This window comes from Mytilus californianus, unplaced genomic scaffold (assembly GCF_021869535.1).
Source record: "Mytilus californianus isolate M0D057914Y unplaced genomic scaffold, xbMytCali1.0.p SCAF_5, whole genome shotgun sequence".
Taxonomy (NCBI): domain Eukaryota; kingdom Metazoa; phylum Mollusca; class Bivalvia; order Mytilida; family Mytilidae; genus Mytilus; species Mytilus californianus.
Genome location: NW_026262701.1, coordinates 104,536,800 through 104,589,714, shown reverse-complemented (window position 1 = coordinate 104,589,714; position 52,915 = coordinate 104,536,800). Strand labels below are relative to the sequence as shown.

Here is a 52,915-nt window from a genome sequence, read left to right as displayed (position 1 = left end):
CTTGTCGGAGTCAAAAAGCGAGACATAAGTATGCTGTTTCCGGTGTCGGCGGCGACGGCAGCGTCAACAATGTATTAGTTTGTGATTAGGTCTAGTTCATGGTGAACCACTAGTGGCAGGTCAATGATATTTTGTATGCAGTTGTATTAGCATTGGCACATCTCATTACCATAGAGATTATTTGGCCCCGCCCCCTCAGTCAAGGTCTATTGACTTTGAAACTTTTCATAGTTTACATGTATTAGTTTGTGATTAGGTAAATTTATGGGGAACCACTTGTGGTAGGTCAATGTTAATTGGGATATTTAAATAAATGCTTTAATATTAATGCACTTGTATAAGCATTAGCACATCTCATTTCCATGGAGAATATTTGGCCTCGCCCCCTCAGTCATGGTCTATTTACTTTGAAACTTTTGCTTAGTTTACATGTATTAGTTTGTGATTAGATCAGTTTAAGTTGAACTGCTAATGTTAAGTCAATGATATTTGGTATGCAAATTTATTGGCATTTGCAAGTATTGTTTCCATGGAGATTATATAGCCCCACCCCTGATCATGGTTCATTGACTTTGAAACTTTTACATAGTTTACAAGTTAATGTTTGTGTTTAGGTTTGTTTAAAGGGAACAACTTATAATAAGTCAATGGTATTTGGTATGCAGTTGTATTAGCATTGGCACATCTCATTCCATGGAGATTGTTTAGCCATGTACCTTCAGTCATGGTTCATCGACTTTGAATATTTGCATAACTTACATGTTAAAGTATTGCTATCTTAATTTCAACATTTGCATTATCAAAATTACAAAAAGGCCAGACATATCTCTGTAATAAAAGTTTATTTTGTTAAGTAACTGTACTGAAGTAATTTTGAATTTTTTTTTTATAATTATCTATTATAAACTGTTGTTTAAAACTGCAAATACATATTGTCTGTCATTACTTTTTCATTGAAACTTGTTAGATTTTTGTCTTTGTTTTTTTAATTTATAAAATTATACATGAAGTACATGTTTTCTATAAATCATTTGTCAGAGTGTTTTGGTTATCTTTTTTTTCTATATGAGGGGAGATAACTATATTTTTATTGATATTTGTGTTAATAATTACTAGAAGTTTTTTATGGTGACGTTATAGTCAATACCTCCTTGCTGAAAACTTGGTTTACATTGAATAATAGAAAAAACAAACGGTATTCATCCGTGACACAAAATCAGTTCATGCACAGCAAATAACACACAAAAAGCAAAGGAACAGTGCTTTTCTTGCTATTCTTCATCTCAAAGTCACAGTGAGTGCTATCTGAACTCTCTCTGATAATTTTTTTTTACCAATTTGTCTACAGTTTAGGATGTCAGTAAACATGATTTTACATGAATGTTGTCTTTTTTGTATGACCAGTACTTTGTACCCAATATGTTTCATATCTCACGATATCATTACTAAAAGAGAAAATGACAGTTTGTTTTTATTAATGAGGTGAAAAAGACATATTCAGAGTTATGTATTATCTGATATTGTCAATAAAAAAAATCCCCCCCCCCCCATCCAACCTTCTCAAAGATCAATTTATGGGGTCTTCATCAGGACATCAAAATCATGTCTAGCTATATTGAAACTTAGGTTAATTTGAAAATTTTCATATTGTATGTGTTTCATTTCTTAACTAAGCTAACCAGTGGTAATGCTCATTTAAATGCTTTGACCAATATCATACACTAGTTTACAAGAGTAATGCAGGTTCTTGGAGCCTCATGTTTTAAGGTTTATTGTTCTTAGATTAAAACTTTTCCCTTTAGGAGAATGCTTTATTATCTGAATAAAATTCAGTTACATAAAAGGGGAAATACTTTCCTCAGGTTAAAATATTTCTACACAGCCAGTTACTCAAGTGTGAAGTGAGTAGATTTGAGTGAAAAGATTTTATTACCTGTATGATCATGTGATTTCAAACAGACAGGTTAGAATTTGGCTCCAAATTAGTTTGATCTTTACTTGGACAAAGACTTGCATTTTTTTCTTAGAAGATTTTGGGAAAATGAAATATGTTTAAAGGTTTATGAGGAATTTAAGGTATTATTTAGTAATAATAGTTTACTTTAATTGAAGTGGTTTTGTTTTGGATTAAAACTTTTAATTCTGAAAATAACTTTTGAAGAATTGAATGATTTTTCAAATTTTTCATACATAATTAGGTTGGATGTGAAACAAAATGATGTCTAGGTGTCTATAAGTTTTACAAAAGTAGCAGTAATAAACCTTTAACCATGTAATTTTGATATGGAATAACATCTAAGTAATCTCTACAATATATTGAGGAATGGAGGTTACATTCATGTATTTGTCTAAGGGACTAAACAGTTTCAAAAATTGAATTTGATTCAGTTTTTTAACTAGTTTGGCACGACCTACCAGATGGGTTTATGTCGAACACCTTGTATTGCCAGGTTATTCAACTAGATGGAGGTTACATTCATGTATTTGTCTAAGAACTAAACAGTTTCAAAAATTGAATTTGATTCAGTTTTTTAACTAGTTTGGCACGACCTACCAGATGGGTTTATGTCGAACACCTTGTATTGCCAGGTTATTCAATTAGATGAATATTGAAATATATTGAGGTGAGATTGACATCTTTCCCTCAGTAAGTAGATTTTTGTGCTGCGACAAAGGGGGCATTGAGTTTTACCCTTGTCCATCCTTACATTCCGAAATTAGATTCAGTTCTCTTACTTAAGTTTGCCTTATGTTATGTTATGTCCCTTTATTTTTTGGAAAAATTGGCAAATTTGCAGATTCTGCCATCAACCTTATGCTATGAAACTTACACACAATGATTATTTACCACCAAACTCAGATCAATTTGAATTTGGGTGGTGTCACTTTCACTGTTCACGAGTTATGTCCCTTTATAAATGGAAAAATTGCTTAATTTGTGGTTTCTGCACTATACTTCAGTTTGCCTCAACCAAATGTTCTGAAACTTATACATAATGCTTATTACCACCAAACACAGATCAAGTTTGAATCTTGGTGGCATCACTTTTGTCGTTCTTGAGTTGTGTCCCTTTGTTAATTGAAAAATTGCAGAATTTGCCTTATATTTACAAGCAAGGGCATATGTGTCCATGGAACACCTTCTTCATCTATTATGAACCTATATTACATTTTTCATTGACTTGTTTTAGTATTAAATGTTTCATTTCAGTTTTTCAGAACTTACAGCCATCTAAATTGGTATTCAGATGCATTTAGGAATGCAGACAGTATAACAACTCCATTATATTGATTTTCCTAGTGATAGACCATGCAGTGTATGCAGGTATAGTCAATAATTTTTTTTAAAAACTTATTCAAACTCTGTTTTTAGCTCACCTGGCCCAAACGCTAAGTGTATTTTCCTCATCACTTGGTGTCCGTCAGTAATTAACTTATACAAAAATTTTCTCCTCTGAAACTACTTGACCAAATTTGACTAAACTTAGCCACAATCATCATTAGGATATCTAATTTAAAAAATGTGTCTGATGACCCGCCTGTCATCCAACATGGCAGACATTGCTAAAAAATTGAACATATGGGTAAAATGTAAGTTTTGTCTATTATCTTGAAAACCTCGATAAATAGAGAATATCTGAAAGGACAGAAATGATCAGAATGATGAGATCTACCTATTGTTTGTTACATCAAAACTGTCTGATGACTTCTTATACAAGTTATTGCCCTTAAATGATAAATTTTACCATTTTTTTTATTTTTTCCTTTATTCTTGAAGATTATAATAGATAGAGAGATATTTTATACAGCGAAAATTATCAACAAGATCTACAAATAAGTCATAATTGCAAAATCGTAAGACAACACCTCTTATTAGAGTTATTGCCCTATAATTTATTTAAGGAATGACTGTATTCACTGTAATATTTTTTCTGTCTATGAAGAAATAACATCAAAAATGTGGTGCACACTGAATAACCCGCGTAGCGGGTTATTTTAAAGTGTGCACCACATTTTTTATGTTATTTCGAATAGACAGAAAAAATATTACAGTCATTTCTTATAATTTAATTCTAAATTCCATTTTCAACCGGAGTAAACCATGAAAAAACGTTGATGATGTCACGGTCACATGACAGAATTATGTCTATGAGCTGATAAACAAAACAACGTCAGCCAATCAGAAGACGCGTTACATTTTCTGATTGGCTGAAAGTGTTTTTTTTGTCTATCAGCTCATAGACATAATTTTGTCATGTGACCGTGACGTCATCAACGTTTTTTTTTCAAAATTTACTCCTTAAAAATGGAATTTAGAATTAAATTATAAGGAATGACTAATATTTTTTCTGTCTATTTGAAATAACCTAAAAAATGTGTTAAATCTTTGTTTATTTATCCTTAACATAAGTTGCTGTGAAAAGTTGTATGTCTGTATAAAGATGCATTCTTGATAAATAGTAAAGATGATGTATTCCATCATGCATTGCCAGAAGCGGATTAAGGGGGGGAGGGGCCCGTGCCCCCCCCCCCCCCCCCCCCCCCCCCCCCGTTCTTGGGAAAAAATTGGTTGATTATTTAGGGAATCACTGACGCATGACTGGAGCGGGCCCCCTCTTAGGCAGTCTGTGGGCCCCACTTATGAAAATGTCTGGATGATGATATAAACATAGGATATAAACAGCCATAGATCAGGGAACAATAACCTTAATCAAACTTAATGATATTTATATGCAAAGAATTGCTTTACAGGTAAATTTTATAGGATAATATTAATATTTGGTTGGATATTTGTATTCTTGTTGAGATAAATATATTAGAAATTAGATAAAATATGACATTGACTAAAAGAGATGTACTAAAGAAAACACATGACTTTTGCCTATCTTTGATTGAATAAACATTTTAAAAGAACTATTAATTATATAGTTTTAAGTTTCCATCCTTTCAAATATTTTTTACAAAACTGATATTTCAGAGGACCCAAAAAATGAGCAGAAAGCAGAACAGTATTCAATGACCTTGAAGAGAAAGCAATGTGTACAGTATGACAGCCATCTCTATAGTTACTAAAGAGTATGGTAAGAACCTCATCTATAATTATACTTGGTTAGTATTGTTTTGTTGGTTATAAATGTGTCAGGATACTATAATTTTTGTCTTAGATCCTCATTATGCAGGGTTTTCAATAATGAGGCAGCAACCCAATGAAAAAAAATAACCAAAGACATCTAGAGGTCCAACTATAGACTGATGTTTCTACAATAAGTGAAGTTGTAAATTGTTTCAAGTCTAAAAGAGTTGTGAATAAAATGAACAGAAACTAATATATGAACACCAAATTCTGACAGGCACATGAGCATGTGGCAGAGTTAAACAAGTTTTTTTTATATCTCAAAGCTCACCCTTAGTAAAGAATTCTTGCATTTACTGAAAACAAGCTCAAAGTTTTTGACCTGTTGATATGAGATCTTGTGCAATGCCTTAATAAACTAAACTATACAAAATTTCATGCAGAAAGTTGTTTTTTAATGGCTTCAAACTTTAAATTATCTAATTTATGTTCATTTTAAAAAATACCAAATGCAACTATTGAACAACAAAAATGTTTAAAAATCCATGAGTTAACTCCCAAGAAAAAAATGTCACACTTTATATTTTATTTAACACTTTCTCATTGGCCTTTAAGATGATTTCAGTTGCTCTGGTAATTTTCACAAATTTTACAAGTGAATGATGAATTTTACTATTAATCAATGGGAGATAACTTTGACCACATGGATTGAAATTTGGAAAACTCTGTGGCTACTTATATCTGTGATAAACATTAAGATTATCATTTCATTCTGACTAGTAAACTTTTATCTCAATTTGTTATTGACATAGAAAACATGCTTTTCTTACAGTTAAGCAATTATTATAATTGCCTTTTATAAATTTTTAATCTAATTTTTACTAAGTTGTGTCAAACATATCTATTATAAAATATTCTCCACCACTTTAAGGTATATCAGGGAAATGAATTTTTATTTTTATTTTTACTTATTTTATCAATTGTATCTCAATACTTGATAAAAATTTATTCAAGTGAGTTATTTCACAAATATTCTTTTTCTAATTCTGGGTTTTTGATTGAAACAAAATTTTATTTTCACAAGAAACTATACATCTTTTCTCAAATGTTCCTTATGTTAATGTCTTTGATATTCATAATTGATAACTAAGATAAAGAAATATAGAAATTGACAATATAACATTACCCTTTGTCATGCTTTCATCAACAAAAGATTATTTTTTTTCTTTCATTTTCCACAAAAATAAGGTTATGATGTAGGATGCCATTATTCTAACAAAACATCACAGCATGGAGATCCACATGAGCACACTAACATGTCAAATGTGTATCCCACATCATAAAAAAAACAATTATAAAATCCAAATAAGAAAAAAAGAAAAACTTTCATTAAACGATTTTTACTCATTTTTACTCTGACGAGACTAATTCACTAACACTGCACATTGACTGATACACAAAGACTTCCAACAAACAGACCATTTATTGAAGTTGAATGACACTTAAGCGAGGACTCGCAACAAAACCATATGTTCGTTAGTTGCATTGAAATGTTCAGTGAATTATAACTGCTAAATACCTGATTGATTTGACTGTAGACTTTTCTTTAGTTTCTTCAGAGTATAAATGAGTTTGATCAAAACACAACTTAACCTATTCTAAGTGTTAAGGGTATTTTATTTCAATATTTTATAAAGTTTTCACCATTTTTTACTATTGATAGCAAGGCTTAGGGTTTGTGCACTAGATTATACTTTTTTCACAAGGAGATGGTCACTGTTCCTAAACATACATTAAAGAATCCGAAAAATTTGTAAAGCTAAGCTTGAGGTTGATATGTTAGACACACTTAGGACCGATACCTTTTTTCTTTGAGAATTTTTACAAAAATTACTTAATTATATTGTGTATTTTAGCTAGCTTCCACTCGCTTTTTTAAAAGTTTGAAAAGATACATTTAGAATCCTTATCTTTAAAAGGAGCATACGCTATGATTGAGACAAAAAATAACAGTATTTTTTTTATAAACAGTAATTATAGAGGAGTAATGAAGTAATAATTTGCTATCAGCAGCTAGTTTGGTTAAATTTGTAAAAATTGTCTCAAAAACATTGCGGATATATTAGTGTTTTCAAAGACAATAATTCAACCTGATTTTGGTCTGTATGTATGCAACATTTAAATTGACCCATAGTAGTAGATGGTTGCACATATGCTCAATATGGTCAGATATTAAAAAGAAAAGAATGTCAAAATAAAAAAATGAAACACTGGAGCCACCATGAGGAATAAAATAAAGAAATGAAACATGGGAGCCACCATGAGGAACACAACGTAAAAAAATGAAACACGGGAGCCACCATGAGGAACACAAAATAAAGAATGAAACATGGGAGCCACAATTAGGAACACAAAGTAAAAAAATGAAACACGGGAGCCACCATGAGGAACACAAAATAAACAAATGAAACACAGGGGCCACCATGAGGAACACAAAATAAAAAGATTAAACACAGAAGCCACCAATGAGAAACAGTTCAGGTTGCCAACTGATTTGGCTCACAGGTAAAACTCAAATTTTTATGCTTCCACTTTTGACCAGTTTGAGAGAAACTTTCTTTGAAAAGTATAAACCTTATATTTTATTTTTTTTGACAGCTGTCATATCGCTTGAAAGTTTCATGGAAAAGTTAAGTAAAAAACTAATAATTTTTTTAATATGTTAAGATTTTTTAAAGGTTTAAAAATTTCTTCAAAGAATAAAAAATAAGGTTGGTTGATCCATTTTATTTTATATATTTTCATGTGTAATGTTGTTTATATATATATTTCATTTCAGAGTTCACCCACAGATGTTTAATTTATAATTTTGATTTTTGCAGATGCAGCGAAGAGGATGTTTCAGTTATAGACCTTGAATATGGCTCCGTTGTAGCAGACCAGGAAGAGTGGCATATAGTTTCCGTAACTCTATACAATAGTAACAAGATCACTCTACTCTGAGCTTGTTAAAGGGCCTGTTTGATGAAAGTGACACCAACGTTCTCCGACACACTACTGATTTATGAATTTTATTTTTGTTACAGATGCCGACCAGAGGATGTTTCAGTCATAGACCTTGAATAAAGCTCCGTTGTAGCAGACCAGGAAGAGTGGCATATAGTTTCCGTAACTCTATACAATAGTAACAAGATCACTCTACTCTGAACTTGTTAAAGGGCCTGTTTGATGGAAGTGACACCAACGTTCTCCAACCCACTACTAATTTATAAATTTATTTTTGTTACAGATATAACAGCACAGATATTTACTAGTCCATACGATGGTAACAAGGTAAATCTACTCTTAAGCTTGGTAGAGAGCCTGCTTTGATTGAAGTGACAAGAATTTTCTCAAATAAATCACTTATCTTTATTGTTTGTTTCCATTACAGAGTTCTTACAGAGATGTATAGGTATAGGGTATTGTATTATTTATGAATGTCTTTATATGTCATATGTGTGTAAATACTTGTCTTGAAGAAATATCATGTGGTATTAATGTCAATGAGATAAAACACAGAAGAAATAAACTTAAATACCTATACAAAGTATCAACACCATTCTAAAGATTTTATAAATACTACAAAGACTATGGTACGATATCAAACACCATTACATGTATTATAAGGCTGGTTGAAATTATCAAGATAATTAAAAAATAACCATGTTGGACATGGGGCAATCTAAAGCCATGGGGGTGAAGAATGACAGACAAGCCAATAGTCAAAAGAAATGACAGACAAAAGTCTACAAAACACTACTCTGAAAACTAAAACTGGTCCAACACCAACACAACCAAAGACCAGGGATGATCTCAGGCACGGAGCACAAACCCAATCAAAGACCAGGGATGATCTCAGGCACGGAGCACAAACCCAACCAAAGACAAGGGATGATCTCAGGCACAGAGCACAAACCCAACCAAAGACTAGGGATGATCTCAGGCACGGAGCACAAACCCAACCAAAGACAAGGGATGATCTCAGACACGGAGCACAAACCCATCCAAAGACCAGGGATGATCTCACACACGGAGCACAAACCCATCCAAAGACGAGGGATGATATCAGGTGCTGCAGAAGGGTAAGTATTTGATATGTTAACAAATTTACAAATTGACCAAGTTAAATGCTTTTTTTCATTCATTGCCTTAAGAATTTCTTCAATTTCAAATGTTAATACCTTTGTGAAACAATAAAGATGTTGCATAATTTTCAAATATATTTTTCAATTCAAAGGATAAATTATAGTTGACAAATGATAAATTTCTATTTTTCAAGTGTTATTAGAAAAGTTTGCCTAAATGAATTTTTACATTTAAACTTTCCCAAAATTTAGTTGATGGACCTTTTTTTACAGAAAGTATTGTTTATTTTTTGTAACTGTCATATTAGTCAAGTTAAAAAAAAAGGACTAATGACTACTCAGTCTTACTGCATGAAAACACTGGTATCTTGCAACGATGTTAAAGAAAAAAAAACCCAATGAAGGGGAGGTAACTCATTTAAATTCTGATACCAGTCTGAAGCAGTATTCAACTAATTTAGCCAATTGCTCTACAAGATCCCTACACCAATCCCAGATCAGTCATTCATGTATATCTAACATGCACAAATTGATTTTGAATTACAGCAAATAGTCTACATTGTTGATTAAAATTGAAAGTTTTAAAATAATCAATGGCCAAATATTCTCAGAAAACATTTTGACAATATTTTATGGTTTAAAGTTTCTGCTTGTAACTTTAGATATTTATGTGAAGTATTTAGTAGTTGGAAAAGATATGACCGGGTTCAGATTAATTGAATTTCATAATTCTATTCAAATATATATTTAGATCAAAATTTTAATCCAGTAATTTTAATGTCTATCAACTTTTGATGATTTGAAAATGCACACATTAATTTCTGAATTAGTTATTATTATATGAAAAAGTCTTCAATTTATGATTATGATATATATTCACCATCAAAATTTTTAATGATGTTTCTGAAATATTATGATGAGCATTTTTTAATTGTAAAAGTTTTCATTTTATTTATTAATTACAACAGTAGCCAAATGATCATTTGATACATGATTGGCAAGGACATAAGCGCCTATTAAAAGGAGTTCTTTTTTATGTATAACACGTTATAAATTAACAGTTCTCTTCAAAAATATTTTTTACCATTATTCTGATAATTAAAAAAATATCAAGATGAATATATGTTTGAATATATATACAAGTAGTAGTTCCTACATAGTACATTCTTGTCAGGGGATTTGCAAAAAACTTGGAAGCAAAAATGGAGGTTGAAGATTAACCCAGGGCGGAATGCCCACTTATTTAATTTGTTAATTTATTATCAAAAGTGATTTATGCAGAGATGGTGAAAGTTACAGTGACTTTGGATGTGGTTTATCAGGTTGTAATACATTTCTCTATATTTACTCCACAACCGACTCTCATTTGATCCCATCATGATCGACAGATATTTTTAAAACAGTTTTGAACATAGTCTTGTTAGCTCTATCAGTGCTTTTTTAAGGTGAAAATGGGGTTTTCAGGATATACAGTTTTGTTTGTTGTACTACAGTAAAAAAAAGTATCATTAAAATTAAAATTTCGGATTTTTAATGAAACAATTTTCTTCAGAATTTTCTATTTTCAATACATCTTGATTGTCAGATTGTTAAATTACATAGTATTTGACAATAATTTAAATTCATGGTTAAGTGCATTCAAAGTTTTGCAGCAGAACATTTATCTTTTATCTTGAAAGTTTTTTTTTGTAGACTAAGCAAATATCAAATTATCATTTCAGAAATACATTGTGCTTTGAGCGCTGCGTCTTTACTAACATGTAACATAGTTACTGCAGTAATTCCTTTTGGTGTCAAAGCTTGCAGTAGGGTCTGGTTGTATCTTCTGTTTGTTTCATTTGTTCTTTGGATGGTTCTATGGTTTTTCGGTATTCTGTGTATGGTGTGTATCATTCAAAGGATTCTTTATATGTAATTCTGAAATGAAACATTTGATATTTTTATAGTCATTAAGATTAAAAAAAAGCAATGTTAGAGTATACATCTGCTTTGAAGTTTGAATCTGTACAATAGTCATTCTTTCACTCATTTTCAAAATTATGTTTATAGCAAATATTTTAAATTCAAATCTAAAATGTATTTGACATATTATGAAGCATTGGAAGTGAAAAAAAAGAGAAAACATATTTTCGTATACTAAATTAAATTCAAGTAAAGTGAAAAATTATCAAAAAAGTTATATTTACTTAAGATTCTTAAAATTTGTTTCTGGGTAATTGCTTTTTCAAAGCACTGATTGCTAACAAGGTAATCATGAAGTAAAAGTAACATTCAATTACAGTCCAATGTGTTTCTCTTATTTACATATTATCACTCAATGTTTTGACCAAAATGGAAGAATATAAATATATATTATATTAATGATTTCAAATGTCCAAACAAACTTTCATTCTGGGTCATCTGAAACTATCATCATCTCCCAGTGTTATTTCAAGTTATCAATCCTGATATCATGCAGTAGTAGTATCTTTTTGCTTCAAATATGTCAACTTTGGGTTAATTTTTAACCTTCACCTCAAACACTAGGCTTTCATTCATGCATAGGATGATTATTTTAATTAGCTGAATTCATGATTTTGACCAAATCTCAATTCACAGCCTTTAGAAATTTATTTTGTCAAAAACTTAAATTTGTGGTTCACCTGAATCCACAAAAAATTAGTAACCCGGGAATAATAATGAATCCACATTATTCTCTTTTTTCTAACAACATACTTGTAATCAAATTTCATCATCAAGATACAAATGTTGCAATTTTTTTTATTTATTTCTTTACACAGCTGTAAACCAGTACTATGTAGTAAGGGAGATAACTTGCTTCAATTTTGATATTATTATCAAATTCAATTTTCTAAAAACGATTTTTGGGAACAGGCTATTTTTTTTATGTCTTTGTCCATCTGGCATCAGATTTTACTAAAATCTTTGTAATTTTATTCTATTTAAAAATTTATAGTAACTATTTCGTTTAAAATTATTGGAACATAATTAATTGACAACTTGTTTTAATTTGACTTTTTCATCACATTTAACAATTGCTCATCATGATTTGTAGACAAGATTTGTAAACTTTGGACTTTGATCCTTTTTGAAACTATATTTCAAAAAATGTTTCTTGGTCAATCCAACATGAATCTGAGTGCTTTACTTTTCATGGGGATCCTAATTTAACCTCATTAGTTCAAAGTAGTTTCCCATTAGTTCATATATAGTAGTCCTTGAATTGCTTTCATTAAACAGGGATCCTATCCAAGACTCCCAACAATTTTCAAGAATTGCATACAATCAATTGTATTAACCAAGCAGTTTAAATTAAAATCGGACCTTGTTCCAGACTATGGGGGTTTCAATAATAGCTTTTTTTTATCATTTAATGATGTTAAAGAAAACCTATTTTTAGTTTTTACTTTGGTTTTGTTTCCTTTCCCAATAGCCAAAAAGAGCTGTTTCCTGTAAGTCTGTATATTGACTGCAGCTGGTTCTCTTTCGACTGTTATCCAGTAAAGGAACCAGTGGTTAACCGAGAGTTACATCATGTCAGTCCATCTCTATTAATGTCAAGATATCAGTGATTTTCTTTCTTTTCCATTACACATTACTTTTTGAATTTGATATTTTGGAACTATTTTTCTTCAAGTATTATAGTTTCAAAAACAAAATTATTAAAGTACATGTATCACATGTTATTTGAATTTTTACAACTATTTTTTATTATAAAGAATCAGTATTTTTATCATTTCTTTGGGTTTACAATTTTTCTTGCTAAATTTAAAGATTTCATACTACATACTGGTAGTACCATTTTGCATCATTTTTGTGTGTTTTTATTTCAGGGTTTTTTGTACCACCAAACTTCACAGAAAGATTGCACACATGTTGAAGTTGTGTACCTGCTAGTATGGAATTGCTTGAGGAATTTTCCCCCATTTTTCCAAAATTTGTGAAAATTTTTACCAAAATTCACAAAGACGGCAACAATTTTGTGTAATGAACTCCTGCAGTTTTAAATCTAGATCTTTGAAACTTCACACAATGATTTCACAAATATTTAAGTTGTGCACTAGGTACTATGGAATTTTTCGATAATTTTTTCCCCATTTTTCTTGGAAACTCTTTTTCAACTAAAATGATGGTACCAATTTTTGTTTTTTACTCATATCTTTGGAACTTCAGAGAGTTTGCAAATTGATTGAGGTTGAGCATCAGCCCCCATTTTTACATTTTATATTTCCATATATTTAAATTTCATTAAAGACCATTCTCTATTGTTTAGGAAAAATTTGCACAACTCAGCTATTTGAGGCTTTGATCATTTTTTGGAATATACATGACTACTATGTGAATGATGAGTAAACCTTAAAAGAAGGTATTCTATTAAACTATGCTTCAAAATATTTAAAAAAATGGTGTTAGTCAATCACTATACTGTAATTTTTTATTACATTGTTTTCATTGTACTGTCCTTTTTTAATACATTTGTTTAAGTATTTACATATCAGATGTCTGCTAACAAATATAAAAGCTATTATTTAGAGCTCTGTAAATAAAAAAAAAAATATAAACATAGTTCTAAATAATACTTTTAATGGGAAGAAGAAATTGTGGGGTACCAAAAACATTTGGTAAATTTTCAAAATACAAGTTACCTGTTTAAAGGCACATCCGGTATTTTTACAGTTTTTTATGTATTAATTTTATAAATTACTTGTATTTTACATCGAGAATTACTCCAGTAGCCATGAATAGAAAAAGAATATGTTGTGAGATGCTTTGGAACAATCTTGTGAAAATTGTATATTTGATTGGATACAATGGAAAGAACATTTCATTAATTGGATAAATGGATTCAGTGAACTGATTAGCATACAAATTTGTGATGAAAAACATTTCAAAGCAGCCAGGATAGCAGCTCCAAGGAAGATGGTCAATTGAATCTTCAACAAAGTCTGAGGCTTTACCACGAAAAAAATAAGGCAAGTTTAATTAAGCCAAACATTTTGTATACATTCTGTAGAAATATTTCATAAAAAGTGAATAGTAAGACAACACCATTGACAAAATTATTTTATCAGTTTAATATTTAAAGTTGCCAAGTACATGAACAAGAAAGCAAAAGTAAGTCCAGAAATAGAAATTAAATTTCAAGGGGATACTAGTACATTTAACAGCAACATTTGTTAATTCAATCGGAGATAACTCTGTAAAATATGCAGATGATTTTTGTGCAGTTGAAATTCAAATCATAAAACTTTGACTTATTTTTTGTCTTCCATCTTTTATATTCATTTTACAAACTGGTGTGAAGGTAATACTACTGTGTACAATATATAGAAAATGTGAGGTTCAATTGTTGCCAGAAAAATGGATTTGTAAAATATGTAATGTCAATTTTAATTTCTTTTTAGGTTATTTCTGTGACATATTTTCATGGTGTGGGAATAAGACTTGGTGGTCTTATACAGCTAACATGTAGGTAGGTACCAGTATGTTATTCCTGTTTAAAAAAAAGTTTTAATAAATTTCTTTGGAAATTGGCTCTTAGGCTTGAAGTCTTATAAGAAATTGGTCATAAGTCTACTCTTTCATTTATCCGTACCATTATATCAGTAAAGGAGTAGGGGCATTAAGGCCTGGTTTTGGCCCAAGAAAATAAAATGACAACTATTTCAAATTGGCACATAATGTTTGGAAATGCATAGAGTGAAGAAATATAAATGAAAAACATGATTGTTTATATGATGATGTCACAGTTACGTCATAATATGTACCGTTTTCATGAAAAAGATGAAAAATGTAGAATTTGTGCAATTTTCCATCGTTATTTCCATTACGGAAACATCGTGCGCAGCCAAGAAACAAAATAATTTAAAAGAAGCTTTATTAGAACTATTGAAATAATCTCACCAAATATAAAGTTGTTTCTTGGGTGCGCACATACTTTGCCAATCTTAAATATACTTCGAATTTGATGAAAAACAAGGAAATTCAAGAAATTTTATAAAATATACAAATTTCGTCATGATTTGTTGCCATGGAAGCTCGTTTAATGTGAATTTTTTTTTTATTTTTTGAAAACCTTGTACCTTAGTCTAGTTAGGACAAATTTAAGGATATGTATGATAACTTTTAAATTTGCAGTAATATTTGGGCCAAATAAGGGGATTATTGCCCCTGCTCCTTTAATCTGATAAAATTATGTTAAAGTTTGCTGGGTTGCTGGATAGCGATCTTATCCATAGGTTCCCAACATCTATTGCAAGTTTATAGACTATTTCTATTTAATATACATACCTTTTACCAACAATGATCCTTTTACACAATTTTTAATGACTAAACGTTTTATATTTCATGTTAGCATCACAGCTTGTCCGTAAGGATTGAGGCTGAGAATGGCCATTGGAGCTGACTTTTATGGTAAGAACTAATAGAGAGATTAATGAACTAGTCATCCAAGAGTATATAAATACCCTAGATTTTTATTATGCACAGATGTAGATCAAACATTTTAATGTTTGTAATTGTATATATAATCTCAAAGGAGAAATCAAGATAAATTAGGGACGTCAAAAATTGTAATGAGGAAATCTTGTCACCACTGTCTTTTTGGTTTTCTAAAATTATTACCATATATAAAAATAAGGTGATGTGGTATGATTGCCATGTGCCAATGAGACAACTATCAACCAGAGACCAAATGATGTGGATGTAAACAACTAAGGTCACTGTACTGCCTTCATCAATGAGCAAAAAGTATACTGTAGAGTAAGCTATAAAAAGCCCTAACATGACAAAATGTGAAACAATTCAAACAAGAAAACCAACTGCCTGATATATGATAAATCAAATGAAAAACAAATATGTCAAACATCAAAAAAACAACTTGTTTTTCATACTTTTTTTCTGATAAAGAATGGTAGTTTTAAATTGATGCCAACACTTTTAAACAAAGAAAAAGAAATGTTATATGCATCATACTTATGATCCCCAGTTAATTATTCTTTTGCATTGAATATTGTTTCAATTTTTTAACAAATATATTTAAGAACGACTATTTCTTTTTCAGAGGACTTTTTTCTGTGGCTGCATAAAATGTTTGTGTGGTATAACTGCAGAGAATGTATTTCACACAATTTTTGTGTATGTTTGAGGAAATGTTTAATTTTTTACCAAAAAAAAAATGTGTAAAGGTTCTCTATTTTCAACAGTATTGGAAGTTCTAGCTTAACTTGTATTTGCAATTTTGAAAATTTCTCATTCTTTTTTTCATTAAAACCCATGGCTGTATTCTGGTATTTCTACACATGTCCATTATTGTCTTGACATTTTTTTCTGTTATGCTTATAAGCTTATATGGATACTGAACTAGTTTTTGGTATAAAGTTTTGTAATAATGAAATTAAAGTTCATATCGTATTCATTTTTTTTCCCATCTGTCAAGATTTAATTCTTACTTTGAAAATGAAGTGAAATGGACCAATTTTACTTGAAGATCTACTTTAGATACCAGTATATGAATAATGGTCCATGAGTCAAATAACTTCAGTAAGTTAAGAATAGAGAATCTAAAAAGAAAAAAAAACAAAAAAAAACAAAAAACATGTTATTTTATTGCAATGTAATTTTTGGGTTTCCGAATTGTTAGATATATATTTTTTTAACCTTTTTGTTATTTTTATCTGAATTTAAGTTGTTAAAAATAGATTGATGATTGATTTTTGGTGTTTAACACCACTTTTAGCACGATTGGCTATATCTTGGCAGTCAGTTATTAATGGCTGAAACTGGAGTGCCTTGAGAGAACCACAGACTTTTGGCAAGAAAACAAGCAGTCTTGGTCAATTAAGATTGATGAAATGTCCATACAACATGCAGGGTTTGAATTCACAACCTCAGTGTTGACAGGCTAGTGATTGAGTAGAACTACTTGGACCACTCTGCCACCAAGGTCCTAGGTGAAAATTTCAGTAAAAAATGTACTTAATATTTTTTTGAATAGTGTTGGATTTTTGGTATTAAATTATTTTTTAATTTTCATTATACTGTTTTTTGTATTTTTGTTAAATATTTCAAGGATGTGGAGTCCTAACATGGTGAAATTTAGATCAAAGGGAGGTAATTTATTATAACCCCTGTTTAACTCCACATACTTGAAATTCCCTCAGTGTTAGCTTTTTATTTTCTTGAATATTCACTTTTGTATAACTTTTTTCAATATCAGATGTATACTACCTAATATTGACTATTATTTAGAGCTCTGTAATAAAAAAAAGATGTAAACAGAGCTCTAGATAATAGATATGTAGGGTGGGGAAACTCATGGGTCATAAAAAATGATTTGGTGAAATTTTTGAAAAAGGTTATTAGTTGAAAGTGCATCTGATATTTTTTATATATATAACTTTATGTTTAAAAAGAAATGCAGAAAAAAAATAGATTATCCATAATATGAGGACAGCCACCTTGCAAGCCAGGAGAGCAGCTCCATGGAAGATGGTTAAATAAATCTTCAGCCAAGTCTGAGGCTCTACCTAGAAAATAAGAAGGCAAGTTTATTTGAGCCAAACAATTTCTATACATTCTCTAGAAATATTTGATAAAAAAGAGCATATGGAGACGAACTGCATCCTGATTTTCTGCTTGCAAAACACCATTGACTAACCAGTGTAATATTTTCAATTTGCCAGGTGCATGAACAAGATTTTCTATTAGAATAGCAATAACAAATTTAACTTCAAGGGAGACTAGTACACTTAGCATCAAAATTTTCTTATTTAATGGGAGATAACTTTTTGTTAAATATGCAGATGATTTTTGCACAGTTGAAATTTAAATCCTAAAACTTTGACTGTTTTTCCATCTTTAAAATTAATTTTACAAACTGGTGTTGATGCTATATTATTGTTTAAAATAGTTAGAAATCAGAAAAGTATTAAGTAAATTTTAGGTTGACAGAATTGATTTGTAAAATTATGTAATGTGTCAATTTTTATTTCATTTTAGGTTCTTTCTGTGACATGTTTTCATGGTGTGGAAATAAGACTTGGTGGTCTAATACAGCTAATATGTAGGTAGGTACCAGTACCAGTATGTTATTCCATGTTAAAAAAGTAACAAATGTATAATATAGTGTTATTGAATGGTTGTTTTCATATTAATCCTATATTATGTTCAAGTAGTCGTATTGGGTTGAGGTTAGCTGTAATGGCTCGAGGTGTAGCTGAAGGCCAATACAGCTGATGAGACCCAAAACGACTGTACAAGGACATAATACAGGATTAATATGAAAACACCCATTTTATGACACCTTATTAACCAATGACTTGGAATAGCCACCAGAAGCTGATCGAGGACAAATTCAACAGTAGAAAAACTCCTACATAAACAATATAAACTAATTGGGTTTTTCATTTAAATGCAAGGAGAGTTGAATAGCCCTAAAAATTTATATACATTCATCAGTAAATAACTCTGAGCCTCTTGATTTTAACACAAGCTATCTCCCATCAAAATGATGTCATTGACGTTTGTAAACAAAATGGAAATGGCTAGGTTAGAAGTACGTGGTGAGATGAAGAAAAAAGTATGTGAAATCCATCTGGTGCCGAGGATAGCATTCACAAATGACCCTTTTCAAGGCCATCATTATTTTACAGAAAGAGTCTTCTTTTGTTGTATATATGAGGCATTTTAAGACACAAAATAATTCTCTGATTAGTGTTTTGACATTTTGTTATGGTACTACAGTATACTGGGTTAACCCAATTAAGGTGGTCAAAATATTAATACGTGTAGAAGAGCTTCTTAAACATGCACTTTAAATAGTTCATGAAAGGCCCATCTATTGTTAGTTTGGTATAATTAAACAAATGTTGCCCCTTCAAAGCGGTGCATATCCAAGATTGTCAACCCTACTGCACCCACAGAGAAATAGTCTTTTACGGTTGACAATTCTGGCTATTCACCCTTTCAACGGTCTTTAATTTATATATACTGGTGCTAAAAGAAAAAATTATATCATATGAAAAATAACAACTTTAACATCAAATTTGTTGAAATCTAATATTTCAAGTAAAACACACATCCATTTTCTGACACCTTTTTGAATCAAAAACCGTAAGTTAAAATCCTGTATTAAGACCAGTAAAAATTCTGTATGAACTGGTTTTTCTGTATCAGACCTGTATTAACGACCAGTTCTAAGACACATGGAATTGTATTAACTGGACAATTTATAATGTATTTTAAGTCATTGGTTAATAATAGAAAAATTTTAATATTATTTGCTCTAGGCTTGAAAGTTTATACGAGTTTGGTCAGAAATCTACTATTTTTGTTTATCGGTATTATAATATGAGAAGATTTAATAAGGATCTGAAATGGCCGCGGGATGTTTGCGCTTTTTCATAGGACATTTGCGCTTTTTTAAATGGACATTTGCGCTTTTTTAAATGGACATTTGCGCTTCAATTTATAGGACATTTGCGCTTTTTAAAAAAGGTTGTTTGGGCTTTTTACATAGGACATTAGCGCTTTTATGATATAAGCTTCTTATGAATTCCATCCTATTTAATCCAGGCTTAGGACCGGTAGGTTTGACCTGGCAAAGTTAAAGTCATAATTGTCATTATTGTTAAAAGTTTGATAGTCATTAATTCATAGCACAATCATGTTTAAAAGTTATTTTATAACACATTAATATTGTTATCTATAGTTAAAAGTTAACATTCTAAAGACATAAAGACGTGTATAGTCATCACAAGTCATTTTTCGCTTGATATCTGAAGCTCAGGGAATGAACAAATTTAGCTCTTGTAATCTGTCCTGGTACTTCGCCCACATTTCAAATAAATATTCTAGTTTCTCTTTCTCAGCTATTTAAATGAGGTCCCTGTTCATCAATATCACAAATTTTATTGTAATTAACCGACTGTTATTCAATGATAAAAATCCATCGTAACATAAAACAAAAATTTTCCCCGGCCCCCCCTTTTTTGGGAAAAATTTGGTTGATTATATAGGGAATCACTGAAGCATGACTGGAGCGGGCCCCCTCTTAGGCAGTCAGTGTGCCCCCACTTATGAAAATTTCTGGATCCGCCACTGACAGTATACCAACACAATATACCAACAGTGATCCTTTTAAACAATTTTGAAAACTAAGCATTTTATATTTCAGGTTAGCTTCACAGCTTGTCTGTAAGGATTGAGGCTGGGAATGGTCATTGGAGCTGAAATTTATGGTAAGAACCAATACATAGATTTATGACCTATTCATCCAAGAGCATATAAATGTGATAGATTTTTATTATGCACAAATGTATATCTTACATTTTAATGTTTCTTAAGTTATAATTGTATATATAATCTGGAAGAAGGTAAATAAAGAAGTAAAAAACTATAATTTAGGAAAATATGTTTTTTGTTATTATCTTAAATAGTCCCATAATATAAAAATTGATGTGGTATAATTGCAAATGAGACCAAATGATGTGGATGTACGCAGCTAAAGGTCACATGACAGCTTTAACAATGAGTAAAATCTAGACTGTTTAGTAAGCTATAAAAGGCCCCAACATGACAAAATTTGAAACAATTCAAACAAGATCTCCAACTACCTGATATATGATAAAACAATGAACGAAAAACAAATATGTCGGATATCGATCATACTTATTTGTTTTTTGGTAGTTTAAATTTATGGCAACAAATCACTTAAAAACTAATGAAAGAAATGTATGCATCATTATTGTAATGCCCAGTTAATAATTCCTTTGCCAGAATAATGTTTCAATTTTCATATAGTTTGACAGATATGCTTCAGAATGTCTATTTCTTTTTCAGGTAACTTTTACTGTGGCTGCATAAAATGACTGTGTGATATCACTGTAACAGTGAAGAATGTAATTTAGACAATTTTTGTGTATGCTTGAAAATTTTTTTATAATTTTTTACAAAAAATAAAAAAAAAAAAAAATTGAGTAAAGATTCTCCATTTTCAACAAGATTGGAAGTTGTAGGTTAACTTGTATTTGAAATTCAAAATTTCATTTTCTTTTTTCCATTAAAGCCCTATGGCAATATTTTGGTAGCTCTTCTCATGTCAATTATTGCCTTGATATATTATTTTTTATTCTTTTTTTTTTTCAAAAGTGAAACAGACTAATTTTACTTGAAGACCTACTTAAGAAATTATTAATAATGGTCCGTGTCTAGTCAAAACACTTCCAGTAGGTTCAGAATGAAGAATCTAAAAAAAAAAATAAAGAAAGAAAAAAGGAAAAAAAAAAGAAAAGAAAAAGAAACAAATGTCATTTTATTGAAATGTAGTTTTTGGTTTCCAGAATTGTTAGAATTGTTAGATATATGTCTGTTCCAACTTTTTTTTATTTTTAGCTTAACTGCTAACAACTTTTAAGAATATCTTACAAGAAGCATAGTTGAGGAACATCTTGATGAAAATAGATTGATCTTAGTGTTTAACTCTTGTTAGCAGAAGAATGAATTGTTAACAAATTTAGTTTTTAATGCTGTATCAATTTATCTAAAATCCAAATTATAAATATTTTTTTCCTTATTTTTACTTGCATTCCATTATTGTATAGTGATTGATGAAAAATAAAGCTGTGAAATTATTGTTATTTGAGGGGACTCATAAGTATGCCATATGGTTTCACGAAATACCCATAAGACTCATCAGTTTACATATATTTTTTAAGTTATGTATGTGTAAGTCTTACAAGTTCTTTGTGAAATGAATTTTGCCGGTTAGAAACCAATAAAGTAGGACTTGGATGGCCAAACACTATAGGGAGTATATAAAAAAAAATCCCCTGTTAAACAATTTAAGTACGCAGTTTTTGATGCAATATAAACTTGGTTACTGCAAATAAAAATGTTAGGTTTGGTTTGACTCCACTTTCTGTACATTTATACAAATTAATGGCTGTCAGTTTTATTTATTGGTTTTGTTTATATATTATAAATGCATTATTCAGCATCTGAGGCCACTCGAGTGAAAATAATTATACAGTTTGTGCAGTTTGTTTTATTTTTTCATTTTCATATGATTGAGTTTTATGTTTTTCGTCATTCATCATTATTTATATTTTAAGGACATTATAATTATAAGGTTTGTTTTTTGAGGATTGTACTCAACTTCTTAAGAATTATTTACCCCTCCTAAGATTAATCAGGAAACTGTAAAATAAGTTTTTCTTTGATTTTTATGGTTAGATGGGTGTTTAACGTCCAGTCTCAAATTAAATGCATAAATGCTTTGTACTAGACCAGCACGCTGAGCTGGATTTTTTAATGTGCTAGTTCACAATGTAACAGTCCACAGGAAGACATTCCACCTTACCTAATATCAAATACCAATTTTTAATTCTTTGGTTTGACCCAGCAGGGGATCCAAGTCCCATGACCTTCTTCACTCGAGGTGAGCATATAATGGGATGTTAAAGAAGATTTGTCTGTTTGTCCATCATCATCTCTCATCCACAGCTTATATTCTGTTGGAAGGTTTTCATTTAAACTTTCAGATTATCTTCTGTAACTAATGGCAATGTGTATTGTATTTTATTATAATGAAATTTTGGGATTCCCAATTGAAATGAATGGACCTTTTAAATATTTTGATTAACTTCAGAAGGAAACATCTTGTACAACAATTTTGTCATGTGAAGGATAGGTTGGTTTGAATATTTTTTGTTTTGTTTTTAATCTTTATTTTGATAGTTGGATCTCATTATGACAAAATTTTCATAGCATTAACAAGAATTCAGAATAAATTCTACTTTAAGACACTAATATATTACCATTTTATAAGGCTTTGCTATAACAAGATTTGTGTTTTATCTGGTTTTATATTATTTTAGTGGTTTTTATGTGATTTTATTTGATTTTATTGTCAAATCTTGTTGTATCAAGCCTTAATATGATTGAGTTTGTGGGGAAAATTGATAGATTTTGCTTATACATGCAATACAAAATATTTTTTTACATGATGAGATCTGACATTTTATGCTGTTAACTCATTCTTAAAGGATAAAATAGAAAATGAATGTATTAAACTATTGATGTAGTCCTTAAAGATTGACCAAATTACAAGATTAATGGATGCAAGTTCAAAATCTGCTCTAACTAAATCTATGTTAACATCAGCTGAACCATCCTATCCTTCGATATGAATTATAAAATGTAAGAAATGTTAAAATCCATTCATCAATTGGAGAACCTTAAGAAATTTTAAAAATGGTACACACTGTCAACAGATACTGAAGATTATTTGAAAGTTTAGGAAAAGTCTTATTTAATCCTTTAATTGTTTGGTTAAATTTGTAGATAGATAAGCAAACAGATGATACACTTGCTCACCACAGCACATCTAATGGATAAATAACGAAATAAAAACTGTTTACTAGTTATCTCCCTTAATATAAAAAAAATAAAGGTCCTTGAAAAATATAAATATACTTTTTCAATACAAAAAACTAACTTTGCATAGAAAAGAAAATTTATATAATAAAACAGCTTGGGTTAAAAATAAGAAATTAAATACAGTTAACTATTTCCTTGGTGATCTAATAATTTTTGCACAAGTCAAGATATTTAGATTATTTTAATTACCCAGTAAATAAATTGAGTACACCTCAAAAATGAATTCGATTCATGTATTTTAAAACCTTTTTTATTGTGTATAAGAATTGTAATGTTTTTGAATGTCCTTTTCAGAAGTTGAGACAAACTGATGATTCTATTTCTTTATGACATTCTATCCTTTTTTATAAGTTTGGTAAGTAATTGAAAACCTCAAGTTTATATATTAAAAAAAGAAACGCTACTTTAATAGGAAGTAATAATAACAAAATTTGGTTCATGTATCTCAAAACCAGTCCTTTTCCAGTTTGAGAACTGGTATCCATGAAATTAGTAAGAATCATCAGTAATGTCAGATATTTTGTATAATTGTAAAGTCTTCCTAATGATACCTAACCCATGATGCAGATCCTTTTCCTCCTTTTAATTGTATTATTGTAAAGTTGATAACCGTGACCAAAGGCTTATTACTAGTTATTTCTATTTCTTTGATGTTTATACACAGCTGATGAAGCAGAATGTGTCTTCTACATTTGGGTATTGTGTATCATGATGCATAATAATAGTACAATTAATTGATAAATAAAATGTATTGAAGAAAACACATCTTATACATGTTATATTTTATGTGAGTCTGAATTACTAATAAAGGGGGAAGAGGTTTCTGTGGTCTAGGGTATGAGGCAGATGTCACTTTGTGTCTATCATATCGATCTTTAAACTTTTAGAAATGTTCATGAAACTTCTTTGCTGGTTTGAACAAGACAAATAACGCTTTAGGCATTACCGGTACCTTACAGAATTGTTCATTAGATTTGATGATTACCTGATTAGCTGCCAATGCTTTAAATAGATCAAGAATGCTTAAATGATCTAATTTTATATTGTCTTATAAAAATAAGAAAATGTGGTATGATTACCAATGAGACAACTCCCCACCAAAGACCAAATGACATACAATTAACAACTATAGGTCACTGTACGGCCTTCAGCAATGAGCAAATTGACTGTCACATACAAAACACAGGGATGCTGATCTGGTGTTGGAGTTGTCTGTATAAAACTTCATTATATCTAGATGCTGGAAGAGCTGAATAATACAATCTGGTATGCAGATGCCTTATGGTCTGAGGTATTCATCTGGCATATGATCCATCATTGTTGTCTTTATCCAATTTTGAGGTCCAATGACCACTTAAAAATTGTATAGTTTTTGTCTCGCCTTGACGGAGTCAAAAAGCGAGACATAGGTATGATGTTTCCGGCGTCGGCCTCAACAATGTATTAGTTTGTGATTAGGTCTAGTTCATGGTGAACCACTAGTGGTAGGTCAGTGATATTTGGTCTGCAGTTGTATTAGCATTGGCACATCTCATTACCACGGAGATTGTTTGGCCCCGCCCCCTCAGTCAAGGTCTATTGACTTTGAAACTTTGCTTAGTTTTCATGTATTAGTTTGTAATTAGGTCAGTTTATGGGGAACCACTAGTGGTAGGTCAATGATATTTGGTATGCAGTTGTATAAGCATTGGCATATCTCATTTCCATGGAGATTATTTGGCCCTGCCCCCTCATTCATGGTCTTTTGACTTTGAAACTTTTGCTTAGTTTTCATTTATTAGTTTGTTATTAGGTCAGTTTAAGGGGAACTGTTATTGGTAGGTCAATGATAATTGGTATGCAGTTGTATAAGCATTAGCACATCTTATTTCCATGGAGAATATTTGGTCTTTATCCCTCAGTCATGGTCTATTGACTTTGAAACTTTTACTTAGTTTACATGTATTAGTTTGTGATTAGGTCAGTTTAAGATGAACCACTAATGTTAAGTCAATGATATTCGGTATGCAAATTTATTGGCATTTGCAAGTTTCATTTCCATGGATTATATAGCCCCACCCCCTCATCATGGTTCATTGACTTTGAAACTTTTACATAGTTTACAAGTAATGTTTGTGTTTAGGTTTGTTGAAAGGGAACGACTTATGATAAGTCAATGGTATTTGGTATGCAGTTGTATTAGCATTGGCACATCTCATTTCCATGGAGATTGTTTAGCCCTGTACCTTCAGTCATGGTTCATTGACTTTGAATATTTGCATAACTTGCATGTAAAGTATTGCTATTTTAATTTCAACATTTGCATTATCAAAATAACAAATAGGCGAGACATATCTCTGTGTTAACAGTTTATGTTATGATTTTAATCTATTTTTACTTGATTTCTAAAACCAAAGTAGAATCAGGTGAGCGACACAGGCTCTTATAGGAGCCTCTAGTTTTTCCTAACACACCAGCCTCCCAAACAGAAAGTAGACAGATTGGCTACTAAATCATTAACTATATCTATACAAACTGACATATAGTTCCCATTTTTATGCCCCCCCCCCCACCCCCCCCCCCCCCCCCCCCGTAACGGAGGGGGCATTAAGTTTTACCGTTGTCTGTCCGTACGTACGTACGTCCCAAAGTTGGTTTCCCTATCTAACTTTAGTTTGCCTCAAACAAATGTTATGAAACTCATACAAAATGCTTATTACCACAAAACACAGATCAAGTTTGAATTTTGGTGGCGTCACTTTAACCGTTTTAGAGTTATGTCCCTTTACAAATGGAAAAATTGCTGAATTTTTCGTTTCTGTTCTCTTACTGAAGTTTGCCTCAACCAAATGCTATGAAACTTATTCATAACACTTATTACCACAAAACTCAGATCAAGTACAAATTTGGGTAGCATCACTTTTACCGTTCTTCAGTTATGTCCCTTTATAAATTTATATGATATGCAAGCGGGGGCATGTGTCCCATGGACACATTCCCCATTTATTTTTCCTGAGGCACCAGCCTCCCAAACAGAAAGTAGATAAATTGGCTCTAAATCAGTAACTGAATCTACACAGACTGAAATATAGTTCCCATGTTTTTCCCTTAGGCACCAGCCTCCCAAACAGAAAGTAGATAAATTGGCTACTAAATCAGTAATTAAATCTATACACACTGACATAAAGTTCCCAATTGTTCTCATGTCTGTAAATATGCACAAATGAACTGTAAAAAATATGGTTACATCTTAATTTAGAACATTTTTAGGCAGTAAAGCTGCCTTATGCTACCACCCTAGATTTGTGTTCTTCCCACTAAATGGTGTAAAAAGTGCTATTGTTATTATCTAGCTGGCTTATATGTTATTAATAACTAATTGGGCACTTTTTTTCATACTTTCAATTCTGGAATACAAAAAATATGACCAGAATAAAATGCTCCGCTGGGCGCAGCTTGATACGACCGCAGAGGCTGAACCCTGAACAGTTGGGGCAAGTATGGACACAACATTCAAGATTGATACAGCACTGAATTTGGATTGTGATTAAATATTTGACACAGCATAGAATGAATGTGGTGTAAGAACTTTTTTTTTAATTTACCTATTCAAACCATATCATTATTATTAGCTTTTATATATAAATCAGAAATAACCAATTTAAAATGGAAAATTCTAAAGAAAAAAAAAAAGGAAAAAAAAAATCCCCCCCCCCCCACAATTTTTTGAACCCCATTATGATTCATCACCCCCAAACTCAATCCCAGCCTTCCCTTTGTGGTATGGTACCTTGCAGTACAATTTCAGAGAGATCCATACACTTGAACACAAGTTATTGTCTGGAAACTAGAAAAATGCTTATTTTTGGCCACGTTTTGGCCCCTTATTCCTAAACCTTTTGGGCAATTACCCCCAAACTCATTCCAGCTTTACCTTTGTGATATGGAACCTTGTAGTACAATTTTAGAAAGATCCATACACTTACTCACAAGTTATTGTCATGAAACTAGAAAAATGCTTGTTTTTTCCCCTTTTTTGGCCCCTAATTCCTAAAATTTTGAGGCGATTACCCCCAAAATCAATCCCAGCATTCCCTTTGAGATATGGAACCTTGTGGTTGCAATGTCAGAGAGATCCATACACTAACACACAAGTTATGTCTGGAAGTTACAAAAATGCTTATTTTTGGCCCCTAATTCCTAAACTGTTGGTACCATAACCCCCAAAATCAATCCCAACCTTCCTTTTGTGGTATTGAACCTTATGGTAAAATTTCATAGAGATCCACTCACTTAAAATAAAGTAAGAGTGCGAAAACCCATGTGTCTTCGGACGACGACGACGACGACGACGACGCGGACATAATTTGCGGTCGTATAAAAACCTTAAGGGACAACATAGCCACTAAGATAGGCCAACTTGACAACATTTCCATATACGTATGGCTTGGTACATGTGACCTGACATGCTACAATTACAAGACTAAATACATAGAACTACACCCAGATCCATACGAAGCCACAAAAGACACAGTGGATAACCTAAATGAAATTGTTAAAATAGTACAAAATTATCCTGGATGCAAAGTGACGCTCCTAGAAGTACCCCCCATTTCAATCTACCACTGGAACAAAAGCCGAAACCACCCGGACACTAACCAGTATATTAACCAGGACTGCCTATTGGTTAAACACATTCTGGAATTAAACAGCAAAATACGTGAAATAAACCAACTGATACAGGTCTTTCCACCCACACTTTCAGTCGACATCAGTCATAACCAGCAAAAGAGCTCCAAAAACAGACACAAAAGGGTAGCTGATAGGTATAACTTCAACCTATATATAGACGGAATACATCCTTCAGTGCTATTGGCCAGAGTGTGGCTGAAGAAGATTGGAAGGTTAGCTCAGAGTCACTGTTACCAACAGTAGGGTGAAGTTTGCTGTGGATTGGTGATTAGCAGTCGACAGTGGGATTATCCACGACGTACCTACTCACTAATTGGCAGCAGACTTAGAACTTACAACTGACTGGCCTAAACATATCTACACTGATTGAGAAATACGTCCACCAACATAAGAGCAATACGTCCAACAAGGTAGCTGTGTGTTTATACCGTTTCTACCATTAGGTCTGCATTTTGCCTTATAAGTACATATTAACTTATCAAGCTTAACTATAAAGCTTTTATACAGCTTCTATAAGAAGACTATACATACATATATATATATAGATTTTTGCTATTTATTAAACAACAGTACTATAAACAGAAAACAAAGGAAAAGGGGGAACGTCACTAGAGATATATACTTACAGCTCAAATAAAATATAGCCCGCTAACGTCAAGGCCTGTACACAGTCAGTGGAAAGCTGTCGACCGTGGGATTATCCACTACGTACCTCTTCACTGATTGTATACACCTGATAATATGGGGGACAACCAGCAAGTCAGCAGAGTTGGGCGCAGCTTACCAAACAAGAGACAGATCACCAAAGATTATAACCTTAACATCCAGAGAGCACTAATGAATAAGCTCGAGGCAACTAAAAGAGAGGCCCACCTTGAATTAAAAACCACAGGTGGTGGACTGGTCATAACTGCTGATGCTGCTACTTTCGAGCTTATAAAACAGGCAACTGCAATCTACTACACCAGAACGACAGGAGAAAATATCCTAATCCAAGATAGGGATACCAAAAATTAGTACAAACAAAACCAACAATTTACAGCAAATTCAACCAACTATAAAATGGGACAAAGTAGACCAGGATTTATATCTGGCAATTATAAACGAGCAGGTGGATAGCAGAATGCCCAGCTGAGACAGCAGAGGACGCCAACCTCCTTATCAGTAAGATGCACCAAATGCTAACAAAAGCAGCAATTGAGAGCTCATCGAAGAAATCAAGATATAAGGCAAAGCCAAAACTGAAAGTATGGACGCCAATCATCAAAAGTAGTCTGAAAGAGATGAGAAAACGCTATGATGTATGGACTAGAAATGGGAAACCCACCAACCCAGCTGACAAGTCATATCAAGACAGAATTAACACCAGAAAGGAATTTAAAAAGCAGGTGAAAGTTGAGCAGGCCAGAGAGCGAGACAGGGAAAAACAAGAGATATTGGAGGCAAGAACAAGAGACAGTAAGCTGTACCACAAACTCGTAAAAAGCAGTAGGAACAGAAACAGGGCTGGTATAATGGATCTACATGTAAATGACAAATGTTACTCTGGTGACCAAGTAATCGAAGGCTTTACTGAACACTTTGGAAATCTAGCATCAGCAGAAAAATCATCCCAGCTGAAGGATTATCACTATCACGAGCTGGTAGAATATGAGATCGAATTAATCAACGACATGGTAAAAAGTAAGAAAACACCTTTGGCAAACCACACAGAGCTTAAGAAGGCCATAAAGTCATTAAACAAAGGTAAATCTGCAGACATATATGGCATCACAGTTGAGCACCTCATCTATGCAGGAGAAAAAATAGAACAACTACTTTTACTGCTCATCAACCTAGTATTTAAACATGGCTGTATTCCAGACATACTTAAGAAAGGACTACTTACTCCTGTCTTCAAAAACAAGGGGGACCGATGTCATGCTGCCAACTACAGAGGTATAACAGTACTGCCAGTCGTTAATAAGATAGTAGAGGCAATAATCAGAGACAGAATACAACCAAAAGTCCTTCAAGATCAAAATCCAACCCAACGAGGCTTCACGGCAAAATCATCGCCACTGAACGCAGCTCTGGTCGTGGAAGAAGTTTATCGTGAGAGTGTAGACAGCAACCAAGAATTTGAGCTGGTTCTATTAGACGCAAAGTCGGCATTTGATGTAGTGGTACACAGTCACCTAATGCGACGACTCTTTCATTGCGGTATCGACGACACTCTCTGGAGGATAATACAGAGTATGCACTGGCAATCAACGAGTGCCATCAAATGGGAAGGAATGATTGCAGACGAGTTCGCAGTAAGCCAAGGTGTACGACAAGGAGGAATTCTCAGCACTGATTTATACAAGGTCTATGTAAACCCACTCCTGAATAGATTACAGCAATCAGGCCTTGGATGCAAAATTGGTAATGTCCTATGCAATACCACAGCATGCGCAGACGACATAGCATTATTGGGAAAAAGACCACCTGATATGCAGATACAAATAAATATATCTGCTGACTACGCTGGAATGGAAGGCTATAAGCTCCAACCCCAGAAGAGTGTGGCAATACACATCCAACCTAAACCAACCAAGAACAGTTGTGAACCAGAACAATACCAGCTAGGAAAAGATCCAATGCCAAACGTCACAAAATCAACCCATCTTGGTATAATAAGAACACCATCAATGAGACAAAACATCGAATCCAATGTTGAAGAGAATGTTAAGAAAGCAAGAAGAAGTGCCTATGCCCTGCTCGGCAGTGGATTCCATGGAGAAAACGGACTAGATCCTGAAAGCTTAATCCATCTATTTAAGACCTACATATCCCCAGTACTACTCTACGGGATGGAGCTTTTGACACCAAAGTCAGCACACTTGGAAACCCTAGAGAAGTTCCAGAAAAAGATGCTCAAACAAATTCTCTCAGTCCCCATGAGTACTCCTGACCCAGCAGTCTACATCCTAACAGGCATCCTACCAGTCGAGGCACAAATCCATGCCAAAATGATGACATTCTTCTGTAGCATATGTCAGCAAGCAGACAACAGTGTTGATAAACAGCTTGGTAAGAGACAACTCACTGTAAAATCATCAGGAAGCCACAGCTGGTATATTGAAGTACAGAGGGTCATGTTCAAATACAACCTCGGCAGGGCCATGGACATGCTAGATAATGCAGATGTGACTAAAACCACTATCAATCAAATAAAAAGGCAAATTGCTAATTACTGGGCCAATGAAATATCGGTTATTGCCAATCTGTACCAAGGGTTAAAATACCTTCAGATAGATAATTTCAAAGCGGGTAGAATCCACAACATATTGAAGATAAAAAGCTATACCAATAAAGACCGTTCTAGAATTCCAGTCAAACTAAAACTCCTGACAGGAACCTACGCCCTGCAGCCCCTGAGATATAAAATCTATAAGGAGGGAAATCAGGAGATATGTAACGCCTGCAGCCAGAAAGAGGAAACTGTAGAACATCTGTTAATTGAATGTAAAGCTTGGGATAACATCAGAAGGCCAGTCATTAATGATATAGAGAGTCTACTGACAAACCACAGCAATATAGAATGGGAGTCCTTAAGTGAAGGGTTTAAAATACAGATATTGATGGACGTAACCATGGTACAACGACAACTTCGACTAAACAGTGAAGAAGTCTCAAAGATAGAACACCAAGCAAGGCGTCTTATATTCCTTATACACAGTGCCGGATGTAAACTCTTACTACAACCATAGCTGAATGGAAGATATCCTGGTCATGGTCTATGGGAGGGTGGGGTCTGGGATGTAGGGCAGTCAACTCCAAATAGGTCGAACACATAGTATAACATCATAAATGTCAAATGCTCATGAGAGTATTATGCCCATGCGTGCAAAGAACATTATGCTTATTAATACGTAATATGGGTGTGCCGGTGCCAATACAGACTCGAGACGATATCTTTTACCTTTTAAAGTCATTTTATTCTTTATTGTGCTAACATAGATAAGGTGAATATTTAGATTCTATTAGATTTTATGATGTGTAACGACAAGCTCAATACGCGGAGTACAAGTGATTTAAGTAGATTTTACAATGTGAATATAAAGACAATAAGCTCAATCAGAGACATATAATACAAGAGATTCGCAACTCGGCGAAATCCCGTAATAACACGCGGCCACTAGTTAAACCTCGCGAGATCTCCTTAGGTAATAAAGTCATTAATAAAAGTATTAAAAGTACTCGAAGTAAGGACGAATGTTTAAGCATAACATAAACTGTTTCAGTGCTAAATTTATCATAATTAATTAAATAATTTGAGTACATATATAATTATTTATTTTAATGTAATTTTGATTTTAGATTTGTATTAATGAAAAAGAGACATAATTTGATAGTGTATTAAAAAAAACTGATATTAAATAATTAACACTTGATAAATTGTGTCAGAGTTCATTTTATTTGATAGTTACATAATGGGTTTCTATTGAATATACACCTGCCTCGGAGACATAATTTCACAGTGTGACATGTATATTAGGTTTGAATTATTCGATGACCAGGTAAATCACGAACATGTTATAAATAATGAGTTTTAATTGACACCTTGTAAACAAGAAGTTGTTACACCACAGGTGTCCACACTCTTTCCAAAAATACAATTCACAAAATGTAAAATTAATTAATATGGAAAAAAACTTAATTTATTTGTTAATTCATTGTTAATCATGATAGGCTTTGTTTTTTATTCTTGAAATTTATAAATTATTAGAATTTTATTTATTTTTATATTCATCATTTATTGGGCTTTCATTGAGTTTTTTTTCTGTAGGATTGTCGGTAAATGTTTGATTTCTAAGTGTTGTTTGACAGTTTCATCATAGGCTTGCACTGAGTTGTTTTTTTTAAATGATTGTCGGTAAATTTATGGTTTCTTCATGTTCGAAGTGTGTATTGAGAATTAATATTTAAGAAAATTACAATTAATTTCTCATTTGAATAAAGCTTCATTCATGTGCACGCAATATGGAATTTTATTTCGTGGGATGACAATCTTAATAGTTACGACTTAAATATACTCCTAGTTGAATAAACTGATAACGAACTCTTTGTTGATAGTGAAAAGGACGAAAACATAAGCGAGAGACCCACCAACAAAAACAATTGACAATACTGCATACATAGATGGATATGTGTGTCCTCAAAGCAACAAAAAATCTATAAAAAAACACAACATTGAAGTGGGAGCCGAGGTCATACAGCAACATGGAAGACACTATTTAAAAAAAGTATTTTATAACCTTATTTCCACGAGACAATCATTTGTAGTGGTTTTTGTCTTCTTATATTGGGGTAAAGAGATGGCAATTTAAAAGTGAGATTGTTTATGTGTATACATATACAAATCCTTGGTGTAAATAAAATCTTTTATTATCAAATATATATATATATATATTATATATCTTTTGCAGTCACCATTGAAATGTCCTCAATACGATTTTAATTTAAAAATGAATTAGGTTCATGTTTTGAATGAGAAGCGTAGTCTGAAACGACAACAGATGCATGAAGCTCATTCATAATATTGCGACCAGCAGAAGGTTTCCTTTACAAGGAAAATTTTACTCCTTTTGTAAATTTACTGCATTCGTTCATCTTTGGCACCCTAAAAAGAAGAAAAAAACAATGACTTCAGAATAGGAGAAGATAAACAACTTTGCCATAAACAGAATGAAAAATGAATAAATTGTCTAACAAAATGCAGGCTATAAATTTCATAGTGCACAAAAAAGAAGGACTGATTTAAGGAAATTTGTCAATGAACAATTTCAATATTTAGCCAGTTCAGAGACATATAATACAATATATGTCTCTGGCCAGTTTAATAAAAAAAATTCGGGTATCAACCAGAAAAAATCGCCACATTGTTGGATCAAATTTTACGAAAATAGTCTTATTTTCACGAAACAACATTTAGGAGTATTATTGCCCCATAAAATTATATATTTATTAGCATATTTCCAAGTTTTAAGAAAAAAATTGGGAGATCAAATGGTTTCTACGGCAATAGGTGAAGTAAAATGGGCCGAGTTTTAACTTTGTTTGTATTTGATTAATCTCATCATAAGAACACATTTTATCAATAACAAATTATTAGAATTAGTTTTTTGTAACTTTTAAATATACTTGCATGCTTTAGCTGTGAAAGGTATCGGATTTATCCATTAGAAAAATCGTGAGGCGTAGAACCTTTTTCACAACAATAGCATGTTTTTACCCATAAATCCATCGGATTAATCGGCTTTCCGGTGGCCACGTCATTTCATTGGCTGTTATATAGACTCTACTAGAGTTGCGAATCTCTTGTATTATATGTCTCTGGCTCAATGAGCCGACTTTTTAGATTCTAAGGCGAACTATCTTAGATTTTAGATTTTAGAGTGCGAATCTGATTGAAGTAATTATTTTACAACGTTTCTTTTTACGTATGAACTATTTTACCACGTAAACATAAATAATCCCCCTGTAAATATGTCCAGTAACTAGCCTATGAATTTTAAATGCAACTAAGAGTACACACAACAAGTTATGCGAGTAACTACAAAAGTGAACCTGTATATATTGGTGGAGGATAGTATTATTCAAAATAGAGTGTACATATATTTCTTCATTCATGGTGGTGGGTTTTGTTCTACATGCCGAACAGATATTGTAGCGGTGTGGTTGTCCTACAAAGGATGTGAAGATTTGGAAAGAAAGAAGATCGTCGAACTACCCAAAACTTTTGAAGTTGCACATAGGAAGTAGTGCTCAATAGAAATCCGTACGTAGTTTATCATCCCATGTGCTTTTGGCTAAGATGTCAAAGAACAATTGTATGAAATATTTCATCGCCGAAAATCTCTAATTACAAGTCGTTTACATTTCCCAAATGGCCAAAGGCGCAGGAATATTGTTCATGTACACCAAATCTCTATGATAGAGGAAATAACGGTCTCACTAATTAGCGACAACAAGAATTTTAGCGACAAGAAGCGTCAACAAGCGACAAGAAGCGACAACAAGAATTATTTTAGCGACAAGAAGCGACAAGAAACTATTTAGCGACAAGAAAACATATTTTTTTTAATTAAAATTAATTATTGCAATAAATATTAAAAGAATATGCAAAAGAAAATAATTTTAGCGACAAGAAAGTTAAAATTGATAGAAAAAAATGAAACATTATTTACATAATATTTTATCATCTATTATGTATAACAGCCAGTATTACGTTTAATTATTGTATTATGAGATTACTTTTCCTTGTGTTTTAGAACATATTATTTATCTTATAATTTGTTTTTTAAAACTCTTTTCGTGCAATATATATTAAGCTCGCAAAATGAATTATTTGTGCATCATTGTCCTGAAAATATTGACACAAATTGTGAAATACAAAGAACTGAAATCAAACAAGAGGAAAAGAAAATTGAAATTTAAATGTTTTCATCTTTTTATTTGTTTATTGCCTCATTAAACGATATTTATCATGTTTATGCATATTGATTGAAGATGAAAGGAAATTAATGACAATCTTGAGTTTTCAACAGGTGTTCACTATTTACAATGATTGTATATTCTGGCGCGTGTAATTGTATAGTCTGACGCGTGTACAAAGTTGAAGGTGTTAATTGGATGTTATTGTAGCAATAAAAAAGGGGACACGCGCCTCGTTAATCTCATTTGATGTTCCACATTGTGTGTACTGTTATTACCTTAGGGTGAAGCCACATCTAATGTTGTTCCTATCAAGAACAATGAATTATACTGTTAGAAAGGAAATTATATTTCATGTTTTTGTTTCAATAAATCCTTCAAAGGAAAGTTGACCTTTTTTTGTTTTTGTTTCAGTTTTATAGAGTGTGCATTTCCTTTGCTCTACCAAGCTGACTGAAGCCATTCAACTTTCATGTTTAGTATAAAGTAAATTGTCAGCATTTCAGTATTATTCTCGCACAAGTACGTGCTCTGTGCAATTGCTAGAATCTAAAACGCAACTCGGTTTACCTTTGATTAATAAATCAGTTACTTTGTACGTCTTTGATACTGCGCGGTATCAAACGAACCCTTTGGTACAGGGTTTCAATTTCCTTTTGGGCAAGGGAAAAAAAGGTTACGACTCGAACTTCGATAAATGCATATTAGAAGTATTATAATTATACTATAGTGGACACGTCCGTTCATGATATCCCCTTGGGCAAGGGTAAATATTGAAACGCACTTATTTTGTCACATCGCCGTGTCAAACTGAATCCCTTGGGATAAGGGTTTTCCTCTTGGGCAAAGGAAATAGTAAGGGAAGTTATACCCTGCAATATTAGTCTTACACTCTAAAAATGGCACACCCATGTGGTAACTGTTCAAAAAACTGCACTCGAATGTGTGTGTTTTGTGAAAAATGTGAAACACGGTTTCACCAAAAATGCCAGAAATTAACAAAAGATCAGTTTCGGATCTTAAGTCAGACTAAAAGCTGTGATTTCATATGCACACAATGTTGTCATACAAAAGATCATAAATTTGACTATGATCTTTCTATTAGTAGATTAGAAGCTTATGCAAGTAAAAATTTGTTGACGGATGGCGTAAATTTTTTTTTTAGATTGAACTTAATATTGTTTTGATACTGCAGCTAAAAGAAGTTACAATAATAGCCAATATAAAACATTGATTTCCATCCCTAAATGAGTCTATGATTGTGAAGAAAAATGATGTGAATTGAAATTGAGATTGTGCAAAATATCACTTTGTGATTAATTATATTTAGGAAACAAACATAACATGACGTGTTCCTGCTAAAGTATAAAAATTATAAAATGTACATTTCAGGCTAAAGAAAGAAAAATGAGTGACTCTGAAAATGAAGAGGAATGGGTGGTTAAGAGGCACAAAAAAGAAAAGAAGGAATTACAGGCTAAAATACAACAGTTAAAACATAGTGTGTCAAAAGGAGATAAAAAGAAGAAGAAAGAAATTACAGAACAGATAGCAAAGTTAGAGGGTGAACTGAATGACAAACATGCAACAGAGCTAAAAGAATTAAAAGACAAATCAACACAGGAGGTGACAAATTAATACTAGATTAAATTAAATTTAAGAAGTTTTAAAAATATGAATATTGATTTTTCTTTGTGGCATTTTGTTGATAATTTTATCATTGGAAGTTTATTCAAATCTTATTTTTACTAGACTGGAAGATTATTTAGCTTTATGCAAGTATAGGATAATTTGATAAATGTATAAAAATAGACTCATCATAGATACCAGGATTAAAATTTTGTACCCCAGACGCACATTTCGTCTACAAAAGACTCATCAGTGATGCTTGAATTTTGAAAAAATTTCCAAATAAAGTACGAAGTTGAAGAGCATTGATGACTCAAACTTCCAAAAGGTTTTGCCAAATACAGTTAACATAGTCTATTCCTGGGGTAGAAATACACTAGTATTTCGAAAAATTCAATGTTTTGTAATTATTAATTTCAAAATCTAAGTCATTCATGCAGATATTTCCAAAAGTAAACACCAGAATCTGTAATTGGTTGACAATATTATAAGCAATAAACAATCAAGGAATGGAGAAGTAGCATTTATACTTTGCTGTTTGAAGAATGAAATTCTACATAGTCCTTTAGGATAAAAAATTGGCAAACTTTGACTTTCTGACATACAAAACATTTCATTTCTGTCATTGTCTGTTGGAATTTGTATTTCATGTACTTACCACAGGCTCTTGTCTCTGAGAAAAATTACCTATAATATATTATCTAACTTTAGTTTGCTTCAACCAACTTATACACAATGCTTAAAAAAAACTGCACTCGAATGTGTGTGTTTTGTGAAAAATGTGAAACATGGTTTCACCAAAAGTGCCAGAAATTAACAAAAGATCAATTTCGGATCTTAAGTCAGACTAAAAGCATATGTACACAATGTTGTCATACAAAAGATCATAAATTTGACTATGATCTTTCTATTAGTAGATTAGAAGCTTATGCAAGTAAAAATTTGTTGACGGATGGCGTAAATTTTTTTTTTAGATTGAACTTAATATTGTTTTGATACTGCAGCTAAAAGAAGTTACAATAATAGCCAATATAAAACATTGATTTCCATCCCTAAATGAGTCTATGATTGTGAAGAAAAATGATGTGAATTGAAATTGAGATTGTGCAAAATATCACTTTGTGATTAATTATATTTAGGAAACAAACATAACATGACGTGTTCCTGCTAAAGTATAAAAATTATAAAATGTACATTTCAGGCTAAAGAAAGAAAAATGAGTGACTCTGAAAATGAAGAGGAATGGGTGGTTAAGAGGCACAAAAAAGAAAAGAAGGAATTACAGGCTAAAATACAACAGTTAAAACATAGTGTGTCAAAAGGAGATAAAAAGAAGAAGAAAGAAATTACAGAACAGATAGCAAAGTTAGAGGGTGAACTGAATGACAAACATGCAACAGAGCTAAAAGAATTAAAAGACAAATCAACACAGGAGGTGACAAATTAATACTAGATTAAATTAAATTTAAGAAGTTTTAAAAATATGAATATTGATTTTTCTTTGTGGCATTTTGTTGATAATTTTATCATTGGAAGTTTATTCAAATCTTATTTTTACTAGACTGGAAGATTATTTAGCTTTATGCAAGTATAGGATAATTTGATAAATGTATAAAAATAGACTCATCATAGATACCAGGATTAAAATTTTGTACCCCAGACGCACATTTCGTCTACAAAAGACTCATCAGTGATGCTTGAATTTTGAAAAAATTTCCAAATAAAGTACGAAGTTGAAGAGCATTGATGACTCAAACTTCCAAAAGGTTTTGCCAAATACAGTTAACATAGTCTATTCCTGGGGTAGAAATACACTAGTATTTCGAAAAATTCAATGTTTTGTAATTATTAATTTCAAAATCTAAGTCATTCATGCAGATATTTCCAAAAGTAAACACCAGAATCTGTAATTGGTTGACAATATTATAAGCAATAAACAATCAAGGAATGGAGAAGTAGCATTTATACTTTGCTGTTTGAAGAATGAAATTCTACATAGTCCTTTAGGATAAAAAATTGGCAAACTTTGACTTTCTGACATACAAAACATTTCATTTCTGTCATTGTCTGTTGGAATTTGTATTTCATGTACTTACCACAGGCTCTTGTCTCTGAGAAAAATTACCTATAATATATTATCTAACTTTAGTTTGCTTCAACCAACTTATACACAATGCTTAAAAAAAACTGCACTCGAATGTGTGTGTTTTGTGAAAAATGTGAAACATGGTTTCACCAAAAGTGCCAGAAATTAACAAAAGATCAATTTCGGATCTTAAGTCAGACTAAAAGCATATGTACACAATGTTGTCATACAAAAGATCATAAATTTGACTATGATCTTTCTATTAGTAGATTAGAAGCTTATGCAAGTAAAAATTTGTTGACGGATGGCGTAAATGTAGAGAAAATATTGCTAAGAAAAGAACCACTAACACAAATTATTGGGGAGACAAACCATACATATTCTGCAATGAGCTCTTTGGTTGAAGACAGGGTTTCTAGACAAATATTAAATGAACAAAGCATGATTATTAAAGAAAGAAACCCTGTCCAAGTCTCAACAAATGGCAATTGTCTCTTCAATTCTTTGTCAGTGGACATGTGTGGCAATGAAAGTCTTGCAACAAGACTGAGAGTTTTGACTTGTATAGAGATGGTGTCAAATAAGCTAATTTATGATACATCTAAGCACAATAGACTAGAACTTGTCTCACCATCATATGATGAAGCTTGTAAGGCTGCCGCCAAAAATAGAGCATTTTCGTCCGCATGGACCATTCTTGCCGCAGCGTCGGTATTGGGTTGTCCAATTCAGTCAGTATATCCACCCCGAAATGGGTTTATGGACAAGACAGTCGGTATCTTAAACACCATGTTTGATCCATTGCAAATTCAGTCAAATGATCCAATTGTTATACTATGGACCAGTTCTGGTCATGGGCGCAGTCCGATATAGACTCCAGATCACTTTGTGCCGCTAGTTAAAGCTAGCCACAATATATCTGTTATTGATATAGACAGTATGCATGACTTTCCTATTTTAGATAGCACAAGAAATGAATCAAATGTGTGTCCAACAATTTTCGATACCACTGTTAAGTCTCTAGATGAATCTTTCGATTCAGTTGATCAAGGCAATAAACGCAGTGACACATGTCATGTAGAATTAGATAACTCTTATACTAACTGATGTAAAGGTAGACAGCATATCTTGCAAGCTCGAAGCAAATGAATCAAATGTATCAACTGATTCAAATATTCAAAATGAAAATATAATTAAAAACACTTTAGATGGCAAGTTTCTATCAATTGATCAGATTTTAAATGTGCTGGTAAATGAAAATGTTTCTCATACTGAGATACCACGCTCGGTTAAAGAGAATTAGTACTTTGTGCTAGACAATCAATCAAATATGACTAGGAAAGCTAAGTCTAAGAAAATGGAGTTTTGGGACGATTGTGGAACATGGGATTCCAAATCAACCTCAACTAAAACAACATATTTTGTAGTACAAAATGATAACAATTTGGTTTCTTGTGTTAAAAAGAATGATATGTATTGTAAAATAATAAAAAAGGAATTTATTCCTTTAGAACCACAACCTGATGATTCTAATTTGTTCATCCTTAAACGGTATTATGCATCTCTTAAAAGAATGAATTCTTACAAAAAAAGAATTAGTTGGTTGGATAAATTGCCTGGCCATTCATTGGAAACAATGAATAAAGCCATAGCAGAGTACATAGGAACTTATCCTATTGAAGTAGTTAACAAGCATGGTAACGCTAAACTGACAAATCAAGAATATATCAGAACATCACCTGATACTAAATCGCAAGTTAGATCAGAAATAGAAGCTGGAAAATCAGTTAAACAAATTTTCACTGATAACTTTGAATCTGAACATCAGCCACGTGACTCAAAATATGTCCAAAACGTTAAATATCATGTTAATAATGAAAAAAATCCTTTCAACAAACAAAATATTGCTGATGATATGCAAACTGTTATTAACATGAATTCTGCTAAGCATCCTTTTTTGAAAGAAATTGTTCAGACCACAGGCAAACCACCAAGTGTTATCTGCTACACAGATTTCCAAATGAAGCATTTTGCCAGTGCTTGTAAATCATCAATAATTGGTGTTGACAGAACATTCAATTTGGGCGCCTGCTTTGTCACAACAACTGTTTTCCAGGAAAACAAACTTAAACGCAAAGGGAAAAACACAAACCCAATAATAATGGGACCAATTTATTTGCATTGGGATGGTGCTTGCCACACCTACCAACGTTTTTTTACTCATATTGCATCAGTGCTTGATACAACAATAAGTGATACCTTGCTTAGTTATAGCAATCTTGTGATTGGTTCAGATGAGGAAAAGGCTTTAGTAAAAGCTATCAAAGACAGTTTTCCAACATCTGAACTCACATTGTGCACAAGGCACTTGAGTGAAAATGTTACAAGGCATTTGAGAACAAAGGTTGGCGTAAATGACAAGAACGCAAAACAAATTTTATCAGACTTATTTGGGGATAACGGTCTGATAGAAGCAGATACGACGGTAGATTTTTCCGCTAAGGTTACTGATATTGAAAGAAAATATGAAGACCTCGTTGGTCCATATCTTACGCAAAAAGTTATTCCTACTATAAGGGATTACGTGTACAATGCTCGAAAAACAGAGTCGAGAATTCCATTGCAATGGAAAAACAATAATTGTGAATCAATCAATCACATCTTGAAACTAAATCAAGATTGGAAGCCTGAGAAACTTCCAGAGTTAATTAATAAAATTCACAAAGAAATAAAGTTGCAAGAAAGTCTTGTCAATGGCGCACTTTATGGACATGGAGACTTTGAGCTAAGCTCCTCAGTAAGCCATTTTCAATGCACAAAAGCTCTATGGCAGATTAAATCGGAGAAAGAAAAGGCTTTTGCATTGCAAAAATTCTTGACTCATGGGAGAAAGTTAAACGCAATCCCAGAGTCCACCACTTCAACAGATGGTGGGCTGACAATCCCCAAAACAAGTGCATGTGCACGTAAACCTTGCCAACGGAAACGTATTAAAAATGCTAAAACTACAACTTCAAAAAGGGCAAAATTACAGTGAACCTTAGTGGTAAAAATCCACCGCTTATCAAAATGGGACCACCATGTACAAAATGTATAAATATTATGTTAGATAGGAATGTACATATTACTATATAATGACTAAAAATAATTAAAAAAAAAAAAAAAAAAATTATATGGACCCCAAGGTAGAACCACGTCCTCGTCGTGGGGTCTGGAAACACGCTTAAATAATAAAGATGGCAAAGCGTGGCTGAGAGTTCTACAAATAAAGCATCGAATTGACATAACAAGAGTACACTTAGAGCATAGTATTAAGCAAATGAATCAAAATATTATATTCCATTATGCCCGCTCCATATATATCTCCATTCGTTTATTCATACTTTGACTTTGATGAAAACAGATACATACATTATCTTATACATATTCTTCATATTTAAAAATAAAAAAAAGAAGCTCAATCTCTTTCTTCTTCACAAATGTTTAATTTCTTCATCTACCAATATACTAATATAAACTTCACAATCTCTTTCTTCCTCACAAATGTTTCATTTCTTCGTCTATCTATATAATAAAACATTTTAATTAGACATATCTGCTAGTATATTTAAAAAAAAAACATTAAATACAAATTTCTTTATATCTAATAAAAAAAAAAAATGTTTTCTTGTCGCTAAATAGTCTTCTTGTCGCTTCTTGTCGCTAAAATAATTCTTGTTGTCGCTTCTTGTCGCTTGTTGACGCTTGTTGTCGCTTCTTGACGCTTGTTGTCACTAATAAGTGAGACCCGGATATAAAGTTATATGTAGTAGTCTAAGTTGGCGGTAATTTTAACTTACACAAAACGTAAGGTAAGTATTCTGATGTTTTAAAGTAAGTTTTGTTAATAATGATGTTCTTTTCGTTTAAGAAGATTGTGATTATTTTATTTATTTCAATTAAATGTATGCACATTTAAATTCCTTTCTTTTATTATATTATCCCGTTTATCACTGACCTTGGCAGTTGTTGTTGTTTTTATGAATGTTGTTTTTATGAATGAAAAAGATCCGAAAATCGACGTTGATGGGATGTTTTAAGAAATGTGGACAACTCGTCCCCGAGACAAGTCGGACCGAGTCCACTCTGACCATCTTAGAAGACAACTCGGACCGCTTGTCAGATTTACTTAGGGTTTCATAAAATGTTAAGACTAACATGTCTAGCGGAGTTATCAATCTTTCGTTTGTGCATTGGGGTCTATTTAAGGGTATTTCGAGGGGCCTAAATAAGGGAGGGGTTTACTATAGAACACTATGGGATTTTATTTTTTTCAATTTTCAAATGACTATTACTTGAAAACAGTAAGTGATAGACACACACGATCTTCAGTAATGATAACAGGACAATAGAACAAATCAAATAAAATATAGGGGAGTCCCTGGGGGTCAACCACATCCCCTTCTGTTAAGAACTTGTTAACGGTTGAGATCCCCACCCTAAACCATACATAGTCTTGTATGGTTCAATAAAACAAATAAAATGAAATATAGGGGAGCCCCTGGGGGTTTCACCCCATCCCTCCTGTTTGAGAACTTGTAAACGGTTGAGATCCCCACCCCTACACCATATATATTCTTGTATGGGACAATAAAACAAATAAAATAAAATATAGGGGATTAGTCCATGGGGGTCACCCCAGCCCTCTTCTTTTTGAAAATTTGCAAACGGTCGAGATCCCCACCCCAAAACCATATATATTATTCTTGTATGGGACATTAAAACAAATCAAATGAAATAAAGGGAGAGTCCGCTGGGGATCAACCCCCACCTTTTGATAACTTGAAAACGGTCGAGATCCCCACCCCTAAACCATATATATTCCTGTTCGTCAACTCAAGAATGTTTGAATGACATACAGGGTCAATCTCCTAGGCGTCACATATGCATATCACTTTACTTGACCAAACCAATTTGTAGGCGACCATGGGAATGACGAATTATAGGAGCTTTGTTTGGGAGACTTCGTAACAGTATCCTGTTACAATTATTTCTTGTTTATTATAGAATTTAATTGATGCAAGAAATAAGTCTAGGTTGAACTTACTTTAATTATTTTTTTAGTTATTTTTGGGCCTATAAAAATTTTCATTTAAGGCTCATTTTAAAGGAAACATATTTAAGATAAATTAGAAATAACTTTTGAAAATGGTAGGATTGGATAGCGGAAACATTAAGGTACAAACATTTTTTTAACTTGAAATAGCTGAGATAAATAATTAAACCAATTCTTCCACAATATTCATCTTAACTTAAGCTTCTGCCACGTTTGCCTTGGGTTTTTTAATTAACTGCCTATAGCGCCCTTGGTGCTTTGATTTCAAGAATAATAGTCATTACTTTTTTCAATTTACTGACTTGTTTTGTTTTTTTTAATTAGATAAGAGTATTGATACAATATTTGTATGATTTACAGCTGTTATGATCAAAGAACAATTAAACACAATGGATAGGGCAATAATTGGAATTGCATATAGTCCCCTCCTCTTTAATGCCTATCATTATTGACCAAATTACATTGAGTTTATACACAACATGGCAGACCACTCAATACACAATCTTTGACCTCGTTAGTATCAAATGGATGTTTGATCTATACAGGTCAGTGTCTTCATGTGTAATTGATTCATTTGTTCATACAGTAATTAAACATAAATATTAAAAGTGCATTTCTTTAAAAACAAGTTGCTTTCTTTAAAAAAAAAGAAAAGCAATACGTGAACCTAAGACCGCTGACTGCCGGGTCACCAGAAGATTGTTGCTGAATTTGTGTTTGCTTTTGAATTGAAATAATTGACTGTGATTAGAAGAAGTCAGTTGAAAGTGTATATTTACATCTACTATTTGAATATACATTTTAAAGCTAGACTATTTTATTTAGTACTTGGGAATGTACATAATTTTCCCGATGATAACCCTTTTGCAAATCCCAATTTCTACAAACCGGATGACTTATGCAAATTGCACAAACCAATCGCAATATAAATTTATACACTCAGTTTGCTTTATAATCTGGAATTCTACATGCATTTATTTTATCTATCATATCTTTATATTTTGCTTCCTGCATGGACCTTCATGTTCTCAACTCGTTATTGAAGCTGTCTGTACTCATGGTAGATGTTAATTGTATAGATAAATCTAAAGTCCAATTTCCATGTGCAATGAAACCTGTGGCATGCAACTGATTGGGACATCTTATAAAGAGATTTTTTTTTGGTCTAATAAAACATCTCAAATTTTAAGGATTTCTGATTTTACTTAAATCAATTCAAATATTCTACAGGGAAACTTGGTTTTGCCGAAGAATATCTTAATTCAGAAATTTTATGAATACCTGTACATACCCTCAAAATAACAATTTATATAAAAAGGTTTGTAGTTATAAAAAGATACCAGAATTAAAATGATGTTCGCCAGACGCCAGTCTACAAAAAAGCATCAGTGACACTCGAATGACAAAAGTGAAAAGGCCAAATAAATTACAAAGTTAAGGAATCTATTCCTTGGGTAGACAATCCTTGGCTTTTCGAAAAGGTAAAAGTTTATTATAGGACAGTGACTCCAAAAAGAAACAAAAGAGAAACAGCTAGAGGTCAGAATACCATAAGTAATGATGACCGTGCATGAAAGTCACATGTCAATCTCTTACAGCCGTGTCCTAAATTTAGATAAGAAAAACGAAAATGCGCAATCACGAGTGAAATAAGTATTATTGGAATTTTTGAGAACGCAAACCGATAGTGTGCGTTTGAAATGTGATCTATAATGTGAAGGACTAACCCTTTATTTCATTTGATGTGCTTTATCATGAAAATATAGTGTATATTATTGGATGTTCAAATGAATGATTCAAATTGTAAAACGTGATATTATAGAACATACTTGCTCGCTGTGCTCAAATAGTCTTTTTGATCCCAAGCTACATTAGATATTTTTATGCCTCACCTAGGGGCATTATGTTTTTTGGTCTGTGCGTCCGTTCGTCCGTCCGTTCGTCCGTCCGTCTGTCCCGCTTCAGGTTTAAGTTTTTGGTCAAGGTAGTTTTTGATGAAGTTGAAGTCCAATCAACTTGAAACTTTATACACATGTTCCCTATGATATGATCTTTCTAATTTTAATGCCAAATTAGAGTTTTGACCCCAATTTCACGGTCCACTGAACATAGAAAATTATAGTGCAAGTGGGGCATCCGTGTACTATGGACACATTATTGTTAATAAATATAATTTAGAAGTGAGCTTGCCTGTATATGGGTTACTTTTTTTAAGTTACTTACATATATGTTTGCCTAGATATTTTAATCTTGTCATAAAATTGCAATTTAGATATTGAGATGTTCTGGCTATAAAAATTGACCGTGTTTGTTCGAAAGTATTTTAATATTTGACAAATGTACCTGTATTTGTTCATCTTTTGAAACAAAAAAGTTAGGTATGTCTGTCCAAAGGATAGAAATGTACAAGAGGCCGAAATATTAAGTAAATGTCTAAAATTTCGACCCCATTTATCTCTAAATTTAACACAGAAAGGTATTTTTTTATTACATATTTGAATTTACTAAGTGAAAAATAGCTTGTATGCAAATTTTCGTGAAAAATCACCGTGGGATCAAAACGGTATCGTATGCCCTTAAGATATGCTCTCTGTCATTCTAGGGAGGCGTGTTGTTTTTTTTCTGTCTGTCGGACGGGTATCATTATCAGGCCTGGGGCCATTACATTGCAATGTAATGCATTACATTACAATTACTTTGTGATTCTTCCATTACAATTACAATTACATTTTTTCTCTCATGTAATGCATTACATTACAATTACTTTGCCTGTGTAATGCATTACATTACACATTACTTTTTCAATATAAAAACTAAAATCATTTAAAAAACAGATTTTTATAAGAAATTGATAAATATTATCGGGGTATATGTACATATATATAGTGTTAGAGACATAGACTTCAAATACTTGAAAAATAAATAAATTTTCATATGATGTTGTTTCTAACATTGATCACTTAATCATTAAGACATCATAAAGGGATTTCAAAGGGATATAATAAATGTGTCATTAAAGGATTATCTTGTTAAATGCCTAAGGGCTCTGTGAGGACAAACATAAGTTGAGAAGATTTGATTGCAATAAAAACATTTTGATATTAATTAGGTGAAATAACAACCACAGTTTGGTAAAAAATGTTGACTGACTTATTCATTCTTTCATTGAAATACATGTAAGGTGTGTATAGAATTATGAAAATTTCATCTTCATATTTTTTCCATTCATCTATATAATTTTGTTTAATAATTATTTTTAGAAGATTTTTTAAGGGCAAACTATCTATAATGATTTAATACAGTAATTAACTGTGACAATAATTTTATTCAATACTTTCTTTTTTGTTAATATTTTATTTTTATTTTACTTTATTCTTCAATTTTATGTATTTTACCAATTTGTAATGAAAAGTAATGTACAGTAATGGAGGCATTACATTGATTTTTAACTAAAGTAATCATTACATTACATGTAATTGTAATGCAGAAAATGTACATTACAAATTACTTTGCATTACATAAAAAAAATGTAATATGTAATGCATTACAATTACAAATTACCATTACCCCAGGCCTGATCATTATCTAAAATGCTGAGTACATACACGTAGCATTACCCAACTTACACCGAGTACCCAATTTGCATCCATTTTGCATAAACAGTGGTGGATGTCCACGGGTAGTAACGTCGTCATATCGAGGAGCGTTTAGGGTAGTGATTTTGTCATGAAGTCATGGTTTAGTTAGGTTACTTCCCAGAACGATTGCCTCAGTTCTTTTCAAATGAGCAAATAAAAAGCAAATAAGATGTTTCAATCTATATTGTAAGTCAAGCGATCTACATAGGAATTGTTATTTTTAAGAAATTAACGCAGGGTAACCAAAATATCGAAATTGATATGGTTTGGTTAAGCGATTGACATGCTAGAAATTCGTCATGGTTTTGATGAAATTTGTCATGGTTTAGATCCAATTAATACATATGTGTTTCAGCTTTATATTGTTAGTTTGTTTGAAGCCGCTTGTGAAAAAACAAAGATACACAATTTATAAATTGACTAAATAAGAAAAAAAACTTTTTTAACCCAATTTGGTGGGCGTAATATGCAAACCGTACATTAGATATTTTTACTTTTCGTGAATTTCATTAGATTGAATTTTGTTGTTATAACTCTTTTGAACTGGCATTCGGTAAAATAAATTACAAAAACAGAAAGTATTGCTGTTTTGCCTAGAACCTTTTCTCCGTGTGTCAATGATGGACTCTGTTGAGGAGTTACAGATATCGTGAGCGGCATCACTAGTCAAAGGTTAAAGACTTCTATTTAAAGCTGCAAAACGTAGCAGCTAATAAAATTTTTTCAACAGTTTGATTTTATTGAAATTATACATCTGTTGCTTTTATTTTGAACCAGATTATCTCTATGATGAATAAAAAGAGATGTTGGGATAATACGCCAATTATACAGTAACCCAACAACAACTAACCAAACGATATCGAGATGGCACCATGCAGTCTTCAACAAAAGACAGTTGTCTACACAACATGTCAATCTCTTAATCGCCCCAAGTCCAGAATAAATTAAACACATACAATCAAAATGGACTACACACATTTGCGCGAATTTGAATATGACAAGCATTACGTTTGCGAAAAGAAATGGTATTACGTTTGCGTGAATATTTTTGTAATTCACATGAGTTTTTACCTGTGAATTTTAATTCTGAGATTAACCTGATTTTCAAGTGTTTTTTTATTAGGAAAATGAGTTAATTCGTTGGTTGATGTCTATCATATTTGTTTTGCGTTTATTGTTTTGAACGTAAATTGACAACCATAACACATATTCTTATGTCTTTACTCTTATATTGATAATTAAATATATACTAGAGAAGTCTTTATTGTTTATATAAACATCCAAAAGCACTAAATAATGTAAAAGAAACGTTTTGAATAGAATACAGTGAATATCATGGAAAGGAACATTCAAAGTATACAAAATATACCTTGCTTGGTACTTGTACCCTAGCGATTTCAGATAACATTGGAGGGAAATTTTCCCAGCTTGAAATTTCAAAAATTGTTTAACGGTAAACTGAATTTTCTTATTGTCTGTGCGCTTTACAAGAGCTTGGTGATCACTACCGCGAATTTTAATGTAAGTAGTCGCCTGAATTTGCAGTATAATCTCAATGACAATGGTTTAGGACAAACATAAGACTAAGGTGAAGTATCCCTGAAAGTACTTATTTCGTGAATATCTAAAACAAAATTGAAGTATTTTTGTGACTCGTCTGTGGTGCCCGCATCTAAACATTTGGAAGTCTAAACAATGATTAAGATGAAGAGCAATGAAAACCAAATATTCCATAAAGTTGTGCATGGGGGCAGAAAAAAATATTTTTTTAACGATGTACAGAACATGAATGATATTTAATGTCAGTGCAAGAGTGTTGACTACTGGGCTCGTAATACCTCGTGACGAAACGTCAATCAGCAATAACCTTTGAACCAGCGGACGCGAAACAAAGCCACCGCTTTGACCTGATGTGACGTCAATAGAAGTCATGAAATTAAAGTTATTTTTAAACGTTTCTGCACGAGACAAAATTTTAACATGGACAACAGTACAACTTTTTTTTAATAATCTATAAATGAAATTAAGTTGAAAGAGTTCCTCAGATTTTCGGAGAACTTAATAAATTGTCAATTACATGTATTTACAAAGTTCTTAATTAAAATATATGAAAGATCACTATTTAGAAGTAGAATAAGGTCGATATAATGCAATGTTTATCAATTATATTTACGAATCGATAAAAATGATTACTCGGGATTATGTTTTTCTCATATTGTATTTGTGTATGGTGTAGTATCGCTTAATCCGTCGGGTTTTATTCTTTTATGTACTATAGATACGAGAAAAAAAAGCTCAGTCGATCTAGTATTTAGTATAAGAAAAAATGTACATAATAAATATGATTGAAAAAAATAATTTTCATTCAAAGATACTAGTTTTATAAAGATAGCCTGTAATGTTTGAGTGGCTATCATTTGTTACTGTATATAATGTTTCTTTTTCGTTTGTTGTTTTGTACATAAATCAGGCATTTGGTTTTCTTATTTGGTTTTTTTTTAAATTTTGTTGAGGCCTTTTACAGCTTGCTATGGGGTATGGGTTTTCCTCATTCTTGAAAGCCATACGACTACATATAGTTGCTTACATCTTCGTCATTTGGTCTCGGCTGGATAGTTGTCTCATTGGAAATCATACTGTATCTACTTATTATATATTACTATGTTATTTCTAAGGTCCTTTTTTAGCTCACTTGGCCCATCAAAATTGTCAGACGACTTCTTATAGGAGTTATTGCCCTTAAATGACAAATTTTACCATTTTTTTTCCATCTTTGCCTATTATCTTGAATACTATAATAAATACAGAGAAACATTAAATTGCAAAAATAATCAGCAAGACAAGTTCTTCAAATAAGTCCATGATCGAAATGGCCAGCCGACTCCTTATTAGAGTTAATGCCCTTTGATGATGATTTTTACCATTTTTTTGTGTTTTTGCCTTATATCTTAAAAATTTTAATAGATAGAAAGAAATTTAAATAAGCTAAAATGATCAGCAAGACAAGATCTACAATTAAGGCAATATAGAGGAAATCATCCGACGTCTCCTTGTAATTATTACCCTTTAATGACGATATTTACCAATTTTTGGGGGTTTGCCTTACATGTTAAAAATCATAATAGATAAATAGACACTTTAAATCACAAAAATGATCAGCAAGGCAAGATCTACTAACAAGTCATTTTTTTCTGATATAGGTAGTAGACCGTCACTCTTTATAGGAGTGCTTGCCCTTAAATGAGGATTTTTTTACCCTCTTTTGTGTTTTGAGCAAAAAATAAAGAAGATAGAGAGAAACCAAACAGTCTAAATGATCAGTAATACAAGATCAACAAAACAGAGATTTTTGTCACGAATTCTATTCTCGTCTACAATGTTGGAGAGTGTCCTTTGTTGAATATGCATATAGACCAAGGTGAGAGACACAGGCTCTTTAGAGCCTCTAGTTTTAAATTCCAAATGAAACAATTTTAAAAGAAGTTACCATTGAAACGCAGTAATATATTACTGTCGTGAATACTTTATTAATGTATATTCTATAATCGCTACGCTAATATCATAAATTTACTGTTAACGACTTATTTTCTAAAGGGATCTATTTTCCGCGAGTAGAAAATCAACGTTAATATGTGAAACTTGGATCTGATTGTATAAGAAACAAAACAAGCACATTAGAAAATGGCGACATCATATATTGTCGCGAAATAGGGTAGAAAAGGTTAAACGCGAAAAAATGGTCGGGAAATATTTGTTTTTCTCAGTTTTTCAATAGTTGTATAATATATGTTTACTTTCATCGTTTCTTTTCCTTCATAACTGTAACAATCATCACATAACTGAACCATGTCGAACATGAACCAAACCATGACCCTGAATTGTCAGTAATCTGTAATTATGTATAAAAGAAGCTATTTTTTCGAAAAAAATTGACAACCAATTGTATATTGTAACGAAATATGTGATGTAACAGACAATAAATATATCATTTTTTATGGTTGGTAAACGAGTAAGCAACTTTAAAATGTTGACATACGCAAGCATTTTTCTGTGTCAAATAATGAAATATATGATACAAATATGAATTTACTAACATATCAGCTATAACCAAAGATATTTACCAGCTTGAATTCATGTTCAGACGTTCCTTTAGAAAAAAATCAGAGTGTTTACATTGTGTCATTGTTTGTCATAAAAAACACTTAACACAATAATGTCCAACTTAACCAAACTATGACAAAATCACTGTACTAAACGCTCCTCGATATGACGACCTTACTACCCGTGATATCTACACAAAACAACCACGTCACATTATATAAATAACACATAGCTGAAAGGGTGATAGAGCAGATTGTTACCCCGAGAAAACATTGTCAACTGAGGCTAAGCCACGGTTGACAATGTCTTTTCGAGGGGTAACAATCTGCTCTATCACCCTCTCAGATATGTGTTATTTAATTCATTATACTGAATGTTCTGTTATTACTGTCTATTAAATTTCAAATTCAAAGTAATAAACTATGTCGTCTTGTATATAGCAATTATCCATATTTATTAAAGCGCACACTTGAGCAAGCGTCTCCATGAAGGGTAATAGAGTATTTGCCATGGGATAGAGTAAATTGTCTCCCTCGTATTAACCAATCAAAATCTGGCATTTTGACATGAAGTATAATAAAATATATTAACAGA

The 52,915-nt window shown here is 32.0% G+C and overlaps 1 protein-coding gene and 1 long non-coding RNA gene across 2 annotated transcripts; both read left to right on the top strand.

Annotated features, from left to right (window-relative positions):
• Nucleotides 1–18,224: 18,224 nt before the first annotated feature.
• Nucleotides 18,225–21,134, top strand: LOC127700438 (uncharacterized). Its single transcript, XR_007981574.1, has 3 exons — nt 18,225–18,269; nt 20,378–20,441; nt 21,043–21,134. It is a non-coding gene; the product is annotated as an uncharacterized LOC127700438 (long non-coding RNA).
• Nucleotides 21,135–30,159: 9,025 nt separating this feature from the next.
• On the top strand, nt 30,160–38,848 carry LOC127702851 (deubiquitinase OTUD6B-like). The gene is made up of 3 exons (XM_052207154.1): nt 30,160–30,249; nt 37,165–37,398; nt 38,603–38,848. The coding sequence occupies exons 1-3, from the start codon at nt 30,160–30,162 to the stop codon at nt 38,846–38,848; spliced, it is 570 nt and encodes a 189-aa protein (XP_052063114.1).
• Nucleotides 38,849–52,915: the final 14,067 nt, after the last annotated feature.

Coding starts and splice junctions, on each gene's coding strand:
- LOC127702851 (XM_052207154.1), top strand. CDS start 30,160: ATGGCTGTATTCCAGACATACTTAAGAAAGGACTACTTACTCCTGTCT. Junction 30,250..37,164: donor TCATGCTGCCAACTACAGAG/GTATAACAGTAC, acceptor TGTACATTTCAG/GCTAAAGAAAGAAAAATGAG. Junction 37,399..38,602: donor AAGACAAATCAACACAGGAG/GTGACAAATTAA, acceptor TGTACATTTCAG/GCTAAAGAAAGAAAAATGAG.